Source organism: Phoenix dactylifera, chromosome 8 (genome assembly GCF_051530095.1).
Source record: "Phoenix dactylifera cultivar Ajwa chromosome 8, Ajwa_hap1_PhDact_Kaust_v1.1, whole genome shotgun sequence".
NCBI lineage: Eukaryota > Viridiplantae > Streptophyta > Magnoliopsida > Arecales > Arecaceae > Phoenix > Phoenix dactylifera.
The window spans coordinates 15034770-15106858 of NC_143197.1; the positions used below are offsets into that span (position 1 = coordinate 15034770).

Genomic DNA, 72089 nt, shown 5'->3' on the forward strand with positions numbered 1-72089 from the left:
TTATTATATGAGCTGTAATTCATTCGAAGTGTCTATATTGTATTTTTTTTACAAATATGGTTGTCGATAGATCAGCTTTGAAGAATGCTATCAAGAGAAAGATGGCGAGAGAGAGTAGCAGGTCGGCTCCCCCTGCAAAGAGGAGCCACCTAGCTTCGACCCTATGTGAGGTCCGAGTTGAAACTAAAATTTTTTAGGCTGTGTTGTAGCCTAAGGTAGAGATTTTGTCCCCATCACCTCAGCCCAGTGCTCGAAGGATTGAGATATATGATCCCGAATTTAGTCAAGGCCACTGACATGGGGATGAAGGGGGCCTAGGTTACTCGGGAGCTTGCCTACAATATCTTGCTTCCGAGTAACCAAGCTAACCTGTCCTAGTACCCGACCGACACCTTATTTTGCTCGACTTTCAAGATGGCCATAAAGGTAAGAATCCATGCTCTAATACTTAGTTATAGGACTTTTTTCTTACCTTATTTTAATCTATTTTTATGTTGCTTGCAGAATCTCGATCTATGGGCAGTCATGGCGGAGCATCATAAAATATTCAACCTTGAGATAGATCAGTTATAGTTGGAGAGGATTGAGCTGCAGAAAGAGAGGAGCAAGGCGAGCAGAAGGTTGTGATGTTTGAGGCCGGACTCCATATTGCTGAGGGTTGGCTACATGCAGCTAATCAATAGGCTGTAGAGGTCAAGCAAAGGGTTGCACAGTCCAAAGGGAGGGATGCTCGAGCTATAGAAGAATATAAGGCCTCGAGAGTTTTCGAGAGGAACTAAAACTTGTATGCTATTGAGTTGTACTTAGAAGGGTTCCATATTTGCAAGGAGCAAGTTGAAATGCTCTTCCCCAAGGCCAGTTTGAGCAGCCTTAACCCATGCACTAAGTTGCCTCCCCCAACCAAGCAATTGGCCTATGGCCTTTTTGTATTTCTATTCATTTTTCCTTTCTTTTTGTGCTGAGATGTAGTCGGCTTATTAATTGTCCTTTTGTACTTAAACTTAAGTAATGAAATAGAAAATTATCTTTCTTCGGTACTTCCCTCTTTCATGCTTTTATTTTGCATGAAGTGTGTTAGGCCATACTGTTAATTTTGAAGTCAGCTCGTTGAGGCCGTAGCACCTATTGGATAGGTTTCTTGAAAGCCTAAATGCCTGAGGTCGGCTCTTCTTTTGCTTTTACCCTCCAGTTGGCCATAGCCGCCTTCATAGCTAGAGGGATTCAAGTTTTTTTTTTACATATGAGAATTTAATCAGTGAAAAAATAAAATTAGATCTTCTTTAACACTTATAGTAAAGAATTTGTCCAAGTCTTGAGGTCGTCTCGTTGAGCTTAAGATCATATTGCTGAGATCACAGTCCTTCCTAAGGTCATCTTGAGAGCTGTTATGGCCTAATATGGCTGCTAGACCCTTGCCCTGCATTCCCAGCCTTAGGAGGCCAAGTTAAGAGTTTAGCTTGAGGTCAGTTCTCTTGCCCTCCATTCCTAGCCTTAGGAGGCCAAGTTAAGAGTTTGGTTTGAGGTCAGCTTTACGGAGCCATTATTGCTTGAAGTCGGTCTCCCTTTGCCTTTGCACTCATGTTGAATTCAGATGAGTAATTGGTCGATGCCCGATTGATCAGGTCAGATATTATCTGGAACTTGTTCTACTATTCGAACCATCTCTCTTCAATCTCAACTCATTCTCAAACACCTGCTTTCTTGGTAAGATTTCAACTTATTGCCAAACAATTTCTATCCTCAAGATGTTGATAAATAGTGATGGGATGCGACCTATTAAGAAAGCAACTTGCATGGATTATATACATCTGAAGAGCACTAGTTCCCAAAAGGATAATTATATTTTCCTAGTTGGCTATTTAAAAAAAAAAAAGATACCAATAATACAACTTACTTGAGAGAGGATGGCTTACTATAGATGCATAATTCTTTGTAATTCAGCACTTGAATATACATTCTTTCTTCTCAACTATCCTTTTCTAACTTATATTTGGCAGTATTTTCTTATCAAATCAATGTTACTATCCCAAAACCTCAGGAAATAGAACTTATTTGGATAGAGTGCAAACGCAAAATAAATTGCTACCAAATCTGTTTGATGGATGGGAACATTGGAGATTGTAATATTATAAAATGAGAAGAGTTGTAAGATATGGAGTAAGAAACAACTCTTCTTGCTCTAGTTTTTTCTTCTCTCACCTTCAACAAAAATTCATTAAAGGGCATACTATGGGAATGAAGATGAGGTAAAAATAGTTGGAAATAGTTTATAGGAGTAAGAACACACAAGTTAAGCGGAGAGTGAAAATATGAAGAGAGAGCGAGGAAGGTAGGAAATGTGAGAGGGAGAGAAAGCAGGGGTGGAGGAGAGATTTGAGAGCCAACATAGAATCATAGCCATTAAGTTTGGATCAATATAGGATGGAGTGAACTAATGTCACATCAAGTTGTAAATTTAAGAAAGAAGATTCATTGTGAGATTATAAGAGAAAGTTGCATATAATGGACTAGTTAGAAAGAGTGAGAGGCAATAATAGGAATAATAATCAAAGGAGAGGTTTGAAAGAAGTTTTTAAATTTTTTTAACATAAGAGGTAGAAGAACATGGTACCACATTTCAAATATACATGATATTATATGAGGAAAGCATAGCAAGGAAGTCATATTTTTCTCCTTTTTTCTATAAAAAGTAAGAAAATTTCTCTCCATGTTGTGAACTTTCTCTCTCCTTGTTGCTTAGTTATATAGTATTATATAGTATAAGTGCCTCTATTGTTGCATAATTTGTTTGTATTGAAAATAAAATATGATTCCAATTATTTTTTGGTAAGATCAATTCAAAGATTTTTTTAGCTCATTTCCTTTTATTATAACTTCCTAATTTATTGAATTTGACTTTTGGTTGTGGGTATTTTTACATTTAAATTAGATTTTCAACTCGTATTAAAGCCATGAAATGAAATCTTATAATCAAAGCTAGTAAAATTTGTTTAACAAAGAAGCTTGTGAATTTGGTCTCAAAGAAATAAGAACCTTACAAAAATAGCATGCACAATGAGCCAACTATTTTGATCTATATAATTCCACCTAATACATATATCTAGTATGTATCTCTATGGTAGCAGGATCATCATACTTGACTCTAGTAATTTGTCAGCCATATAAAATTATAGTACTTATTGAACACCAGCATCACAAATAGGGGTGCAATTGAGACACACTTGATTGAATCCACGTCTGGTCAAGTTTTGTTTGACATTAATTTCAAGCTTGAAAGTTGAGATCAAGCTTGATTTGTTTATTACTATTTGGAGCTCGATTTGAGCTTAATTCAAACCAAGCTAAACACGGTCTAATTGATCAACATGAAAATTCCAAGAAATCAAACTAAAAATAAATTCGAACTTGAAACTAAGCTCAATTCAAGCTTAAATTAAAGCTTTATTCGAGCTTGGTTTAATCTTAGTTCATATCTGAATTAATATTTTAATAAATTCCAAAATTAAATAGACATTCAAGTTTGAAAAGATCCTAATATTGTGGACAATTGGATCTTTGATCCAACAATCATTATCTATAAATTTTTGTATACAATATATATTTTTGAGCCTAATGGAGCTAGGGCTATCGAGAAAGGATCCATTTGACTCAAGGAACTTAATTTCGAACCTATATCTTCAAAAAAAAATAATAATGTCAAGCCTAGATTGTTGATTCAAGCTTGGTTTGTTTAATTTTGAATCCAGCCAAAATTGAGCTTTTTTCTAACCCTGGCTGAGTCTACCTCGAGTTGTTCAAAACATTTATCATCTTTGGTTGATCTCAAAATATAGCATATTCCCTTGCAGATGAAAAAGAAAAATAGAGCACATTGCCCTAATGAACTCCGTGGAGCATGCATGCCTATGGGGAAAGGGACCCACACAAGAGGACTAACGTGGCCCATGGTTTACCACATAAAGCCCCTGATTGTCAGCCATCCAGCAACCATCAGATGGATTCCACACCTTGAGTGACTCTCCTCCTATCAAAAACCTTATCACATACAAATTGACAAGCGGAGCAAGAGCCACACGTACCTCAGGGGATGCCCCCAACGCTTGAACCTTTTGCCACCAGAAATATTTTTTTCCACTTTTGAGAAAACCAAAGCAAAGCCAACATAGCTCTTCCTCCCCTCGCTCCTCTCTCTTCCTCCCTCTCCTCCCCTCTGGAGAGCTAAAAAAACAAAAAAGAACATCGGCACTTCTAAGGTAAGCACTTTCTCTCCCAGAGCTCTTATTAGTCGCCAATTCTCAGTTAAACTTGAAGCAGTTTAGGCTTTCATTTCTCCTCTGGGCATTAAATTAGGGTTCCAAGGGGTACTAAACCCCTCCCTGTCGATCCCAATTCGTCGAAAAGGTGTTCTTTTAGACAAAATTCAAATTTGGATATGTTTTTTCTGCCATCCAGGATCGAGCTGTGGTAAAAATATTCGATTTTGATACGGATTGCGGGGGGTTCGGTGTTGTTGACTGGTCCAGAGCCCTGAGCTCTTTGTTCTTTGTATGCGGCTTCAAGGGTGAAGCAATGACTTCTCCTGCTTCCCTTGCTACTCTGGGAAGCGTGAGGCCAAACCCGTCGGCCGTCTTCGAGATCTCTGCTCTGCCTGTAGCCGTTAGGAGAATTCGCATCATTTCTAGGATTAGTTTTGGTAGTGTTGGTGGTGTTCAGCGATGGTCCCGTGCCCCTGGTCGAGTCTGTAGGTGTCTCGTCACCACCGACTTGATTGAGGAGAAGGGAATTCCGTTTTCTTCAGAATCCACTTTTAGGGGTAGTAGTGGTAGCAAAGAAGATGATACTGATCTTGCCCTTAAGCCTCCTCCCAAGCCTGTCTTGAAGGCAAGGTTGAATGGACCTGCTCCTGTGAACTCAGCATTGTGGTCTCCAGACAAAGTTGTTCATGATAAGAGGCCAGAGACCAGAGATGAAGATAGAGAGAAAGTGATAGAGTCACTTGGGGAGGTCTTGGATAAGGCGGAAAAGCTTGAGATAGCAAAGACGGTCAAATTGGATGGGAAAGAGATTAGGGGCAGTGGCAAGTCCGATGGTAGCTCAAGACCTAGTAGACCAGTGAACACAACTTCACCAACGAGGAAGTCGAAGACGCTGAAGAGCGTGTGGCGAAAGGGGAACCCTGTGGCAAATGTGCAGAAGGTGGTAAAAGAAATGCCGAGAGTTGAAAAGGAGAAAGGGCAAGGGCAGAAAGGTCGTTCTCCAGTGACAGAAGCAAACAAACCTGAAGCTCTTCCAGCTGCGCCTTTGCAAAACCAAATGCCTTCGCCACCCCAAGTTGTTCCAAAGCTACAAGTGAAGCCTACTGTAGCTCCACCTGCACCTCCAGCTCCCCCTGTAGTAAAGAAACCTGCTAACTTAAAAGACCGGAAGCCAATTCTTATAGATAGGTTTGCTTCCAAGAAGCCAATTGTCGATCCCATTGCAGCGGAGGCATTATTAGCACCTACAAAACCAGTGAAAGCACCTGCTCCATCAAAAGCCAAAGAAGAGCGCCGCAAGAAATCAAGTGCAGCTGGGGGTCTGCGTAGGCGTCTGGTGGATGATGCTAAGATACCTGTCGAGGATGCTTCAGAACTTGATGTGCCTATTCCTGGTGTGACAGGGGCAAGGAAAGGTAGGAAATGGAGTAAGGCAAGCCGTAAGGCTGCTAGACTCGAGGCAGCTAAAGCTGCAGCACCCGTTAAAGTAGAGATTCTGGAGGTGGGTGAGGAGGGCATGTTGACTGAGGATCTGGCTTATAAATTAGCAGTCAGCGAAGCAGATATCTTTGGATATTTATACTCAAAAGGAATAAAGTCTGATACAGTGCATACTCTGGATAAAGACATGGTCAAGATGATATGCAAGGAATATGATGTGGAAGTATTAGAAATAGATCCCATAAGGGTGGAAGAGATGGCAAAGAAGAAAGAAGTGTTTGATGAGGAGGATTTGGACATGTTGGAAGATAGGCCTCCAGTTATTACAATAATGGGTCATGTTGATCATGGAAAGGTATTATCTTCTGAGCAGTATTTGTTTTTTGTTTTTGGTTCGAGTAGGATCAAGCCTCAGTATCTTCCTTTGTGATAACTTTTGCTTCTTGTAATTTGCATTGACAGACAACACTTTTGGACTATATTCGTAAGAGCAAGGTAATTTCTAACTCTTCAGTTGGTATCACGCATCTGCCTTAGTTCATATGTAGTTTTCATGCATATACTGCAAAGCTTAAAATATGCACAGCATTTTCCACATTTCTGTTTCTATGGCTTTTCTGAAATAATAAGGTCTGACCAATTGGTATGTATAGGTGGTAGCAACTGAGGCAGGTGGAATAACCCAAGGTATTGGAGCATATAAAGTTCTCATCCCAGTTGATGGAAAGGCTCAGGCTTGTGTCTTTCTTGATACTCCAGGGCATGAGGTGTGTGATATCAGTTGTTGTGCCAACCCATTTTAGTTTTGGCTGACATCTTCTTTCTGCATATAAACTTTTAAGATCGCTTTGGTTTCAACATGTTGCAAAGTACAATTACGTAACTTAAGATGTTGAGGTTTCATCTTCAATATATCTTCACCAACATATAATTTGTCATTAATAATCTGGATTTTACAGGCATTTGGTGCCATGAGGGCACGTGGAGCAAGGGTGACTGACATTGCCATTATTGTGGTAGCTGCTGATGATGGAGTGCGCCCCCAAACAAATGAGGCAATAGCTCATGCCAAGGCAGCTGGTGTGCCTATTATAATAGCCATAAATAAGGCATGCCAATTAATCTCTATTGTTGTTTCATTTTCAGTACTGTCTTCACAAAAAATTTCTCAACTCTGGTAGTTATTGTACCCAGGTAGATAAAGATGGAGCTAATCCTGAACGTGTTATGCAAGAACTTTCTTCTATTGGCCTTATGCCAGAAGCGTGGGGTGGTGACATCCCAATGGTCCAGGTTGCTTCTCCCACAATAACCTATACTTGTTATCCTCCTCTTTCTCTGACACTTAAAACAACTATTGAGAGTTGATATCTAGTTATTACCTAAATCAGATCAGTTCTCTTAAGGGAGACAATGTTGATGAATTGTTGGAAACAGTCATGCTTGTTGCTGAGGTATGTGAATTTATCTTGATTTCTGTTTATTTGTTTCTGCTAGCAATTTGACTTTCGGGGTGAATATTTGACCTTATTTATTTATTTTATTGTAAAGCTACAAGAATTGAAGGCGAATCCTCATAGAAATGCAAAGGGCACTGTCATTGAGGCAGGTCTTGATAAATCAAAGGGACCCACTGCCACACTGATTGTGCAGAATGGAACCCTTAAAAAGGGTGATGTTGTTGTGTGTGGTGAAACCTTTGGAAAGGTTAGTTTCCTGAATGAACACTGGCATTGCAACTTTTAGGGAAACACAAACGGCAACTTATTTGCAATGCTATGTTCCGCACAATCTCAAAATTCTGCAGTGTGTAGACCTTGTTTTCTATGTTGACTTATAGTCCTGACAGCCCGTGCACAAATTCCTTCCATGAGCAGGTCCGTGTTATGTTTGATGATAGAGGAGGTCGTGTTGACCAAGCTGGACCATCCATGGCTGTGCAGGTTTATTTGTTTTCTTCTCAAGGCTACTATTCATCGTCATCAATTTCTATTTGATATCTCTAAATCTGGAAATTCAATGTCTTCTGGTTTGATGACCCTTATGAATATGAGGGAACTAACCAGTTCCGGATTGATTCTTTCATACTAAAGTCTTCTTCTCTTTGGCACACTTAATATATATAGGATACATGTGCAGCCTTCTTTTCATAAGAGCTGCTTGGCACAACATTATAGTATGGCATGCTGCTTGTGTTATTTTCATGAGAGATTAGTAGGTCATTTGCCCATGCTCTATGTTAATGCAAAACCAGTCCAAGGATGAGTGAATTATTTAAATATAGAATTTAATATGTTCCCCTTTTTTCTGTCGAGGTCACTGTTGTTCTGTTAGCCAAGGCTTGGACTGAGTAGCAGTCCCATGCATTTGGTTTCCAGTCCTTTAAGTCTTCAAGTGAAACTATTATTCAGCATAAAATTGTGATTTTTAATTCCACTGAGGGATCCAGTTATACTTTAGTAAGTTGAGTGGTTAAAATCCTTTGCACTGCCTCACCAGAAGCGAAAAATAAATTGAAAGAAGATGTGTTTATTGCGGAAACTGTCAGCATTAATTGCTAATAGAAAAGTGGCAGAACAGGTTTTTTCATCAGAGTTTGCAATGGTTTGTATACTATGTGACACAGATACAATTGCAAGTGTTCAAATTTGACATGGATGGAAGAACTGCACATGATAAACGTTTAAAGTAACTAAAGAATAGGAGAATTAAACAATAAATTTATGATCTTCATTGTTATGGTTTTCTAAACCTGGTAGATGCTACGTGATGGATTTATAATGTAAATGATAGAAGGTTCGACCTTGCAGATTTCTCATGCCTGCATGGTACCTTGTCATTCACATCATCAATTATTATAGAAGATTAAAAGCAAACCTTTTAGTCTTGTATAGTTTTGATTGTCAAAGACAAATTGTCCAAACTTGTGGATTGTTACAAACAAATCCATCAATGAAATTGCAAATTTTTGCATATTTCTAAAGGAGAAATACTCATTTCAAGATTGGTGACTTGAAAGATTTCACACGGTGTAGGTTGCTCTGATTTGGACACTGGATGACATGTATCAACAATTTTTTTTTCCAGATTCAGTGATTGCACACCCAATGGAGATTAGTTATAAAAATAATGCTCAGTAAAATTATGTATGTGATCAAACAGATGGGACCTTTTTGAAGGATGAGCTTTCAAAGGTTCTTTGGATAATGGAAAGATTGACCTTCAGAAAAGGGGATGTGCTAAAATGATTTGGTTTCTGTGATTTGTGCTATGTTTTTTCTCCAGAGCTTTCTCCTAAATCTTCTTAAATTTTATAATTATCTTAGTTGCTTGTTCTCGATTGCTCTGACATTTTTTTCTATATTTTGTTCCCAATATTTCTTCCGCAGGTAATTGGCTTGAGCGGTGTTCCTATTGCTGGTGATGAATTTGAGGTTGTTGAGTCCCTTGTTGCTGCACGTGAAAGGGCAGATGCACGTGCAGAATCATTAAGGGTTGCACGAATATCTGCAAAGGCTGGGGAGGGAAAGGTCACTCTCTCTTCCATTGCTTCTGCTGTATCAGCTGGAAGACAATCTGGACTAGATATGCATCAGCTAAATATTATCCTGAAAGTCGATGTTCAGGTATGTTTTGTGAACTTGCATCATGTCTTTCAGTGCTTATTCATCACAGTGTATTTGTTCGCTGTCAAATTGGCCTATGGTTCAGCTTTCATGTGATCATCATGTGTAGATATATTATTTTCCAACTGACTTGATAGCACTTTCATCAATAATAGGGTTCAATTGAAGCCATCAGACATGCTCTTCAAGTTCTCCCACAGGATAATGTTACTCTGAAGTTCCTCCTTCAAGCACCAGGTGACGTAAGTACTAGTGACATTGATCTGGCTGTTGCCACTGAAGCCATTATATTTGGCTTCAATGTGAAAGCACCAGGTTCAGTTAAGAGCTATGCAGAGAAAAGGAATGTTGAAATTCGTCTCTATAGGGTCATCTATGATCTTATTGATGATATGCGGAATGCAATGGAAGGACTTTTAGAGCCTGTTGAGGTAGAAATGATGCTATAATTGGTGAATTGGACTTCATCTCTGATGCATTGGTGTTTATATAGATGAGCATTTATACTAAATATTGTTCACTTTTGATATATGTAGGAACAAGTTCCAGTAGGATCAGCAGATGTTCGAGCCACATTTAGCAGTGGTAGTGGACGTGTCGCTGGATGCATGGTCACTGAGGGGAAAGTGGTGAAAGATTGTGGTGTTTGGATTGTTCGAAATGGGAAGAAAATTCACACAGGCAATATTGATTCTTTGAGACGAGTGAAAGAAGAGGTGAAGGAGGTATGTTTTTAAATGATATATGTGGATCACATCTTGAGGTATAATTGGTACATCTTAAAAAGCTCTTAAATGACATCATGCTTTTGATGATTACTGAAGCACCTGTTACATTTCGAGATTACAGAATTATAATCACTCTATCAACAATGAGCTGATATATCAGGTGACAATAATTTGTTTGTTACATGGCTTATGATTTAGGGGAAGAAGAAGCAGAATAAGTCAATATTCTTCTGAGTTAGTGATGATGATTATTGATACTCTTTTGAAGAATTTTAATCCATTAAGGCTCAATTTGGTTGTTGAATAAAAAATTGGAAAACTATAGATATCCTAGAAATTCATAGAGGGAGTTGTTGTTCCAAGGATATCACTGCATACAATGAAATATGCATTTGTTTGCAATGCTGGCATACCATGGTATCAGCCTTTAATGGTGATGGTATGCGGCTATTTTTTTTTTTTGGTGACAAGATATTTGCCATTGCCAACAAGATTACTTTTTTGTTGGTGAGGGGGAGTTTTTGGTCTTTCAAATAAACTGGGTGGAAAAGCCTGGTACGAACCATAAGTACCTCTGTCCAGTGATATCTAGTACCATAAGTACCTCTGTCCAGTAATATCGAGGAAATGGATATCCTGGCTAAGGTGCATAGGGCTATCTTGACAAGAATAGGTAGCTCAAACTATCCGAATGCCAAAAATTGCCTTCTTGACAAGGATAGCCATTATTGAACCCCCTAATCTAAAGGTTTGGCCCATTTGGGTGTGTTTGGTATTGCTTAAAAAAAAAAATTTGTAAATTTTAAAGCAAAAAAAGCATTTCATAAAAAAAAATAACTGTTTGGTAGCATCATCTAAACAGTGCTTCTACAAAAAGATAAAGTCATAAAAGTGCTTTTAAGGGAAGTTCGAAAGCCAAGTTTCTATCTTCTCTTTTTCTCAAGCAGAAGCAACACCAAACATGCTCTTATTCAGTTCTAGATTGACCCCAAGGAAGTTCTTGAGATTCATTGTTCTTTGTGCTTTAGAAAAAGAAAATAGCATTTGACATGAATGCAACAAGATTTCTTGTAATGTTTCTTCATTTGCAGATTAAATCTTGGCCCAGGCATGACTTATTCGAGATATAGACCTTTGATGAATAAAATTGCAAAGCATTAATATAGAAAACAAGATAGTCTCAAAAGGTCCTTGAGAAGCCGAAGATACAATATTCATGCTCTTACAATTATTTTCATTAGTCACCTGTTATGGCTTTGCTAGAGTTGAATTGTTATTCTCTCATCAATAGGTGCTGTGAGCTGGACATGTAGACTAGAGATCTTTCGACATCCTCTCCTAGTCATAGAATTCTGGTTATTTGAGTGAATTAGTAATTCAAGAAACCTTTCCTAAAACTATCACAATTAGATATGTTTAGTTAAAAAGTTTGTTGTTGTGATGTGTTTCCTAGACAAGTAGGAAATCCCTAGCATCAGTGGATTCTAATTTTCCAATGCTGCAAAGCCACCTCATGATATAGAGCTTCCATTGGGAATTTACATTCCTAACCAGAAAATCTGCAGTAATAGCTATATTATCTATGGTTTCTACCAAGGTCTTAAGTCCCGATGGGATTGGGGGTGTGCCGACAGTCTCGTCTCGTTCCTATGAAAAAACGGGACCAGGAAGGGTTTGGGACTCCAAAAACCCATCCATGCGAGGAGAGAAGAAGAAAGATGAAGAAAGAAAGGAAGGAAAGATGAGGAAAAGAAAATGATGTAAGGAAAGAAGAAGAAGAAAAAAGAAAGAAGGAAATGAAGGGAGAAAAAAAGAAAGAAAATGGAAAGTACAAAAGGAAGGTAGAAGAAAAAGAAAGGAAAGAAGGAAAGAAAGAAGAAATAGAAAGAAAGAAAGAAATGAAGGAAAGAAGAAGGGAAGATATCAGAAAGTTACTTTATCAAGTATTACAAAAATCATCCTACTACGAATCACTATTGCTGATTACTAGAGAAAAGGCCACTCTATTTTGATGATAACATTGTGATAGATCATTAAGGTGTGCGGTTTCGTCAAGCCATGCCGGAAATATATTATTTGACTTTCTCCTCCCTGTCATTTAGAGATCATCTAGGGCTTTTGTGATTCCCTTTGCCTTGTTTAATAATCTAGGGTTTGGACCTTGAACCATTAAAGAAAGAGGCAGATGTATGTGATGGACAGCAGAAGGGCAATGCCAAGTAAGCTAGTCCCTTGTAATCTCAAACAAGTCACATTCATTTTGCAAACACAGTTCTTCAGAAACCATAACCTAGTTTGAAAATGCATTTATTGGTAATTATGCTATTCTTGTCTTTGATGCTCTAATTGTGTAGGTTGGATTGTTCCCATCCAAAGATCCATATATGGTCATAAGTCATTAATCCATCATGATCAACAGAATTGCTGTGGGCCTATTAGGCCACTTCAAGCAGGTCTATGCAGGCTCTTTTAGCAAGATTTCCACATCTTGAATTTGATTATGATATAAAACTTCTGGAGGGTATAATTTTCATATGTGGGATTTATTTTATTTTTTTTTGTGGAAATTTGGTAACTTTTCAAGATCTACAATGTGGCAGCCAGTTTATAGGCTTGTTGGACTTAAAACAACCCTAGTTCAAGGCTATTTAGGGCTCTAAAATGCCTTATTGAACTCGACTTCCTATTTACAGCAAGGTTCTAAATACTGGTGGTGAACCTCATAGAATGGTAAGATATCAGTACATTATCAGTATCGACAGTATATACTATATACTATATACTGAAACTGTCAGCATCAAAAAGACTGAAAAGCCATCAACATTGACCAGTTTGGTTGGTACAATGCCATTGATATACATTGGTACGAACTGGAACAGCTAGTACATATAGATACAGATGGCTTCAACATCCCTGTGCTCATATAGGTGCTGGTCTCATGTTGGAATGGTATAATACAGACGATACCATCCTGTTCTAGCAATTATTGATTCCATGATTTATATAGGAAATGTTGACTGGAGCACAACTCATATTCTATGAAAAATTGGCCAATGCAATAAAAGGCAAAGATGATATAGATTTGAGATCCGGCTTCTGACCAATTTTAGCAGTTTTTGTATTTTGTTCTATTTTTAGGAAATTTAATTTCTTAGCTAGGAAGATTTCTACCCAGATTTGGAGTTGTTGACCTCACTAGCATAAATTTCAAGGCCTTGCACCATAGTGTTTTATATTGGTTTTGAGGAAAGTAAACAGGGTAAAACCTTGCCTCTGAGTTTCCTATGGAATTCATTTTCTCTACTGCCTTTTTTCATGTGAGATTCAAGTTGATTAGATTGGAGGAAGAATTTTTTCTCTCCCCAATTGGATCAGTCATAACCACAGTAGGTTCTGTATACACACACACATGCTTCAAAACTTAAGAAGCCTTTTTACATATGATATTAAACCAATTGTTCATATATGGTGATCACATTCCCATTCAATTGGTGAGATTCAAGTGATGGTCTTTGAGCATATTGACAGTTGGGTTTAAACTTTAAACTGTTGACAATCATAATGGAAATAGAATAATCATCTATCTTTAATGTGATTTTCAAAACATTATATGTAAAACCTTTGATTGGGACTAAGATTTAGTGGTCGATGAGACATTGGACAAAATTCAAAACATATGTTTGGGTTTCATGGATGGCAACTTGGATCACTATTTGGAGTTGAGGGTGCAGTAAGAAATGATGGTCAGGTTTCTTAATAATTGCTGTTGCAGCCTATGTTCTATATGATTTTTTTTTCTTCAACATCAGTGCAAAGTGGATGGAGTAGTGATGTGCCTTTCAAATGTTAAGAAATCATTGAGTACCATTGGAGCTTATGCTAAATTTTCATATGCCTGTCAATTTATCAGTTTTTTTGAATGAGTATAAATATAGGGAGGGAATTGGAAGATTTCAATTATGTTAAGAGCAGGGTAGATGAAATGGAGATACATCTTTGGTCTAATGTGCAAGTTCTGAATGTCGTTAGATCTGGTAGAAACTTTTTTAAGGCAGATAGAATATGAGATCTTCTGAATGAGTACAAGTTTTAGGCACTTACAGCCCATATTCAGGCTTGAGAACCCAACCAAACTTCATGGAAATTGTCAGAAGAGAAGAGATTTGAAGTCATATTAGAGTTAAATACAAACAAGTCTTGCATTAGAAATCAGCTGGGACACGCACTGTGACACACACACACACACACACACACACACACAGAGAGAGAGAGAGAGAGTGGTTTGATCTTCATGTTTATATTTATTGCTTTGAGGCAAGAAGTAACTTGCCCCTATTCCTGCTAGTGTTGAATTACTGGAAGATAAGACATTGCAAACCTTGCATATACAAGGGAGGACCTAATCAGACATGTTGCCTCATGATCTTGTTGACGAAAATGGAAACGTTACACTTACTGTCTCTAGCATGTTTTTGGCATGGTTGGTATTCGATGAACGGAAAGAGTGGCTGCCAGGTAGTGGGACATTTATCTCTTTGCTGCAGTCCAGTATCAACGTTTGCTTTCTTGATGAATCGAGCGAATTGATAGATGTGTTGTGTTCCTTAGACAAGGATAGAAAGGGTGGACGGTGAGATAGATTGGCGTAAAGAGATAATGAAACTTCTATAGAGCTATATACGCTACAAAGGTTATGTTTTCTTGTTCAGTATAATGTGCCAACAGTTCAGGTGTAACTATGAAACAGATAGAGGCACTGACCTACTAAAAGTACACACTCTAGAAGAGCTTCAAGGCACTATATTTTTCTTTTTGAGCGATAGCCAGGATTTGAACCTATGGAGCTCCTAAATGGCAAGCCTCTAGGGGTGAGGTGCCAACCGACTGTGCTGTTCATCAATCAGACGTAGTAGCCGTGGTAGCTGCACACAATGATTATTTAATTCGTATTTGCATATAGATACTGTAGTAATTTTGAGCACCACATCTGAGATCAAGAGATAGATCTTTCTTTAGCACATAGAAATCATGAATATTTATCCTTCAGAATAAATAACCACTCCAGGTCTGACTGTTTGGGTTCTCATTAGCAGTCATTATTATCTTCTCTTGTGGCTCCTTCAGTAAATACTCTTGGATACATATGGACGTTGCATTTTCACTGAGCTGGGTCTATTATTTCTGTTTGTCAGTTTGTTTGTCTGTTTTGAGCAATATTTACCCAGCTATCCAATTTTCCCCTTCCTCCAGGTTGGTACTGGACTAGAATGTGGCATTGGTGTGAATGGCTTCGACGATTGGGAGGTTGGAGATGTTATTGAGGCTTTTAATACTGTGAAGAAGCAACGAACACTTGAAGAGGCATCAGCTTCGGTGACAGCTGCATTAGTTGGAGCGGGTGTTGAGTTGTGAAATAGGCTAGATGGTGCAGAACATTTGCGGAGCAAAGTCATTGGTCATGATCGACCTGAGTGCATCTGACTCAAAGTTCACAATCTGTCTTCAGCCGCAAAGTAATTAATATTATCTTTCATGGCTAAGCTTGGATGGCATTCTCCACTCCTTTATTTTTTGGAAGTCTGGCTCTGCTGCAGCCCATGTTGTCCGCTAATGTACATAAAGAATCTCAGCTGCAAATTTTCCTTCTATTTTTGTAGAGAAGGGCATTTATTTAACCTTCTGATGATTTGATCACAACAACCTGTAATAGATCCAATGACAATTGAATCATTGTCATGATTGCATCATACAGTTTATTTGATGCCTCGGTCATATCTATCGTTTGATGTTTTATCAGCTGGGACATCAAATTGTACTAAACAAAATGCAAAGAAAAAAAAATATAAAATTATACTATTCTACTTACCATTCTGAAATTCTTGTTTGACAACATTCATGGAATTTCTTTGATTCTGTTGCAGTTGTGTTTTCTAAATCTTCTGCTGCTACTCTTTGTATGCAACATTTGTAAATTCTTTTATTTTTATACCTACATAATATTTCATATTATTGTCTATTATACTAATTATGGTGTTGCCTTTCATGTCTGCATATCAACTAGAGTTGAAATTGGATCGAATATAGATCAGATACTAGTATATCCATATTCGTATTTGTTTGATTCGATGAATACAGATATAGGTATAAATACAAATCTGAAAAATACGGATATAAGTTGGATAATTAAACTTTATAACTACATAATCAAAAATATTATTAAGTGAATGATAAATCAAGTTAATAGCATGTTCATGGAGTTATTTTTTTTAAAAAAAAATTTATGAGTGCTATATAAAATTAAATAGGGTTAAAAAGAGGATTGGATATTCGAATACGAGTCAGATTGTTATTTATCTATATCCATATTCATTTTTCATTGACGAATATGAATGCGGATACGGATATTAGTCGTATGTTCAAATTTCTGCACATATCTGAATAAATTCGAATACAAAAATAGATTCGGATGGATATTATTCGATGCACTTTCATCTCTATTAAACAATTTCAGCTCGGTGCCAACCATATGATCCCCTAAGGGCTCTACCATGACCCTTCATAACTCCTGAGAAAACCCGGCATGCCCTCTGCCTCAGCTCCTCCGGATAAAATAGGGGCAGGGTGACCTTCGGCATGGCCTTCGCATCATCGATGCAGAGCCCGACAGACGGTACAAAAATCATCATTTGAGGAGCCATATCTCAAGGCCAACGAACTTGGGCAACCATAGGAGAGTGCAGATAAGAATCAGTACTATGAGAACCCCAAAGGAGGTAGAGCACGTCCCAGTCTCGAGCAGCCACCAAGTGCTAACAAAGGCTTGAGACAAGACACCGTTGCATGGCTAACGTAATAGAGAATAACAGGGCAAAATGTTGGGAAACGTGGTTGAGATGACTAAAAGATTAGCAATATTATGTTTGTCTAAAAGGCTTTGTGTTTAACTTTCATCAGATTTTCCTACCCATTTCAGCTTCCACTTTGCATGTCAATGTTTCTAAACGAAACAAACATGGCATGCGTCCTCTGCTATGGTGGCCCGTCTAGCCTCAAATTTTGTACTCCTCAACCATGCATGCAGTGCATTATTTTCAGGATTCGATTGGATAAAAAATTAATTGGAGCATGATCAATAACCGAAGCCCGTGGCAATGTGATCGATACATTTGTTAGACAAGCAATGAGGGACTTGATCATTCACATCATGAAAATTGTGACAGTTTGTCACGACCGTAAAATTCTGTTAGGAAAAGAAATCCTATTTATGGCAGAGCCTTAAATACTCCAACGCAAAAGATAGACCTCAGATCAAGGTGTACATCTGCGTTTGACCGTCTCACTCTCTCAGATGAAATTTAGAGTGGTTATTCCATCAGCATCAATCAATAGCTGAGCCAGGCCAGGTTCTAAAGCCTTCACACCTACCTTGTGAGAGAGCAGCACACCAATTACGACACCTGCCACAGTAAAATTCACAGTTCACTCTCCAAATCAATAGCCGTAGGGATGCAGCTAACCAATTGTGTCGCCCACCACAACTAATGTGGCTCCATTACATGTCTGATTAGTTGACTCCTATCATTTCACATAGTCAGTCTTCAGCAGTGCAACAGGATTAAGTCCTAATCATGATGCTAATTAGTGCATTAACACTACAAGTAGTGTGTACCACAATATTCATGCCCTTATCGCAGGCACCCTATGGGAAACATCCCCCACATCTGCTGATATTTGATGCAAAGATCTTTAAAAAAAATGGTTTGCATGGTTGGAGCATGTCAAATGGATGGCATGTGTGCTTGAGTAGGCATTCTTCCAAAATATAGGCTTCTCTCCAAATAAAAAGACTTAAACCATAAACTCAAAGCAAAATTCGCCATCTCGGCACCAATCCTATACCGGTGCCACATTAGCACTATGTTGTTACGATACAATATAGAATCTTTTTTAGCATATCGAAAATCAATACGCCTCTCGTACTGGTACCGAATCATTATGATACACTCTGTACCATCCGGTTTAGATTGGTACAGTCAATCATTACTTAGACTGTTTGTGGCACAAGTATCTCTTCTTTAAGAAGTAAATCTAGAATGAAGAGGCTACGGGGTATCAATTGGCTGGGGATCAACCTTCATCCAGTTAATTGAAATGCCCAGGACATTATGGATCCAAAGTCCATCCATTTTTATTAATGTTGAGACATGCATGCAGGCACAGCAAGAGTGAATATTGACATCTTGATGGTGGTTGTAGCATGGAAAAAAAATCCAGTGACCATGAAAAGAGAAGATGGCAGATGACGAACAGCAAAGAAGATAGATATTTTGTGGCATGGACTGAAATGAAATGCTGTCACGCATCAATAATCCATTCAAATTCAATTAATGCAAATCCCTAATGGCTGGGTCAGTATTCATCCTTCAGAGAATGTATTAACATTCAAATCAACAAACCTCTGGCAGCTGTAGTTCTCAGCACAATGCACTTACCAGTCGAGGGGCATCCATGGACCACAATGACTTGAAACCAGCCATCCAAACCATGGGGACCTCTGGGAAGGGACCTAATTATGCATTGAAAGGAACCGGTCTAGCTCTTAAGTCATGCCGGTAGCCAAGAATTACGGATATTATTAGACAGTTCAGCAAAAGGTATCAAATGCCAATCTCCTAAATTTTCAATACTTTCTGAGTTTTATACATAAAAAAAGAAAAAGGAAGATCAAACTATAAGAAACTTAAAGGCAAAGAATGTTTCAAATATATTAGAACAACATAATCTTCAAGACAATAGTCAGTGCCTAGGATAAAAATCACACACATTGCACTAAAGATGCCTAACATACATCTACTTGCTTCCCTCTCATGTGTTTTAAAGAGTCTCCTGTCATACCTAAGTTAGCTACCAATAGTGATGCAGAGCATGGCTCGCCGAACCGAACAGTATGGAGTGTACCATACCGTACCGTACAGGTTCGATACTAATATCCGATACGGGTGGCGTACCGACACTCGTACACCGAAAAAATATCGTACCGTACCATACTAACACAGTGCTAATGTGGCATTGGTATGGGGTCTGATACCAAGACAACGAACCTTAATATAGAGATTGCACCTATAGCAATCAAGACAACTTTAGTAATATAAGCAGAAGCTGAAAGATACATGTTCAAGTAGAAAACAAATTCGGCTAACAGATATTTGATGAATACAACAATAATAATGAGACATTTTCCATCAAGCTTCACACACATCACAAATTTGTGTCAAAATTGGTATTAATTATTCCGACACATTCAGCAAAATACAGAATGATGCAGCATAACTAATAATTTGCCTATTGCATAAAGGCAAATACAACCATATTTATCCAACAGTACAGTAGCTGGATAAGAAGCAAAGCATGACTAAGTTGTTAATTTAGTGAACTTTGCAATAAAAAGCCCACTAGTTTTGGATGTTGTAGGATCGAAGCGTATGGTTTTAGGAATTCTCCCACTTTTGCAAGGCCACTTATCTGCAAGATCAACCTCCCGTAATTCTATAAAAAGCAGATAACAAGATAATCAGATAAAGGTAAGCACTACAAACATAAAAGGATGAGCAATTTAACTGAGAAAACATCTACTAAATTTAGATATCTGCAAGCTAAAATAAAGTTTCTAATTTGACCGATTCACACTATTAAATTATGTCAGTGCCCAAAATTCCGATAATCAGCTCTCAAGACTGAAATGACATAATCTAATAAAATATTTAATATAAAAATTAGGTTCTTAATGTTGAGTAATGGAAGCCACTAAAGTTTATGCAGAGTTGGCTATAACTATTAAAAAAGATGCCTTCATATGATACAGCTAGCTGCCCAATTCATACAATGTACTTTGAGAATTGTCTATTCCTCGATGGAGTTTGTTGCTGTTGTTTTTTTTTTATTTGGGGGTGGGGTACGAGAAGGGGGGGGGGGGAGCATATGAGCTATCAATACAAACACCAAAGGAGCATTCCTAGGGTGATATGTATGGCACTTGCACTTGCATAAGGTTACCTCCTTACTTTCGACATGCAAGATTAACTCTACATATATTAAACATAGTATACTTTAGTTATATGTGTTTATTGCTTCAGTCTTTTTACAGTCATTTGATTGATGTAGGAAAGATTAGAAGTGACCAATACAAATTAAAAAATTGTTGGCTCAACGGTTAGATTAGCTACATTGGACACATCGTTCGTTATATATAAGATGAGAAATTTCATTTTCTTTTTTTTCTCTTCCAACTTGGCAGTTATAAGTCTCCATTCCTCTTTGTAAACCCTTTTGACCAATCAGTCAACATATCTCTGCATAGATGGGCTGCGGTTAAACATCTCAATGGATCTTCATCACGTTATTTATGTCTATGCTACATAATCTTTCTATGATATGCCACTTTCCAATTATTTTTAAAGACTAAAATGGACCAACCTCAAAATATTTTCATTTTATCACTAATCAATTGATTTGTGGGATGATGTTAGTGCTAAGGGTGAATACAGAGAAAAGAAATTAACACAAGGCATAAGTTTAGCAAAATCATCAAACTAAATCAGCATATATCAAGTACACGTCATATTATTCATAAGCACATCCCATGTCATATTAGTCTAATTTCCTAATTGTATACATAGAAGCACAATCACGTATAATGTTTATGCAGAGAGATGCATCTTTTCGTCCTGATTTACCTTTTGTGCCCTTCAAGTATTTTTTTTCCATTTTAACCTTCTAGCACACTACAATTTACATACTGAATATCATCAAAGAGGTAAACCTAAATTTTTAATACATGGAGATGCAGGCTTTGCAAATAACATTTTTACAAGTGAATCTTTAAAAGCGAACCAAAATGAAATAGGAACTGCAATCATATACAAATAGCAGCAATAGAAACTACCAGCTGAAGAATTTCTTGCGAGAAAATGCTCCACCACATGTTCATTTTGGGCAACTGTTAAACTGTTCAGAAAAGCATGACAACAACTCCAATAAGTTTACACAGATTAAAAAGAAATAGAAACTATATTCAAAATACACAAAATTTCAACTTTTCGACTTGCATCAATTTATCTACCCACAGTTAACTACTTAAATAGATTCCTGATACAGATCAGACACATATCTATTTATTGCCTAAGCATGATCAGAAGACTTTTTTTGAAGATTGGGAAGTTTCCTAGTGTTTCTTCATTTCCACTCAAACAACTGAAGTAGAAACTACCTTTAAAAGGATACAGAGTGGTAAGGCAATGCGACCAGATGAAATACCATTTCAGATTGGAATATCATGGAACCAATTTGGTTAACTAGTTTATCCATGGTTTGCCATACCAACTTGAACTAAGCGGTACGAGGCATACCGAACCATACCAGTTCGGTACCAGTACCCGGTACGGATAGCGTACCAACACTCGGTATGCTAAAAAGATCTCGTACCGTATCATACCAATATAATGCTAGCTAGGCACCCGTACAGAGTCCGGTACCGAAACGGAGAACCTTGACTTTATTGATAGATCTTGAATATCAAGATAGTGCCAAATGATTAGAGGAAAAGTGAAATGATATCCATCCATAGGTATAGAAGTAGTATAGCAAACTATATCATTGCAAAACAAAAGTAACAGGCTACTTTGTAAACTAATGGAAAAGGATAATGGACAAACATAAAGAGAAAATGGCAACATTTTCAAAGTCTAATTTCGTTTTATGTTATATGAAGGCCTGAATTGTAGCCATCCTCTTGCTTAGGCACAATATAGAAAAATATAGATAAAGGAAAACGAGTCTGCATGTGGTTTTTATCAACTTGGGAAATGCACTTGATAGATACTAAGAGGTGATTTGATGCGAATTAAAGAAGAAGGTTGCGTGTATGATGGTATATCCATGCCTTTGAGGATAATGATTGATGTGGTAAGATAAATATCAAGAGAAGTTGTGGTGATTGGTGAATTTTCAGTTGTTGTGGGCATATATTAGGGTTTAAATTTAAGATATTCTCACTAACATACTTCCTAGTAATATTCAAGAATATAGATTGTGGTGTATGTCATCTCGTCTGAAATTTCCAATTCTCTTTCAGATTTAAACTTAATATATTCGATTGAAATGAGAAATTTCCCCTTGGGGTGGCCAACATATACATCCTAATCCTATCCTATCACTGAAATTTTCCAACTTTTCAATTCCTGTAGTACCCATATTTTTCTTGCTCATAATAGCCAATGGATTTCAAGTTGATTTCACTTACGTATTCCCCATCTAATAAAGACACTACTGTTGTCACTCTAGTACCACAAGCCTTTCCACGAAGGTTGTTGAATCAGGGTACCATATAGATTGGCATCCCAACCTAATCTCATATGAAATGAAGACCTACATGAACCTATATTTATAATAGAGACTCCCCTACAAAACATCCATAGGCTCAAAAATCACGACGCCAGCCTTGATCATCTAACTCCAAGGGATCTCAAGTAGAATGATATCCAGGCTTGATCCAATGGAAACCAGATAAAAAGACTCAGAAATATATGAATATAATAGGGACCCCTCCTATGGTTTTCATATAAGAATTGGTTATATACCCATGCAAGCTCTCAATATCACAAGGCCAAATTGCCTACCAAACTCCTGAAATAGAAATTTTGCATTCACGGAGTCCCAGAGAATAAGCCATGCAATGTATTAAAAAGTGGATAACGGGCATGTAAGTGGCCGAGGGGTATCTTGATGGACAATGGATAGCAAGCAGCATGAACCTAAGGTAAGCTACTAAAACATCTAAGCATTTTTTTCTTATTTTGTATCAGCTCGGTAAAAAAACAATAGAAAAACATCAAGGGCAGAGCTATAATAACATCATCCACCTAACAAAACAACAACAATGTTAACATTCAAAAAATCTAGAGCTCTACACTCTAATGACATAATAGCATCATCGATTAAACATAATAACATCAGCCATAAGATAAAGATGACCACAATCACACAACATCATCGACAAGATAAAGGTGCCATGATCTATTCTTGAGCTCATAGCATAGCAGCCGCTATAGCGGGTTTTGTCTAATATATCAAGCACCTTATAACCAAGCACCATATGGCACCACAATGAAGTTAGAATAGTAGTTTCTAACAAAAACAGCTGTAGCAGCTGCTATAACAATCATAATAGTCATTTTTTAACATGATGATGCTATCAAAAACTAAGCTTCACAAGAACCTTGCCAAGGACAAAACCATGCATAAAGCTCCATTCTTCAAGAAAGTGCCAAAAGGGTCACACATTAGAAAATTACACTTATATATAACTAGTTTTCTATTTTTTCTTACACAAGAATGGCGGAACCATCCCAAACCAACCGGTTCGAGGCATACCAAGCCTTACTGACAGCGGATCAGGAATAGTTTCGGCTTTGAAATTGAGAAACCGGCAAAGGAGGGGGAGAGGGAGAAGGAAAGAGTGGAAGAGAGAGAGAGAGAGGAGGGAGAAGGAGAGGAAAGAAGAGAGGGAGGGGGAGAGAGAGGGAGAGAGTGGTGATGAGCGAGGGCAGCCGGAAAGGGCCGAGGGAGGAGGGAGGAGGGAGGAGAAAGGAGGGAGAAGCCCTCTCTCCTCCCTCGGCCCTTTCTAGTGGCGCTCGCTCAACATCACCCTCTCCCTCTCTCGCTCCTCCCTCCCTCCCTCTCTTTTTCTCTCTTTTCTTTTCCCTCTCCCCCTCCCTCTACCTCTCTCTCTCTCCACCGCCCTCTCTCGCTCTCTCCCTCCCTTCCTCCCACTCCCTCTCCCTCCCTCCCCCTCTCTTTTTCTCTCTTTCCTTCCCCCTCTCCCCCTCCCTTGCTGGTTTTCCCATCAGTTCATGCCAGAACGGCACGGCATGAGGGCGTACCATACCATACCGCTGGCCTATCAGCACAAGTACTAGTTCGGGTACTGTGGACCTTTTACATTTCAATATCTATGATAGCCCTATATAGATTTCTTCCCGTGAACATAAACCCTCTTTCCACCTAACCCACACTCTAATCTTAAAAATTCCAATTCTATTGTTCCAAAATCTATGATCCTTAGATGTTCTAATTCCACTTTTTGCTTCATTGCCTTCTTTGCATGCCCTAATTTTCTTTGTGCCTTTGCTCCACCTTATTATCCTTGTGGTGCATCCTCTTGAAAGGACCTCCCCTCCACCCTCCCTCCTTCCATCTTTTCTTGTTTCCTCTCTTGGACCTCCCCTCCACCCTCCCTCCTTCCTTAACGGGTCATTTGTTTGCCTGCAATTCCAATTATTCCAGATGTTGTAAGAGAGCAATTGCAATTGGAATAAGATGCAAAAACTTTTAGTTTGGGGGCCTATGACTGAAAACTGCATATCTATTTGCAGCTGTTTGGTTGTATAATGTTGCAAGAGGTGTGCTAACCCAGCAAAATACTGGGTAAGGTGATATCTTTAGAAGTAAGGAACTATATATTTTTCTATGACATAGGACCAACAGATGGCCAACTATTGACCTCTTTTATAGTTATATAATGTATAATAAAATTATGCATTATTGTAACTTACTGATATTTAAAATAAATATAACATTATAGCAATTATTGTAATTTTATAACAGTTATTATAATATTTACCATATTACATAATATTATTACCAGAATAAATATGTATAATAATATAATTATGTTATTTTATTATATCATAATTATATATAACAAATGATGTTATTAAATAACATTATATGCTATATAATTATGATAATATTATAATGACATCTAATATAATTATAAGCAAAATTCTAATGGCCATAACAAACATTAGACAGTACAGGGATTTGAGAAGCTTTAAAAGGAATATATGATAATAATGAACTGCATGACTGAAACATCAACTCAGTCTATTTTTGAAAAGAATAGAAAAGCTTTAACAAGCCTCCGACATAAAACAAAATAGAAAAATTAATTACTTTTGGGATAAAAGGAAGAACTAAAAGAAAAACTTACAATCTTCTTTTCATTTTCTTCTACTTCATTTTTTTCTCACTCTTTAAGGCATTTATCTATTATGCTCTGCTCTCTTTGTATGTAGGTTATCAAGTAAGGTTAGTCAAATATCTTATATGGAAGCAGTGTCATGGAGATATCCGGTTATTCTTAAATTTTAATCTAGGCTTTAGTAAATTTAAAGCAATTTATTTTGTATAAAAAACTTATGCAGTAATTGGATCCTTAAAGTAGGAAATATATTTAATGGCTTTAAATTTAGGGATCAATTTAAAGTGTTACATTAGAAACTTCAATCAGAAAAACAAACATGCACACCCCTTTACATTTCTCTAAGCCCTTAATCGGGTCCATTAGGTGTAGGAACTACATGGGAAAAATTAAAGGATAAGGACCTAATTTTAGTACCATAAAAATAGAGTACCTGAAATACAATTTTAATAAAATAAAATAAAATTAGGAGACTTACACAAAATTGATGGCCAAGACATAGAAGAATTTAATTAGTTCCACCATCTTGGTTTTATTGCATAAAATAATGGAGGTATATATCAAAAACATTTGACTTGAATAAGTGAAGTGCAGATGGGTACTTCTAAATATTTAAGAAAAAGAAATTATAGAATCCTAATGAGGTCTACAATGTTGTACAGTTCAAGCACTCGGGCAATAGAAGGATATAGACAGACAAGACAAACAAAGTAAAAGTTTAGGATGTAAAACTAGAAGAATGGCAAGACTACAATGAATAGAGATAGGTGCGCTATACTAGTCCAAGTGCATAATTTGCATCTATTGAGAACAAAAGGATTAAAAAACATAGTAAGATGGTCCAAACATGTGAAATGAATAACTAGGTCTTGGCAAAGAAAGGTACAAGAAACTGCATCAAAAGTCATGTTATTTCCAACCTAAACTATGTCCCATTAGAACTATTGCTAGCCAAGGAATATCAGTCAGGCTCAGCTATCTTTATGGATCTTCATACTGATATTTTTGTCAACTTTGAAAATCCATCTTCTTTTCTTTCAAGCCCTCCTTTTAGTGTTGTTAAAAGCGGCCACCTAGGCACCTAAATGTTTCAAGCCACCTAGGGGAAGCCTGCTTGAACCCTACTTCAAGGGTTTCGTTTGCTTTTTCATTTCTTTCCTTACTTGAGCCTCAAATGGGACATCTAGGAGACAAGCAAGGACTACCACTAACCCGGCAGCAGCTGGTGGGCTGATCAATGGCTACAAGTGGGTCCACCAACAGCAATAGGTGGCAGCAATGATAGTAGTGGCTAGCACTAGTGCCAACACTATATATTTTCCTCTATCTCTCCCTCTTTCATTCATCTTCTTCTTCAGACTAGCTTTTATCTTCTTCTCCTCCTTCCTCTATTTTTCTCTTCCTTCTTTCCTTCCACTACAGTTTCTTCTTCTTTTGTTATCCATGCTTCCCCTGTTTTTTGTTTCCCTTTATTCTGCTAGCAAGCATATACTCTACTTGCCTCCTAATCCTCTCATTTTTCCTGATAGGTTTTATCTATGGCCCTGCAGTCAATTGGTTGCTGTCTTTTTACACTTCTCCTCTTTTCCTACTTGTATGGCTAGCTACCTAGCCACACCCATACAGCCTGATGGATGTTGCAGTGACAACAGTCTCGTTGCTGCTCTTCTAGTCTTCTTCTTATTGTGAATTTTGATCTTTGGACCTTTAAGACTGAAAAGTAGGTTTAACGATGACATGTATGGTGAAAGAAAAGGGTATCTTTCCTTCCACTACAGTTTCTTCTTCTTTTGTTATCCATGCTTCCCCTGTTTTTTGTTTCCCTTTATTCTGCTAGCAAGCATATACTCTACTTGCCTCCTAATCCTCTCATTTTTCCTGATAGGTTTTATCTATGGCCCTGCAGTCAATTGGTTGCTGTCTTTTTACACTTCTCCTCTTTTCCTACTTGTATGGCTAGCTACCTAGCCACACCCATACAGCCTGATGGATGTTGCAGTGACAACAGTCTCGTTGCTGCTCTTCTAGTCTTCTTCTTATTGTGAATTTTGATCTTTGGACCTTAAGACTGAAAAGTAGGTTTAACGATGACATGTATGGTGAAAGAAAAGGGTATATATACTAAATATGCATGCTTATTTATGTATACCATTAAAGGTGAACATAATTAAACCTCGGAGGCCTTTCCTCCCTAGATCGCTGCATAAGCACCTAGGTGCCTGCCTAGGCCATACAGGGTTCCACTGCTTGGCCTCACTTAGGCTACTTGACAACCTTGGTCTTTTGATACTTTGGATTCCCGTATGACCAGGTCATCTAGAAGCTAAATTAGATGGGCCGTTACAAAATGGCACAGATGGTGTAGGCATTCTCATTAGAGACCTTGAGGGCTGCTACTCGCAGCTGGTAAAACACCAATAGTGATTTCATCTGTCCAAACGGTGGAACTGGCTGCTGCATGGGCAGTTATTAGTTGATGAACACATTTTCATGGTTTGCTCATCTGTATCTCACCGGAATAACTCATACAAGAAAAATGTTAAAGGCTTCCTAGAAGCTATCAATCAACCAGTTGACATTCTTGCTGGACTGGCTTACTGCTAGGATCAGCTGAACATATGACTCGTTGGCTTCTCGATGGGATCAGGTCCTTTGATTCAAGCTGTTACCTGTGGTGTTCTATTAGTCAGGAACCAATTGGAGCTTTGCCCTCATTGCTATCAATAATTAAAAAGAAAAGCCGAAAAGAAATGGAAATATCACAAGTAGAATGATTAGAAGTGACGACAAAGATAGGGCCAGCTTATGCTAAGACCAGAGGTAGCTTGTCCATAATTAGCATGCTTGTTCTCAGCAAAACAGCATCAAGCAATTTAAGACCTGATAATCATAGTTTCCAGCTAAATGCTGCAAATGATTATGTTCCACCAAGAAACAACTTTCTATATCACTCACCTGCAAGTACTGTACACAAGCGATCCACCAACTCTTAGCAATCTGAAACCATTGGTCAGAAGATGTAACTGCATTTAGGAAAAAAAGAAAAACAACAAAAGCATATGATTTTAAGTTAGCACACTCTTGGTAATAAATTAAGCTTGCCAAATGAATTTTTTCACACGAGTTTCAACTTGATTCTTTTGAGAGTTTTCAGTGGATTTATAAGCATACAATATTGGATTGCAAGAAGATAAAGGGAACCTCAAATTCTCAGATGTTTTAAATTGATTCAAACAAATCAAGGTCTTCTAAATGTTGCTTATATCTTAAGATATATCACAAAACAACCAAAATTCACAAAACTTAAAAAGAAAATTGTTATTTCAACATGAATGTATATATTGGGTCTATATATTTCAAATTAAAGTGATGTGCTATATAATTTTCTAGCATGTAACATTTATGATAGTTCTTTTAATTTTAACTTGTTATATTTTTTACTTTCAATAGTTCTTACTATTTTTTAAAGACCTATTGGATTTATAAGACACTCCCAAGAGTTCCAAATTTACAATGTATATTAATGATATTTTTTTCTATGTATTGTATTTTTCTCTATTTACAATGGATATTTACCATTTAATGATGATTGACAATGATGTTGGAGCATCATGGACTAGCAAAAAATGGTCAAAAAAATCATTTTTGAACCCATATTCACTGAAAATGAAGTGTGACCAATCCAAAAATACTTGCAATCAGATGTTTTAGTAATGTCTGTCTAGATATAAAAGAGTCAAACTCGTCGTAGTTTCAATAACCATGGAACTGTGTAGTCCATGGCTACTTCTCACATACAATAATACGAAAAGCCTCTCAGGGCAATGTAGATCATGAATGTTGCAGTCTGCTAAGAGTTACATTTGGTTACACATATTAATGTGCTCAGAAAAGGATGTAACTTGTTTTCAAAATGAAGTGTACTCACACAAAAAAAAAATATTTGCAGTTATCCTTTCCTCTCGTAATCTTCGAATTCCATGGTCTAATCTAAGGAAAACTCTTCTTTCTTCTAATAGTTGGGTGGAATAGCTAGAGAACACACAACCATAAGAAATTTTCAAAAATGAAAAATAAGACAATAGAGATATCATGAAGAGCATGGTATGCCATACCGTACGGAACTGGACAGTACAGAACGTACTATACCATACCGGTTCGGATCTAGTAAACAGTATGGGGGGCATACCAACGAACCGGCCCCGTACCAGGCGTACCGACATACTGATAGGGGGCACCAGTACGAGGCCCGGTATGAGATGGCATACCTTGTTGAAGAGACTTATCTACAATGTAAGGTTGAAGCTTTGGAATCCTACGACTACTTCTATTGGCGAAGATGTTGGAGGAAATGCTTGCTATAATATCCCAATGAGTCAACGATTGCATCTTACAAGCGAAAATTTTGCATTTCAGGCTTTTACTAAGAAGTTTTCTTGTTAAAAAGATAAAGAAAAAAGTGTCGTATAGATATGTATTTTAAATATCTTGACTTAAGATGAATCTCATTTTCTTTTTTCTTTTTCTTAAAAAAAGAACTTTACTAATGAAAAAGGCATGAACTTGAGAACTTCTCTGAATTAAAACAATTACCTGAAGGTGCATTAGTGTGTCTGTTCTTTTCGCATCAAGTACTCGATGCTGTAGAGTATTCCATCCCCAAAACGCAAACTTCTGTATATGTTTCACTGATCCATCATGAGTACACTCTGCATCCACAAGGACCTATAAAAAATTTCAAAGAACCACATATTAGCATCTCAAATATGACAGACCAGGTAACAAAATCATCGAAAGAAAGTCTAAGGAATGCAGAACCATCCCAAACCGCCCAGTTCGAGCATACCGAGCCATACCGACGGTGGACCGGAATGGTTCCGGTATTCAAAACAGTAAACTAGCAGGTAGGAGAGAGGGAGAAGGAAAGAGATGAAAAGAGAGAGGGGAGAGGGAGGGAGGGAGGGACACCGAAGGGATCCCGAAGGGGCTCGGCCCTCCAGACCCCTATTTTAATTTACTGTATGCATATTATCAAGTAGAACTTGGATGAATACAATTGCTATAGGTTAACTATGTGAGACAAATAATAACTATTACAAATTAACAATGTGAATTCTAAAAATGTGTCAACAACATCTAACAAATTTAGGTAGTGGTTACACTACAGCTAACTCAGGCCTAATCTAGAAAAGACTAGAAGTGTCAATTTTCACACCTAGTATACATGGCTTGGTTTCAAATGCCTTTAGTAACTGAAAAATAGCTGCGCCTCCAATCTAGAAATACTCATGATCTCAACAGCTCAAGAATCAATCCACCAGTGAATCGCAAGGACTTATTCAATAGACCCCAATTATAATGCAGTATCTCAACCAACAAATATATACTCAATCTGCAACAAGCTAAAGATGTTCCATCAAAAGCTACATTTATTGCCAAAAAATATTTCACTCTGCTAAAAGTGAAGCTTTAAATATTTAAAGTCTCATGATGCTTAGGTCAACGTATATATTCAGCTCCAAAATAGTTATCACAACACTAGGACAAACAAGATATTACAAATAAAGCCAATACCTGAACAAAGTCAAAGCCTTATTCCTAAGGTTCGCCGTACCGGTACCGGACCCCGTACCAGTGCCACACTAGCATAGTATCGGTACGGTACGGTACAGAATTTTTTTGGCATACCGAGGGTCGGTACGCCACCAATACCGATACTGAACCGGTATGGTATAGTACGCCCAGTACCGTCCAGTACAGCATACCATAAATCCTAAGCAACCTTTCTTGAGAAAAGATTTTCAAATCCGTTTACATGATTTCCATTCAAGTAAATTTAAATCTTTCCCTCTTGTTCTTTAATCTGCCTGCACAAATACAAACCTCTCTAAACACCATGATTTACACAAACTTCCTCTAATGTACCAACTTCCAATTATATACTTAGTGGATTAACACAGTCACCTCAATATTCTTGTTTTAATCATAGATATACTATGTGTACGAGCCTCTTTATAGCCCAATCTGACGTTCTATCCCCGAACCATACCACCCCTGAACCGGAATGGTATGCCTGTTCGGTTCAGAACAAGGCCCGACCATATGGTTCAAGTCGGACCGAGTTGAACAATCCTTATTCAGCTTGGTTCAAGGTGGTTCAGCCCTCTCTCTCCCTCCCTTAAATGTTGGGAGGGAAGCTGAGAAGGCCTCCCATGCCTTCTCTACCTCACCTCTCCTAATTTTTTTCAACCAAAAAAAAAATCAAGAAAAGGAGGAATTTTCATGGATTTCATCCTAGATCTAACTGTAAACAGGTAAAGGACCTTCTCCCCTTCCCTCTCCTCTCTTTTTTTTTTTCTTTTCACACTGAAAATCATCAAAAATGGAGAAAATAAGGAGAGTTCGTGCCAAAATTCTGGATTTCGGCATGATTTCATGATATGTTGTGGATCCACAAATGATCTATGCAAATGCAGCCAAAATTTTAATTTACTTAAAATATATATATATTCAGATTAAAAATAATAACAAATAAAATAAAAATCAAAAATTTCAATAAATTGGTAGTATGTTTGGAGGTATGCGTGATACTTTTATCTAAATTTGGTAATAATTTGTTTAAATCTAGGTACAATCATGCACATAGAGACCTATGCCCAAATTGAAATAAATTCCCAAATAAGTAATTGTTTGTGTATACCTATGGGCTAAGAAAAATTTATATAGCACCCCTAGTAGGGTGCTACACTGATCTGAAGTAAAAATAATTTTCTTTATATTTTATATTATTTTTAATACAAATTAAAAATATAAAAAATATAAAAGATTAGTATTATGCATAGATAATTCAAAATTATTTTCTGCAGTAAAAATCTAATTTTTGCATTACAATGAAAATTCACTATTTTTAAATAAAAATAAAATAGTGAATAATTGAGATAAAAATATATACAACATCCCTGGTATGAATACATGTAACATCCCTGGTAGGTTCTACATTAATCTAAATTAGAATTAATTTTCAATATTTTATAATTAAAAATTAATTTATTATCTAAAAATTAATTAAAAATATTTAACTTACTATAAAATGATTAAAACTTTGTATTATTCATAGATAACGTAGAAGTAATTTCTGAAAGAATTTGGTGATTTTTATTACCATTGTAATTTCACTAATTTTTAAATAATTAAGTAATTGTCAATTGATGTAGAAAATGTATGTGTTTGTTAAGCTTGCAGGAATGGATCCAGGGAAGAGAAAAAGGAGCTAGAGCATGACATTAGTTAGGATCCCGAAGTTATGCTTTCAGGCCGGCACTACTGGAGGTGGTTAACCCGACATGTTTGCCTACCGAAAATATCCGTAGATCATCCAACTAAAAAAGAAACAATTAAACAATTTCAAGATGGCCATAAGTGCCAAGAAAAAGGCGGAGGTTGGATGCAGAGCAGTAGTATAAAGCCATCGGAGAGATTGTGATGAACAGGTGGCACTTATATTAAACAACCACAATCATCAAAATTACAAATTAAACAACCACAATCATCAAAATAGTTAGTGGAAAGAAAAGATTGAAAAAACAAAAAATGAGAAAATAAAAATTAAAGAAAATAGCATACCAATCAGGAGACCAATGGATATTGTATTGTACCGATGGCCAACCAGTACAACACGTGGTACTGGTTCGGTGATCCTTGCTCTATACTATAAAAATTGAACATCCAATTGCTAGACCTCTTAAGAATAAGTCTCTAGATAATATTATACCCCAAACGCCCTAATCTACTTCATCAATCCTTCTCTATTTCTCGTGCATACGATATCAGCTGGATCTTTGACAGACCTTTTAGAAGTTTTGGATACAAGATTCATATGTTTCAGGGTAAAGAGAAAAGATCCAGCATTTTGGTATGATGACTTAATGACCTTGATAGGACCAATATCTTGCCCCCGTCGGATGGCCTCAAACATTGATGCTCATAGTCAATGGAATCAGAAGATCAAACTGTCAAACAGCAAGAAATTCTAAATCTGTCATTACAATCAACTCAGAGAGCTGATCAGTTGCAAAGTAAACAAGAGAACAGGAAGAACATATTATAAATTGGAGTATAGTATTGCCTTGAATCGTTAAATTATAGAAATACAGGCCTTGTATTTGATAGCATGACAAGAATCTACAAAAATTGATCCCTTAACCTTGTATTTGATAACATGACAACAATCTACAAAAATTGATCCCTTAACCCATAGCCAAGTTCACAGACTAGATGAAACTATCATATGTTAACTATGTAGGTAAACTACAGATAAGCCTACACTTTTTTCCAGAAAAAAGAAAATGAAATCATTCAATATTTCTATATTGAGAGAAAATTGTTGTCCATATCAGTCTACTAATATTGTTACTTTAAGGATTCAACGGCACGATATGACTACAAACTTCCAAGTACCAAAGTTGCAATTCTATCTTGCATTGTTATTCTAGCAGAATTTACTAGTATATAGAAACCAGCTATTTGAAATTTCTATGCCATTTTTCATTACTGGAATTCAGATTAAAAATTTGGTCATGGAGGCCACTCCAAATGTAAAATAAAGCATAAATCTCATACAAGGACCAAAGAAAAATCGAGTTACTATTGAAGACCAATTGCAACTGCACTGATCCAATGACACCATATATGTCAGTTGGTTTAGTGTGTTGCAGTGTTGTACAAGTTTTAATTCATATTAATAGCACAATATGCTAAAAAAATGGGGTAAATAGTATGCAGAGAAAACCAAAGTGCGAACGCATGTAAAACTATTTTTCATGTCTTGAGTAGGATACTACATTATTAAGAGCATGGTTCATCGACCATGCCAAATCGGCCGGTTCAGAGCATACCGAACCGGACTAATCAACTGTCAGCATGGTTCAATATATATATATTCGGCTCACCCTAGTCCAGCACGTTCAATCGCAGCTTCGCCCTTCCCTCTCCCTTGAAACCCTAATTCTCCATCCATGGTGCTCAACGACAACACCACTACCAATGACAAACTCTCCAAGGAAGTCTCTCACTCCCTCTCTCCCTTTCTCTCTCTCCCCCTCAACAACAACAACCTCTTCCTCTCTCCCCCCTCTCTCTCTCTCCCTTCCTCTCTCCTTCCCTCCCTCTCTCTCACCCAAGACGACAACAGCCTCTCGGCCCCTCTCCCTCCCCTTCTCCCTCCCTCTCTTTTCCTCTCTCTCCTTCTCCCTCTCCCCCTTCCTCTCCGGCCCTTCCTATTTCAGTATTACTAAAACAGCACGATACGAACTGTACCATGCCAAACCATTCACCAACCAATATGCTCTCCAATACCGGTTTAGCAGACCTGGAACTTAAGATTTCATTAAGATACCTAAATTAATCAAAAGTATTGATTAGCTCATCTCGAGAGATTTGGATCATCAGAATATGCTAGGAAGAAATTTGCATAATAAGCTACATGTAATGGAAACCAAATTATTTGATTTTTTAGGTTCACTTCATTCAGGATCTGATCTCATACCAATAATTTATAGTTTTCAAGTAAAATCATAGTATGCCATACCGTACCATACCGATTTAGTACCGGTAAACGGACGGTATGCTGAACCGGCCTCCATACTGAGCATACAAGGCCCAGCACCGAGATGGCATACCTGAGTGAAAATAGTTCCATCATTAGCTTTGACATAATAACAAATTATGGCATGTTTCTATTCATGAATATTTATATGAATGTCTAGAAAAAAATTATAAGATTTGGGCAAGAAGAAAGGAAGCCCATAAAGATAGATAAAAAGAGAGACTAATGGAAAGTTATAGAAGTTTGATTCTAATGATAGGGAACAAAACTCTATAGCAAAATAGGTTACTTTATCAATTTTCTACTCAAAAATCTGATCGGCAAATCAGGTAAATATAGGTGCTTATCTTCGTTACAGTAGAGTACATCCTGTGCGATTGCTAACTTATTTTGTATATGTTAACATCCAGTATTTGAATATTAATGAGAATTAATGAGAGTGCAACATAAGTTGGTCAGACAGATTTGCATAAGATGTTCTTATGACAGCTTAAAAGTAGCATACCCTATCATAACCTGAAACTGAAGGCTCGTTGTCATTCCGTGGACGAAACAACTCGCTTTTACATAACCCAACCACTCCAGAAAGTCTGCCATAATATATCAATTCTGGTTCTAAAGTCGATTGACTTTGATGTGAACTATTAGCATTTCTTGCTTTAAATGCTTTCTTTCGATCTTTCCATGATCTCTTTGAAGTCCACTCTGTGAATATATCTTTATTATCTGCGCCATAAGCTGCACCTGTGGAGATCAGGACAAAACTGCTGTCAAATAGATGCAAAAAAGCAAAGTGCATGAAAACATGAAAGACAAGAATTTAACTAGTCTATTTTTATACTTAACAAACAAACAGATATGATTACGAATTTCGTTACCTGATTTTATGTCCATACAAGACCTCAAAGGTAGAAGAGAAAATGTTGTTCCATCAGCAACAAAAAGCCGACAACAATCTCCAAGAGCATATTTCTGAAGCATTGTACAGCAAGCTGCTAAGCGATGTCTTGCAATATCAACACCAGTCAGAGATCCAGAGTTACCAAGTAGATCAGAGAGCATGCAGAGCTTAGCGCCTAATATCAAAAGAAGGTATGCAATTATCAGATTAAGCTAAATATTATTCAAAAAATAATTTTCTGAAAATTGTTAATGTCTTGTGAACAGCAAAAAGAAATTACATTTCAATCGCATTTCATCTTTTTAAAGGACATCAAACCAGAAGAATGTCAAAGGAGATGCTGCATTGGAGCATAGGTGGGATTCATACATGTTTTGCATAATGTACTAGGTCATTTGGCTTGGATAGTTCAACAAGCTGAAGTTTGCAGTAACTCTATTTTCTCAAAAAATCTTTAGCAGTTCACTTCATCTCATCCTTGAAAACCATTCCCAAGATTAAAACCTTCCAAACCAGGTCAATTTGGGGAGAAACAACAAATTTGAATGATAGACATGTAGTTTGAACTGTTTTTGAATGTTTCAACTTTCAAATTAGTTTGGGTTATTTCATTATATTCAGCTAAAGATTTATACTTTATAAAAGTCGTGGAAACATCAACAATTTCCTTAGATCCAAGATAAAGCAATTATTAGAAAGTATACATATCCATCTCTTAGAAGATGTTATATAGATAATCTACCATACCGCATGCTAATCTTCAAAAAAAATGTGTTTGTGTGGCTGCATATGCATTGAGTATACGTAATTACATATAAACATATTCATGGATGTACACATACTACAATTTGGTTTAGAAAAAGAATAAAAGAGGGCTTCCAGTGAGGCTGCCACAACTACAGAGTCTGAGGAGGGTTAAATGTATACAGCCTTATCCCTTCGTGCGACGAGGTTGTTTCTGTGTTTCCTAACAATTGGTTTAGAAAAAGCATAAAGCCCGTTCATAGGATTGGCTAGAAGAGCACTTTCAACTTTTTAGGGTGATGCATATCTTGGCAGCACCATACTCTGAACTTGAGACAAAATCCTGCAATACTTGACTAGAAGGATACAAAGGACACCACAATAGGGTCAACTCTGACAAACTTTGCAACAAATAACCACAATTATAGGATGGCAAAACATAACATTCCCAGAAATTGCACTAATACAGGCACAAATGAGCAGATGACACGGAGAGTTCAAATGCGCTCTCTCTCTATCATAACTAGGAGTTGGTGCAAAAAAACTAATCAAAGCATGTAGAACTGAGCATGCGCATCATGGTCATTGGTCATGACAATAAGACATAGGGAGGCTTAGAAGTCCATGAAGGAGCTCATGACAATGAGACATTAGAGAGGCTTGTGAGTCCATGAAGGAGCAAGAATGCTTCAGCTTGAGTACAAAACATATTACACTAATAGGCCATATGATTCTTTAATTAAGATGAGAAATACACAATAAAATGGAAACTTATGTGCATAGCTTTGGGGATGACCACAATGATATTATTGATGGACTAATGGAGGCAAGGCAAGGGCAGGGATGGGATCGTGTAATCACATCTAGTATAGCACAATTATGGTGGAGTAAAACTTTGACCAACACCAAGCATGGTGCTAGGAAACCTGAGTATCAAATTCTATGAACATGCAAAATAAAGGGGATTTAGGCCTCTATGAGATGTATTTAGTTGTACCCTTGAGATGACTGTGGTTCAGTCAAGCAAGCTGTAAGTAATCAGATCCATAATACTTGATTCAGAAGTTACATGGCAGCTCATAAGGCTTGTCACCATAGGATATGCAGTAACACCAAGGATTTGTGTGAGGTAGTAACCTAAGGTGGTAAGACCACTGCATAACATTGCCAAGACCTAAACTAGTTAAAATGATCCAAAAAGAACTGGACTACTTCCAAATTCTGAAATTGAGAAAAGTCTTGCAAGTAAATATGCAAATTTTCAAATTATACATGTCAGATCAAAATCTGCCATTGAGATTCAATTCTACACAAATCATCCCAATCTTGACAATGGAAGATGGAGAGGAGAGGTATCACGAGTCTACATTGGGGTAGGCACTCACACCCTCATGGAATCCACCACGAATGGAAGGAACAAGAAGAAGAATAACTCCTCAAAAGATATTTGCAAGTGAATTCAAACATAGGCTATTCACTTTATTGCATAGCTTAGTTACTGAGTCACATATACTACTGACATGCTCCCATGGGGCATTAGTGACAACTCCCAATACAATCATCAAAGAAACAACTGCCAAAATAGTCATCTTGAGTTTCCAAGAGACTTAACCATAGACCCAAGTAGCAACTAGATATTAATGACAACTGGTATGACTTCAAAATTCAAACTTGAGAATGGGGATGATGGAATGCTAGCCCAATGACATGGTCTCATGACTCATACTTCTCTTGAGGGCTTCTTCTCAGGCCTGGTCTGTAGACAGTTCAATGTCTCCCTCAATTGAAAAGAACCACTCATCAAGTTCATTACTTCATCTCCATGCTATGGTGAGATGCTACTACATTAAGGTGGGCAAAACATTATAATCTCCCAGCATTTTGACCTTGTAGGCATTCGCCCTAGCCCTTTTTAAGAACTTCAAATGGCCCATCAGCCCTTTGCTTGAGCTTGCCATAGTGCCCAATGTGAAGCATTCTTTCCAAAGCTGGATTGAGACCAAATCCACTTCCTTGAAGCTGCAGGATTTCCATGCTCGTTGGCGGCGTCTCGACAGTTTCGATTTTTGCTTGTTAATTTGGGCTTGCACTGGATGTCCTTGGCTTGTTCTTCGACATCTTCAATAAAGCAATGAGTAGTAGGAAGAGGAGACATTCATTGGTCTGACACCATAGACCACTTGAAAAAGACTAGAACCAATAGTCTGGTTTGATGACTTTGGCTTGAGCCAAGGCTACATAAATAGCAGGTGTTTTTTACCTGCCGTGCCTCTGGTTGATGCCAGAAAATGAGAGGAGAGGACATAGCGCAAGTGAAAACCAGGTAGACACTATTCATCCTAAAGATTCCAGCTCCGAATGAGAGAAAGAAGATAAAAACAAAACTCCTTGAAAAACCCAAAGGTTAAATTGTCATTCAAATAATCAAGTCAAAGTTACAATCTCATAAATGGCTAGTCCTTATGTAAGCACAAGATGGAACAACTCTCGCTCTATACATGTAAGATTAATAACAGGACATTTTTCAAAATATCTTTTTTATCTTTCCTTGGGAGACCACAATACCAATTAACCATAACATTACTTGTCACAAACAACATGACTCTTAATTAAACTATTACCTAATATAATAAACAGTAAATGGTTGAGAATACAGAGGGATTCACAATATGAGCTTTGTGGAATGGGCCTTTGCAGGGGCTTCATGTAAAGGTGTTTTACTTGTCAACCTTATGAGCTTGAATAGAGTATGCCTCCAGTTTTAGGGCTGAATTCAACAATCAAGTCAGGTTGGTTTAGCTCAAAACTTTGATGCTACATTTGGTGTGAATTTTTAGGACAACTTCATTTTCAATCTTCAAACTGCTGACTTGGCTTGATGGTGTAATGCTATGTACCACATAAATTTTGATGGAAGAATACCACAAATTTATTCTCCTCAAAATATAAAACAAATAATCTTACAGCTACAAGTTTCCAGCTTTGATGCTGCTAATTTATTGGATCCTTGCAGACACACAAGCACGTACTTGTTGGTGTTTCTGTCTCACTCCTTAATCAAGCATCTTTTTGCCTACCAAGGGAGGAATCATACAAGAATAAACCAGCAACAAAATACCAAAAACCTTTCCTACAACCGTATCAAGGCTTGTTATAGATCAACTTCTGTTATTGTATTTACTCTTTCATTGTTGCTATGACTCCAACAAAGACTCACTCCAAGGTGTCCTTAATAAGTGACAAAAACAACATTTTTAGATCATAATCACTCCAATATATACAATGTACTTCCCACCAAGACACTACTGGGAACTCCAGAGTCGAAACTCTACTGTATTTGGACCTACTTTTCAGATCCCATGCTAGCATGCTTAAGCTCAATGTCCCTCTACGTCAAAAATTAGAGGTATAATATACGCATAGGCATATGCATTTATGATACTCACAATACATCTAGTTTTACTCTATGATGAAGGATATAAGAAAAGAATGGAAGGCTGAAAGTAACATGGACGTAGTAAGAAATGATAAGAAAAAGATCAAAATAACTCAAGAGGTAGCCTTGAATAAGAAAGCTTGGCAAATTAGCATATAAAAAGCAGACCCCAAATAGTCAGGACAATTTTTGATGAGCATAGTTATAGTTACGATTATGGATGTTTTATCAATACATCTGCCATTTGATTTTATCTAGTTATTATCTTACATATGGTGCAACATGTTTTTATATATAGTACCTGTGCCGGTATGCATTTTTATAATGAAAATTAGAGTGCAGCTTCAAATTTGTAGTCCAAAAGCCCCACTGGACAAAAATTATAACTCCACAATAAAAAGTTTAGACTGCAAATGAAACTGCTTGTATGTGTTGCCCTTCACCATATTAGGCTCCTCCACTCATTCATTTCACACTGATACATTGACACAACATTTAGTAATACACTATCTAGCAGAATAATTTATACAGGAATACAGGGAAATAATTGATATATGCATCTTCATTTAAACCAAAAGAAAACAGTGTGTTGTTCCAGAAAAATGAGATGTTATTTTTTAAAAACAAGGAAAATACATAATTACCTGGAGCAGCACATAAATCAAGAACATGGTCTCCTGGTGAGACATCTAAAGCTGAAACAGCGGCCCCTGAAGCTGCATCCATTCCATATATCTGCATGGTAGCATTAAGCATATGCATTGCTGAATGTACCAAGAACACTTGTTCAAAAGACAAAAAGCAGAAACAAAGTCCACTATCAACAACCAAATAAACTAGATTTTTAGAACTCTCCACTTTTATGCGTGCATGTGAACCATGTAATTCACTTTATCTAATATTCTTTATGTCTGGTTGCAGATTCCCCTAAAATTCTCCACAAGTCCTCTTACTAACTCCTACAGTCAAAGGAATTTTCTACCTGAGGTCCCTTACCAGCTTCACAAACTCATCCTCTATCCTTACCTAGAGAATTTCAAGGATTCTAAGCTCTACACTGACTATTAGATATAGCTATAGCTGATGTATCTAAACCACATCTAACATAACCTCATACATATAGAAAAATTACTTCTCAATCTGTATAAGATAACAGGAAATTTGTTAGAAGATGCAATAAATCAGCTTTATATGACAATATCTCCAGTACGATATATGCATATCGAAAAGTGTTGGTGCCTGCATTCCCTAATGAATACTCTACATTCGTATTGTGATGAGAAAATTTGGGGTTCATGCTTATTAAATTATACACTTATATTGGGACGTAAAACTTCTATTAAGAAGGTAAAGTCATGGGCTGGGCTTGCAGGAAATTTATAAACTAAAGATGACACCATGCTACAAAAACTACATGCAAAACCAAGTATTTCTCACCACTCCTTGCTGATATGCCTTTGAACCGGCAATTTGAATATGAGGTGGGATGGAAAAGAAACCTGGTAGCCAAACAACCTCCTCGAGTTTACACCTGAGTTCAGCTTCAATATCCGCAAGTAGAGATTCACAGCCCGGTTTTAGCCTTCCAGTAAGAAAAAGACATTCAGCATAAGGATCTATTAAGGAGAAAGAAGAAAGGATGAAGCATAGAATGATCATATCATGCAAGTTTCCATCTGGCCATCACTCTAAAGCAAAGTATGTTGCATCAGTGCTGAGCACTGTTCTGGTAGCTCACCAGTATGGTACAGGTCGGTACAGTACAACCCCCATAATGACACATTGTGCATTGCTGGCAGTGAGATACAACTGTAACATGTACAAGTACAGTATCATATCAAGACCTGGTACCCTACCAGTACTATACAATACACCCAGTACCAAGCAGTATGGATCTGTACAACAAACCTTGCTCTAAAGGCATACATTCACTTTTGGATTCAAATGTGCCTTACAGTCACATTGCAGAGACTGCTAATGCCAAGTTTATCATTTCAACACAACAAATACACCAACAAGCCAAAAGAATGTAGCTTCATAATGCGGCCTTCCAGCAAGATGGCATGAACATGCACAAGACGAATTACTGTGTGCCAATTTCTACTACCTTACATAGCGTGGAATAGTATCTGCTACAGCATATATTGATGGATCCAACCCATTGTTGTTTAGGAAGTCAAGAAAAGCACCCGGCAATGGCAAGCTGACACTCTGCTCCTGATCAGAAACAGGAAAGCCATCCTCTACAGAACACATCTGTCGAAACACCTGAAGCCATAAGAACAATCACTTAAAAATGATAAAGGTTGCATCTTTTTTGCAAAATGTTGTGTGACTTCATATTTAATATAGAAGTGCATGTATGGCAAATGGCTCTAATCAAATTCATTATTTTGCATATAGATAATATGAATCGTGAAAAGTTTCAAATATTGTAGTAAAATAATATATACAAATTATATATATATCAGCTATAATCATGCAACTTGAGTGGTGGGATTAGTTGTGCTGATGTGCCAGTTGTCTTCAATGAATTAGTCAGGATTATTCTTTGAATTGAAGGAGGAGAGGTGAAAGAATAGCAGCAGATTCCAGCACAAGGGAAGGAGGTGAACAATTCTAGTTTTAGGAAGGTTTAAAATGATAGATCCATCAAGTTTCTGTACAAGGATTTCAACCTAGGTTATAATATTGGGAAGGGTTTTTGAGGTCTCAAGAGTTACCTTAGGAGGGAAATTGAAAGTGAGAGCAAGATCCTAGATCCTCGTCTTGCCTTCAGAGCAACTATGCTGATCTGGAAACTAACCTGCCTCCAAATTCAACTCTTCAGCAGGCTGAAGTTCATTTTAATTATTAGGTGTGAAGGTAGGGGTGAAATGATTTAGGACTTTAATCGGGTATATATATCCTGATCTGAATTCAAATTTGACTTTTTATAGGGGATTTTTCAAAAAAAAAAAAAGGCTTGTCTGTCTGCAATTTTGATAATTTTTTCTCCTTTTCAGGAACTGGTATATCCACACATGATGCACATGGAAGATCATGAAATTTAGTTTATATGAGAAGGAAAACAATTGAAAGCTTTCTTGCCTTTTGCACTAGTTGGTTGAATTATCTTTCAAAGAAATGGGATATATTTACCACGAACCAGGGAAAAAACAAAAACATTTAGGGCCCATTTGGTTGGGGGTAATCTAGCATGGGAAAATAAATTCTATATTAGATTATCATGTTTAGTACGAAAAGTAAATAAAAGACAGTAAAATAAATAATGGGTCTCATGTCTATTTTCTGATAGAGAAGATAAAACAAATACCACCAGAAGAGTGGTATTTATTTTTCCACGTTGGATTACCAAGTGGAGATAATCTGAAAATATCATTTTTTGACAAAAATGCCTCACTTATATTATATTAATATTTAATTATATTACATAATTAGTATTAAATATATTAATATTTTATTAATAAACTATAAATATATTGAATAATAATATTTTATAAATAATAATATATTTAATTTATTTATTAATAAATATTAATTATTAATAAATAATTAACATGTAGTTATTAATTATCAATAAACCTAACATAAGATTTATTAATAAGTAATATATTTATTTATATACCAAATCATACTAAATTTTATTTATAATAAGAAATATATATTTTAATATATTTATAATTAATTTAAAAATATTTCTATTAAATAGTGTTTATATAACTATATGTATAACTCATATAAATATATTTCAATATTCAAAGTAGCCAATATTGACAATATTTATATAAGTGGGCCATAAATGGCCAACAAATGGACCGAGAAAAAATGTTATTACTTGAATTGTTGATTCAAGGGCATTATTGAAAATTTGGCAATTTTCCCATATAAGATTACCTTCAAACAAACATAGTAATCTTTTTATAGTGGCATTTTTCATAATAATTTTTCCACCAACCAAATGTGGTAAAAATTTTATTTTCGCCTACAAACATTTTTCTAGATAAATGATTCCCAGAAATTGTCAGATTATCTCATAATCTAATATACCCCAACCAAACAAACCCTTAGATCATAGTAGACTGCTAAACTCTGCAAAAACCTGATAAACTAAAAGACCAAAATAAGCAATGACAACCTTAATAACATCATAACAGAACTTTATCTAACCTTTTGCAATGATTTTGTACTTTCATTACCAAGAAATTTGATTTATTCCCATCTAAGCATGATGATACAAAATTGGTGCAAATTGAGCAACTAGATAAAAATCATAAAATTTACTTTCATATTAAAACACTCATAATTTACATCCATATTGACATCATAGTTTCATCATTAACTTTAAATTAAAAAAAAAGTATTTTAACCTGAGACCTTAAAGAGAATAAGATATTTATTTTTGTGAAGAAGGTCTTAACATGTTCTCTTTTTTTATTAGAATTATATGTGATCTCCTGATCACATTGTCACCAAAGTTGTTTTAACTAACCAAACTTCTAATTAAAAGTTTAGCATTTCACATAGGAGAAATTTATAAATGCTGATGAAAATTAACTAATAATTATTAAACAAAATTATAAGCTTAGAAATTGTCTTAAAAATACAAATAGACAGTTATTTTTAGAATATGTGGTCTGTTTAGTCTATAGGCGGATAAGTAAATTTGGCTATCAAACATAACAAATGTGGAGAACCCTATGAACTATGTCTATAGGTGGATAAGTAAATGTGGCATTCTCAGACAATATTTGCAATGACAGCATATAAATTAGACAGCTAAATGTATTTTTTCTTCATTCTTAAAAGTCAAATATTTAGATGAGACTAACAATTCGATTTTTAGGAAGTTTATCAAGGAAGAATTGGTCACTTTAAAAGTCAAAAAAAAAAAATCTTTAAAGATGGATATGTTAATAGCTTTAATTTGCAAAAGCACGACCTTGATTTGGTTTTGGATCACAAGATCCCTACTGATCCCAATCTAGGAACCCAATCTAGCATTAAAGTCAACTTGATCTGGATCATACAATCCTAATCACAATTGTAAAATCTCGACAACAATGGCCATGACATCCATGACTCACATGGGACTTGCATTTCTATAACTGCATCACCATAAACCATTTTATCCATGGGCATCAAATCTATGCATGTTGACCACTAGTAGGAACTCTCATAATACAACAAAGTTTTTTCACCCAAAAAAATGGTGCATGAAGCCTATGATCTGTTGTTTGACTCTCCTCTTTTCCAAGGTATGTCGTCTCGTTATCGAGCCTCATACACCCTGTTATTATATCGATATGTCCAGAATGAGGGTTGGTTCGGCATGCCGAGTATTGATACGCCACTTTCTCTAAGTGAGGAAGTATATATGAACAAAAATCTAACAAGGATTCTTAAATGTCATAGGGTATTGGACATAACTATCATTACCCAAGCAGTCATCAATCTAGAACTATAATATTTTAATAAAAGAAAAAAGAAAAAATATATATAGAGGATGAAACAGATTTTTAAATCTAAATGAGAACATATCTCTATGCCCGAAAATCAGTAGGCATTGAGAAAAGCAACTAGCATGCCATAGAAATTTCTTCATGCAGAGAGACTTTTTGGAGAACACACCGACTTGGAGAAACAGCATTATAACTCAGAGGATGAAGAGACACATCCAATAAAGATGTGATTTACAGTCTTCTGTTTGGATTTTCTTAGGTGTTGACTAGAGAAAGGCTTCATGAAGGACTACAACTTGGGCTGGGCAACCCAAACCATATCTTGTAGTTTGGTTGAGTTGGCTATAATATAACTAACTCAGATTGATCTTGGATTAAAAAATGCTACGTCAGATTTATAGTTGGGTTGAGGTTCAGGTTGAAAATTTAACCAACCCACCCCAAACCCAACCCATGCCAAATAACCAAACCCACCACTATCCTAACCAAGGTATGCCGTACCGGTACCAATATGCGTACCGGTCGCCTACCGGATCGGTATAGTTCTGGTTCGGACCAGTTTGAACCAGTACCGAACCGGCCAACAGAGGGCACGGCATGGGGAAAAAAGTCCGCAGTAGCGTGCGCCACGTTAAATTCCATTCTGTGGCATTAAATTCCCAGCTCGCGCCCATGCGGGTGCGTTGCCCAGGGTGCACATACCGGTGCCAATAGAGGGTAGCAACGCACGAAAAAAGTCCACAGAAGTGCAACAGCATTTTAATGCCACTATGTGGCATTAAATGCCCTGCGCGGGTGCGGTTCCCAGTTGCACCCATGCGGATGCGCTACCCAGGGCGCGCGTACTGGTGCGAACCGGTCATCGAGCTTGTACTGCTCGGTTCCGGCCCTTTCCACGTTTGAACCGGATGGTCAAAAATCGGACCGGTCCGGTACTGGCTGAACCGGCCCGTACCAGCTGGTTCAGCATACCATGATCCTAACCCATATTATTTATAGTTTTCTCAGCTCAAAGAAACCTAAGGGTCTATTTGGTTGCAAGGAAAATTATATAGAAAGCTTGCTTTCCTTAGAAAAACTAACAAAAATCAGAAATTTTGATACTATATTTGGGGACAATTTTTTAATAGAAAATTTCTATTTTTTGCTTTTCCTTCTCCACATATTTCCTTGCAACGAAACAAACCCTGAATGTAACCCATATTTCTGCAATTAAGCTTTAGACCCAACATACCTTAAACCTTGTTTTATCCAACCAAACCTAGATGATGCAATTTATGTTAGGTTGAAAATTAAGTTAAGGCTAGAAAAAAAGCGAGTTGTACCAGCTCATTTTTGGCTCGAGTTCAGCTTGCTCTGTTAGCAAACAAGTCGAGGTAGAGCCAATCTTAGCTTATTCAAGCTCAAGCTCAATGTAGCTCGAAATATGAACAAATTATATTATATAATATATTTTAATAATTACTATTAATATAAGAAATTAATTTTTAAATTTATTGATATTATAAATTAATGCAGTGTATGAAGAGTACAATATATTTCAACTATAAGATTGAAACATGATCAGAAAAAAAGAGACAAAACTACATAAATGAAAGCCATGAAAGATCTCAAGCTGTCACTAGATCTCCTAGAACTAGATCTCCTAGAAGAGTTGTTCGTAAACAGCCCATGTTTGGCTTGGAATTAAATGAGTTTGCTAAAGCTCAACTCAATTGTAAAACAAGCCAAGCTTGAGCTACACCTAGATCACTTGTGTTCGGCCCACTGACATCTCTAGTTGGTCTAGGAGCAAAGCATCCTTGGCTTGCTAGAGATTTTTTCCTCTTAGCAGAGTTGTTAGGTCAAAGTGTGTGCATTTTCTAAATGCAGCATTAAAACAAGCATTAAGTTTTAAGGGGAACTAGATGTGGAAAATTCATAGCTAAATCTTAGGCTTCACCACCTCTTAGGGAAAAGCTTCAAAAGAAGTTGCAAGAGAGTGGAAGAGAGAGCAGGCAAAGATTCGAAAAGGGCTTCAATTACGAATAGGAAGAGTACAAGATACTTGGGGAGTTTCCTCTCTCAAGGATGCTCTCTACTCTGATGAGTTGGGTTGCAAATTAGGACCCCTCCCCTTTATACAGACCTAAACTACCCAAAATCATATCATTCTCCATATAACACTCCAATCAAGTTCACTATTACCCAAACTCTAAAACCTAAATCAAAAATATACTCAAACCATTCAAATTCAAAAGTTAAATTACAAAATCTCATCACATATAAGCTCCGAATCAAGCACACTCCAACCTTAGAGCCTTAATTCCGGTTTACTATTCCAATAACCAACATGCATTATTCTAATGAAAGAAAACCAAAAAAAACACATTTGATTCCCCCAAGCATATAACAAGCATAACTCTGTATCTTCCTGCAAAAATGCTAAAAAAACCTTATTGGTGTTTCATCGAGCATATGGCAAACATACCTCTGTACCTTCATTCAAGAATATTAAAAAACCATGTTGGCATTCCATCAGGCATATTACAAACAGAACTCTGTATCTTCCATTCAAGAATATTAAAAAAACCATGTTCGCATTCCATCAAGCATATAACAAGCATCAGTCTATCTTCATTCAAACTCTTCAAAAAATCATTTATTTTTGGGGGAAAAAAAGCAAAATACTGAGGGAACGCCTCTCCTCTGCGGCTTTCTTCCCCATCCCACCGCTGCCACCATGCCGCAGCCTCCCATCGTTGCTCCGCCAATATTAATAATGGAGACCTTCGGGGGCGCGGCGGCACACACACATAAACGCACACACAGGGAGAGAAAGTACCGGTGGTAATTTAAAAGAAGAAAGAAGGGCAGCGGACTTGTCGAGGGTGGCGAGCACGGGCGAGTTTGGGCGACGGTTCAACGAGGGCGTGATGTGTCCCAGAGACAGAGCAGAGATACGATGAAGATGCGGGGATGACGCAAGCCCGATGATCGCCGTCAAGATCTGCGCTTCCCAAACCTTCAAAGGGTGCCGGCTCAAAGAAGTCGCCTCCGGATCCTCCGTGCCCTTCAAACGAGGGAGGAACAAAAAAACCTCCAAGAGGAGATCGGCCTTCGTTTCTTTACCATCTTATTCAGCCCTGGCACTGAACATAGGATCAGACACGGGATTCGAAGGATACTAAAGATGTAACCTGGAGCTATATAGGAGTACCCATTACACGCAAAAGGTTGTAGATGGCCGAGTGCTCTAGTCTGGTGCAAAGGATTTAGAGCAAACTAGAGGGCTGGAGGGCATCTTCACTCTCTATGATGAATAGATTGATGCTGATTAGATCAGTGCTAGCTTTCATGCCAGTCCACTTCATGGCAAACACAGTGGTTTCGAAAATAGTGCGGATGAAGATCGAGCGGCTACTTCAGAGCTTCCTATAGGATCGTATAGAGGGGGTCACGGGATGCACTTAGTGGCATAGGAGAGCGTCTGCCTATCGGTGAGGGAGGGTGGCATCGGTGTGTTGTCTCTTCTAGAGAGGCGCGAGGCGCTGATTGCCCGACATGCAGCTCGATTCACACTGGAGCCGCAGAGTTTCTGGAGTCAAACCATGTGTCACGCCCCGAACCCAACACCCGGGTCCGGTACGCGACCGGCCGCATGAGCCCTAGAGCAGTGCCCTAAAGATCATGCAAGGCCTATGTTTAACAAAATTCCAATAAATCCACGATTAATTTAATAATTCAAATAGACAAGTCCGACATATCCAAATAAACAAATTAGTTCAATTACAAGATCTTCAAATATTCATCGACATCAAAGAAGGACAAACAAACTAACTAGCTAATGACTCTGATACTTGCACTCTGCGCCCATCCCATCCAAATCTAAGCATCCTGCAACTCTGATAAAAAGAAAGAAGAAAAGGGGGTGAGCTTTACAGCCCAGTAAGAATCCCTACACATCCACACCAACACAATAATAATAAAAATCTGAAAACCACGACAAGTCAAAGCACATATCATGAAGTCATAAACCGGCTATCAAAGCTCAAATAATCGATACCAGTATGTACATCAATCATCAATAAAAGTCCAGCCACACAAGAAATATATAGCATATGATAGCTCATAAACATGTATTATAGTTTCAATGTCTTTTCTTCAACTTGATCCGGTTTAATTATCTTTCCGACTTTGGGTCAAATCTCGGTCACATTTCTCAGCCTGTGGTGGGGCAACCAAATTATCACATTTTCAGCCTGTGGCGGGGCCTGCACATTATAGTTCCACATTTCTAGCCTGTGATGGGGCCTGCCAAAGTATCACATTTTCAGCCTGTGGCGGGGCCTGCACATTATAGTTCCACATTTCTAGCCTGTGAGGGGGCCTACCAAAATATCACATTTTCAGCCTGTGGCGGGGCCTGCACATTATAGTTCCACATTTCTAGCCTGTGAGGGGGCCTACCAAAATATCACATTTTCAGCCTGTGGCGGGGCCTGCACATTATAGTTCCACATTTCTAGCCTGTGAGGGGGCCTACCAAAATATCACATTTTCAGCCTGTGGCGGGGCCTGCACATTATAGTTCCACATTTCTAGCCTGTGAGGGGGCCTACCAAAATACCACATTTTCAGCCTGTGACGGAGCCTGCCATAATAACAAGATAAACCCAAAGTTCCTTTTCATATAATCCAGTTTACATCTACACATCCATTTTCTTTATATTTATTTCCGGCTTTAAACTAACCACGGTCACGTTTCCAGCCCGTGACGGGGCAACCAATATCACATAGTTAGTTTAGAGCACCACATCCATCAGTCCAATTATGTAGGTGTAAGTTATGCGCATGCATGCATCTATCATTATACCAATCACAAGCAAAGACGATCAAAATACAATTTAAATATAAAAACCATTTTGTTTTGCCTGGATCATAGCATATCAAACATATATATATATAGTGCAAAATATTTATATCATGTAGGATTGGCGTACAAGCATTCTTACCTTTGTTGAAAATTTAGACAGCCAATCACCTGCCCTCACGGCGATAAAGAACCGGAATGCACAGAATCCTGCTCAATGTCTTCTCGTCCAACAGATTGTTCCCCTACAGAACCAAATCATCATTAAAATTTACTCAAGATATATGATAATCCAGGACCCCTGTTTAATCCTCTAAAGGGTCCTCTAAAATCTAGTATTCCAAGACTATCCAACAATCCATGATCTTCCTAAATTAAACTAGAGAGAAAACAGACTAATAAGAGACAGCATCTAGAGGGAGAAGATAAAATAACAGAGAAGAGAGAGAGTCGGCTCTCTCTCTCTCTCTCTCTCCCTCTCTTCCTTCTTCTTCCCATAAATAAAACAACAAAGAAGAGAGAGAGCCAAAGGGTTGTCTCTCTCTCTCTCTATCTTCCTCTTCCTTCCTCCTTCCCGATGGAAAGGAGGAGAGTGCTTGGTAGCCGGCGGCCCATGGCCGGCGACGCCCCATGGTGGTGCCACGCCCGGCGACGGCCGGCCGGAACGGAAGGGGAGAAGGCCGAACAGAGGCTCGGCTTCCCCATCAGCCCGGCGGCTTCCCGACCACATCCCCAAGGAAATAATAGCCAAAGACGAAGGAGAAGAAGGAGAAGGTGCTCACCTTGCCTCCGGCGAGCTCCTCCCGGCCGGATCGACGGCGACCGCTCCGGTTCCTCCCGCGGCAAGGTAAAACCCAATCCCTTTTTTTTTTTTTTGTGTGTGTGTGGGTGGACGGCTCTCGACGGAAGCCCTAGAAAGAGGAGGAGGTCTCGGCCCGAGATTGCTAGGGTTTTTATCACCCTAGGATCCTCCTCTCCGGTGGATTCGGGAGGAGAGGGAGGATTTTCCGGAACAGGGGAGGGAGAAACTCCCTCCCTCTTTTCATGTGTTGGGCCGTCCTTTCTCAAAGGCCGGCCCAACCCTACGTAGGCTTTCACATTCCCCCCCCTAAAAGAAAAATTTCGTCCTCGAAATTGACATACCTGAGGTTTGAAAAAACTGTGGATACTTGACTTTCATCTCTTCTTCGAGCTCCCAAGTAGCCTCTCTTTCTGTATGATTATTCCATTGTACCTTCACAAAAGGAATGGTTCGATGTCGTAGTACCTGATCTTTTCTGTCCACAATTCGTACCGGAAACTCCTCATAGGTCAAATCCTCCTGAAGATGTAATGGCTCATATGCTACCACATGACTCGGATCTGGGACATATTTCTTCAACATTGACACATGAAAAACATTGTGCACACTGGATAAAGTCGGTGGTAAAGCCAGTCGATACGCCACCTCCCCAACCTTGTCCAAAATCTCAAACGGACCAACATACCTAGGGCTCAATTTGCCACGAACCCCAAATCTCATCACACCTTTTGTAGGTGACACTCTCAAGAAAACATGATCTCCAATTTGAAATTCCAGTTCCCTCCTTCTATTATCAGCATAACTCTTTTGGCGACTCTGAGCTGTACGGAGTCGTTCTCTGATCACTTGCACCTTATCAACAGTCTGTTGTACTATTTCTGGGCCCAACAATTTTCTCTCGCCCACGTCATCCCAACAAATAGGAGATCGACATTTCCGGCCATACAACGCCTCAAAAGGGGCCATTTGAATACTTGCTTGAAAGCTATTATTGTAAGCAAACTCTACTAGTGATAAGTGGCCATCCCACGCTCCTCCTAGATCCATGACACAGGCTCTCAACATGTCTTCCAAGATCTGGATGGTTCTTTCTGACTGTCCATCGGTTTGGGGGTGGAAAGCTGTGCTAAAGCTCAATTTGGTTCCAAGAGCCTTATGAAGACTCTTCCAAAACTGTGATACAAATCTACTGTCTCTGTCTGACACAATGGTAACTGGGACCCCATGCAACTTCATAATATGCTCTATATATAAGCCTGCCAATCTCTCTAAGGAGAAACCAACTCTGAAAGGTAAAAAGTGTGCTGATTTGGTTAGCCGGTCAACAATTACCCACACGGCATCATTACTGTTGGGAACCCGCCCATGCCGCTGATATTTCAAAAATTAAATCAGATGGCAGCGGAAGAGGCATGTGCGGGATCGACGTTCATCGCATGAACGTTGTTTCGAGACCTTTCGTAATTAGGTAAGAATTAAAACTTTTAAAACTATTAGGAAGATCAAATCTTCACCTTGCGCGGGTAGATGATCACCGCAAATCTGAATTCGTGGTTTTGGAAGAGGGTTCGCTTGAAGCCGTTCAAACGTCCGGCCTCTACGGGTATCCACACGAAGCAGGATCCAATCCAAGCTCTCTATCTCACCGGGGTGCTAGCTCCCTTGCAGAGATAGCTTTTGATGGCTGATCTCCTCTTTTTCAATCAACCCTTGATTGTGCTTGAGAGGAGGAAGAAGAAGGATGAAGAAGAGGAAGAAGATCAAAGCCCTTCGCAGCCTTCTTCTTTTCTTATGCGTTGAAGCCAAGAGGAAGGAGAAGGGACGCCGCCAAGCTTCAACTTGCTTGCGGCCCAACCAAGGGAGGAGAGGGGCTGGTGGCGGCAGCAAGAAGAGGAAGAGAGAACTACCTAGGGCGCCGGCCCTAGGTCCCTTTTATAAGCATCAAGGGCTCCTCCAAAGTAGGAGCCCTAGATGATTTTCCAAAGAGGGGGGCGCCGGCCCCTCTCTTCATGCCGCACACAAGGAGAGGAGGAGGGGCGTGATCCCTCCTTCTTGTGATGCCCTAATCCTCTTCCAAAGAGGATTAGGTGCCTCTCTTATGGTTTAATCCCAATCCAATTAGGATTAGCCAATTGGGTTCAATCTATGCTAGTCCTAATCCAATTAGGACTTGAATGAACCATGACTCAATTGAACTCTTCAATCCTAATCCAATTAGGAGTCATGTTGATTTATTAGATTATTAATTAATTTAGACTTAAGGAATCCTAATCCAATTAGGATTTGTTTAATTTTAGTCCTAATCCAATTAGGACTCTATTTGAATCCGAAGTCCTAATCCAATTAGGATTTCTAGGAATCCTACTCCAAGTAGGAATCCAATTTTAATTCAAAGTTCCTAATCTCATTAGGATTGTAGGAATCCTATTCCAAGTAGGAATCCCAGTCCTACTCCAACTAGGATTCCCAGTCCTAATCCAATTAGGACTCTAGAAATCCTACCCGAAGTAGAACTCTTGTTTCAAGTCCAATCAATTAATTCCCTTTCCTTCTTCAACTTCTTATCAATCAAATTGATTTCTTGTGATTCCTAATCACGATTTCAACCATCGGATCGGTCAATACTTCTAGTGTGTGTGACCCCATAGGTTCTATTCTGACTGGTAGTGAGATATATTGTGATCTCTATCTCAATATCATTGAAAACTCCTTTCAATGGGTTGGAACGATTCCAACTCAACTCATTAGGGTTTATCGATCATCAAGATAATCCCTATGAGTCCCACCATCCACCAGTGACACCTAGCAGCATGTAGTGGCTACCCAGCAGAATGGAATGATGAACCTCTAGGTGCAGTTAACATGTGATACAGTCCTACTATCGTGGATCCCTACAGGACGGAGGTCATGGACAACTCGTCAAACCCCATCGTCTGTCATATGTCAAGATTTATTCGACTTGAGTTCGATAGTGGAAAACTCTTTCTCCACTTTATATTACTGCCCTGGCCAAGGTCTTAGAACTCAGTCTAACAAATCACATAGGATCACTCCTTTTCTATCAAGGTCGATAGATTCCTTATAGGTGCATACCCTACTCCTACAGTGAACCTACTGCAGCCAATCTACACTGCATGGACCCATATGGCTAGAGACCATGTATGTGTGCAGTCAAACTACAATAACCTCACTGTGAGTAGCCGAAGCACCGCAGGTCAAAGGACCAGTCACACTACTGCAACATCAAGCAAGTCACTGACGAGTGGATAGACATCCAAGTGACTTCTTGTCTTGGTCACGCTCAGTACCCTTGTTCTCTAACAAGCACCTGCACTATCACTTCAGTGTCCCTACACTGTGGACTCAAGTCTCGTCCATCCAGAAGGAAAGTGATCTGTGCACTGATCGGATCGATCACCGTCCTCGTGATGATCCATTGATCAGGAGGATTTAGAAATTAATCACCAATGATACATGGCTCAAATTCTCAACTCTTGAGAATATGTATCATCATCTTATTAATTTCTTGGACGATTCATAGACACATAAACAATATGAATGAAAAGATGCCTTTTATTTATTCAATAATAAATAGTCAAGTACAAAATTATGTCCCTAGAATCAACAATGTGTCAGCCAAATTGGCTTCTAGGGCATACATCTAACAATCTCCCACTTGCACTAAAGCCAATTGGTCATATATCTTAGACCCATCTTCTCAAGGTGGGCTTCAGTCTTTTACTGACTCAGCTGCTTAGTGAACGGGTCTGCCACGTTATCCGCGGAGTCTACTCTCTGCACCTCTACATATTTCTTCTCCACATAGTTGCGTATGAGGTGAAAACGCCGCTCTATATGCTTAGACTTCTGATGAGACCTTGGCTCCTTAGCAAGGGCTATGGCGCCATTATTATCGCAGTAGAGTGTTATGGCATCTGATGTCATCACATCCAACTCTGCAATGAATTTCTTGAACCAGAAGCCTTCCTTAGCAGCTTCAGAGGCGGCGATGTATTCAGCTTCCATAGTAGAATCAGCAATGATCGGTTGTTTAGAACTCTTCCAATTCACCGCACCACCATTGCACAAGAACACGTATCCAGATGTTGACTTTCTGTCATCGACATCAGTCATGAAGTCTGAATCTGTGTACCCTTCTACCTTTAACTCTGATGATCCTCCAAAAACCAAGAATAAATCTTTAGTTCTTCTCAAGTACTTAAGAATATTCTTCACAGCTGTCCAGTGTTCTTCACCTGGATTCGACTGATATCTGCTTGTGACACTCACAGCAAGAGCTATATCAGGTCGTGTACATAGCATGGCATACATGAGGCTTCCGATTGCCGATGCATAAGGAATCTTGCTCATGCGTTGAATCTCTTCAGATGTGTTGGGGCACATCTTCTTGGAGAGATGAATTCCATGCCTTAGGGGTAAGAGACCCCTCTTGGAGTTTTCCATGCTGAACCTCTTCAGCACCTCCTCTATGTACATTTTCTGTGACAGGCCAAGCATCCTTTTAGATCTATCTCTATAGACCTTTATTCCCAAAATATAGGATGCTTCCTCAAGGTCTTTCATGGAGAATTCTTTTGACAACCAGACCTTAACCGAGGTTAGCATGGGAATATCATTCCCTATTAGGAGAATGTCATCTACGTACAGTACGAGAAAAACGACAGCACTCCCACTAACCTTTTTGTAAACACACGGTTCCTCTTCGTTTTTGATGAAATCAAACGTTTTGATTGCGTCATCGAAACGAGTGTTCCAACTCCGAGATGCTTGCTTTAGTTCATAGATGGACCTTTGCAGCTTGCAGACCTTGTGATCTCCATCACTGGAAGTGAAACCCAAAGGCTGTTCCATATAGATATCTTCATCAAGATATCCATTCAGGAAAGCAGTTTTCACATCCATCTGCCAGATTTCATAATCATGAAATGCTGCAATGGCAAGCAATGTTCGGATGGATTTTAGCATGGCTACAGGTGAAAAGGTCTCCTGATAGTCAATGCCTTCGCGCTGACTATACCCTTTCGCCACAAGCCTTGCCTTATAGGTCTCTACCTCTCCATCCGAACCTATCTTCCTTTTGTAGATCCATTTGCATCCAATAGGTACAATACCTTCTGGTGGATCTACTAAGGTCCAGACTTGGTTGGAATGCATGGAGTCTAACTCTGACTTCATAGCTTCCAGCCATTTCTCGGAATCGATATCAGATATCGCCTCGTTGTAGGTTTTGGGATCCTGTATGTGATCCCTATCTCCCACTAGGAACATTTTCTCGGTATCCTCTTCTAGTATACCTAAGTATCTATCGGGAGGATGGGAGACCCTACTAGATCTACGAGGTGGTCGAGGGACATCGTGTACTGGCTCTTTATGAATGGGTTCTATAGGATCCATGACTCGTTGCTTTTCAGAGACTTTCTCTTCAAGCTCAATTTTCCTCCCACTGCCTCTATCAAGGATAAACTGATTTTCCAAGAAGATGGCATGACGGCTCACAAACACATTGTGATCCTCTGAGATGTAGAAATTGTATCCTAATGACTCTTTAGGATATCCTATAAAACGAGCACTTATGGTCCTAGCCTCTAACTTGTCCGCCTGTAGTCGCTTGACGTGGGCCGGACATCCCCAAATCTTGAGATGACCCAGACTTGGTTTCTTACCATGCCATATCTCATATGGTCTGGTAGGAACGGATTTAGAGGAAACTCTATTCAATAAATAAATCGCTGTGAGTAAGGTATCTCCCCAAAGGAACATAGGTAAATCAGTGAAGCTCATCATGGACCTGACCATATCCAATAGGGTCCGATTCCTCCTCTCTGACACCCCGTTGAGTTGAGGTGTACCCGGAGGTGTCCATTGTGAGACTATGCCGTTTTCTTTGAGATAGTCCCGGAATTCTCTACTAAGGTATTCTCCTCCTCGATCTGATCGAAGAGCCTTAAGAGGTTTTCCAGTTTGTTTTTCTACTTCATTCTTGAATTCTTTGAACTTTTCAAAAGACTCAGACTTGTGTCTCATAAGATACACATACCCATACCGCGAATAATCATCGGTAAAGGTAATGAAGTAAGAATAACGTCCCCTGGCTAGCACATCGAATGGGCCACATACATCTGTATGTACTAGGGTAAGTATTTCAGTGGTCCTCTCCCCATGTCCTACAAAGGGCAGTCTAGCCATTTTTCCTTGAAGACAGGACTCGCAAACTGGATATGACTCGGAAGTCAATAAGCCGAGAAGCCCATCTTTATCCATTTTGTTCATCCTATCCTCTCCAATATGGCCAAGTCTGAGGTGCCACAAATATCTTTGGTTTATCTCATCTCTGGATCTTTTGGATCCTTTGGCACTCACATCTTGCTCGGTAACATTCACAGATACATCCATATGTAAATGATAGAGACTGTCAATCATGAAACCACGTGCGACTATTTTATTTCTCAAATAAATAGAACAGCAGTCTTTGTCAAATGTAAAAACATGACCTTCCTGTGCTAGACATGAAACAGAAATCAAATTTCTGCTAGCAACAGGTACATAATAGCAGTCTCTAAGTATTAAACTAAATCCAGACGGTAGTCGCAGATGGTAGGTGCCCACAGCCACAGCAGCAACTTTTGCCCCGTTGCCAACCCGAAGGGTTACCGCACCTTCCGCCAGCCTTCTACTTTCCTTTAGACCCTGCATGGTAGTGCACAGATGAGCACTAGAACCAGAATCTATAACCCAACTGGAAGTAGAAGAAACCGTTAGATTAGTTTCAATTATGAGCAAGTCTATACCTTCTGAAGGTGTGTCACCTTTCTTGTTCTTCAGGCTCTCGAGGTATGAAGGACAGTTTTTCTTCCAGTGGCCTTCGACATTGCAGTGGAAACATTTTCCTTTGTCGTTAGCCTTTTTCTTTTGAACTTCCTTCTTTGGCTTCTTGTCTTTCTTCTGCTTCTTTGCAGGCTTCTTTTTCTTCCAAGTAGACTTTCTCTTGGAACCAGAAGTCAACTCAGCAGCAAGGACACTGCCCCTTGAACCTTTCAAGGCTCCCTCAGCAGTTACCAACATGTTGATTAGTTCAGTCTTAGTGCATTCAATCTTATTCATGTGGTAGTTTACTATAAACTGACCAAATGAATCAGAAAGTGACTGTAGGATCAAATCCACTTGTAATTCCTTGTGCATGTCCATACCGAGCTTCTCAAGCTCCTCTAGGTCCTTGATCATGGTCAGACCGTGATCATGGACAGACTGCCCCTCGCGCATCTTCGCTTTGAAAAGCCTCTTGGACACTTCAAAACGAGCTGTGCGACTCTGCTCACCATACAACTCTTGCAGGTGTGCCAGTATCTCCCTAGCAGTCTTTATATTTTCATGCTGGCATTGGAGTTCATTAGACATGGATGCCATCATATAGCATTTTACTCTAATGTCATCATCCAACCACTTTTTATGCATTTCACGCTGAACATCAGTAGGACGTGCTGGTAGTGTGGGGATATCTGAATCGAGTATGTAGCCTATCTTCTCACAGTCCAAAACTATTTTGAGATTTCTAAGCCAGTCTTTGTAATTGGTTCCGGTCAGTCGGTTGGTCTCAAGAATACGGGTCAAAGGGTTTGAAGCCGACATTGTATCTGCAGAGAGTAAAGATTCTAGTTAGACTTTTGTACCTGATCCTAATCTGTTCTAAGGTCTTTTAGAACAAATGTAACTCCCACTATTTTCTCGAATTCCTCACACTCTCCTGGTAGAAAAACGGAAATCCTACGCAACTAGGGTTTCTAGTAGGTACTGCGGTCTCACCAATCTACATGCCACCTCACCTAACAGTTATTGGTGACACATAGATGGATGAGTGTACAACTCTTGTACAATACTTCTCAAGCATGTTGCAGTGCAACTTGGTCTCTAAGCCATGAAGACCTCACCTAACAGTTATTGGTCCCATTTCTTAGTTAAGTCAGACCCACCGTATAACCGTAGGAATAAAGTCGTCATTGGGTCCTCACCTAACAGTTATTGGTGCCCAACCCCACCTTTACCCTACAACATCTCATGTCTATAGAGAGGTCCAGCCCCCCGATGCAACTTGACCACTGTGTCCAGCCGAGACAAATCAACATCAGAAAGGCCTTAGCAGCTCTACTACAGTGGAAGACCTATTGACTTAATATTGGTTAATCAGGTCTTAGTGTTTGCAACTTGAGCCCTTCATAAGAGGTAATCGAACAATTGGCCAGGTAAGCAGGTGGGAGGCTCCCCTTACTCAGAGAGTAAGGTCCTAATTAAGTAACCACCTTTCATGCTTTCCTAGACACCAATTAGATCAATTAATCTAATATGACTTGCTCATGTCGGTTCACTCTCGACTTGATTGAGGAGGTTTTGATTTAGGTCTCAATTGGGTTTGCTACATCACATGTAAACCTATCTATCCGACTCGCATTTACATCACATGCAAACGGCACATCACAGGCAGTTATAATCGCAGCATCAAATTAAAGCTAAACTTTAACTAGGTGATGATCATGGATTCTAATTAGGTCGTATTACAAGCACATGCACATCAATCGATCAAGTGGTCTTCAACTCTTGAATTGGTTCTAAGCCTCCTTGATTCGATCCTTGATCAACCCTTGATCCCATCGCCATCAACCGCTTGGATCACTTTTCATCTCATGCCTTTGCTTCAACTTGATCGTTGATGTACATCACATCACAGAAATACAACCAGATGTAAAATAAAAATAAAAATAAATTACATCTCCTTTTAGGAGGCACGCAGGCCTCTCAAAACATCAAATAAGATGCATGCAAGCATCTGAAAAATTACATGACATTGCAGATCACATCGCAGGTCATTACATTTGATACCAAAAGGGTTTGAATCCTATGATCATCACCGTATGCAACAATTATAATTTTCAGATCTGAAAACTAACTGATTGTATCATGACATAGGTCGCTGATCATGCTAATCATGATTCTAAACTTTGTAATCCCATTAACAATGTATTTAGAATCATCTTTTTATCACATAAAAATCAGCATGCAAAAAATCAGCACCCCTGAAAAATCTGCATGCAGAATTTTTCAGCATGCATGATCATTCAATTTTCAGATCTAATAAGCCTTTAGATATTTAATTCTTACCTTAATCTACGAAGCCTAGGCTCTGATACCACTGTTGGGAACCCGCCCATGCCGCTGATATTTCAAAAATTAAATCAGATGGCAGCGGAAGAGGCATGTGCGGGATCGACGTTCATCGCATGAACGTTGTTTCGAGACCTTTCGTAATTAGGTAAGAATTAAAACTTTTAAAACTATTAGGAAGATCAAATCTTCACCTTGCGCGGGTAGATGATCACCGCAAATCTGAATTCGTAGTTTTGGAAGAGGGTTCGCTTGAAGCCGTTCAAACGTCCGGCCTCTACGGGTATCCACACGAAGCAGGATCCGATCCAAGCTCTCTATCTCACCGGGGTGCTAGCTCCCTTGCAGAGATAGCTTTTGATGGCTGATCTCCTCTCTTTCAATCAACCCTTGATTGTGCTTGAGAGGAGGAAGAAGAAGGATGAAGAAGAGGAAGAAGATCAAAGCCCTTCGCAGCCTTCTTCTTTTCTTATGCGTTGAAGCCAAGAGGAAGGAGAAGGGACGCCGCCAAGCTTCAACTTGCTTGCACCTTGCTTGCGGCCCAACCAAGGGAGGAGAGGGGCTGGTGGCGGCAGCAAGAAGAGGAAGAGAGAACTACCTAGGGCGCCGGCCCTAGGTCCCTTTTATAAGCATCAAGGGCTCCTCCAAAGTAGGAGCCCTAGATGATTTTCCAAAGAGGGGGGCGCCGGCCCCTCTCTTCATGCCGCACACAAGGAGAGGAGGAGGGGCGTGATCCCTCCTTCTTGTGATGCCCTAATCCTCTTCCAAAGAGGATTAGGTGCCTCTCTTATGGTTTAATCCCAATCCAATTAGGATTAGCCAATTGGGTTCAATCTATGCTAGTCCTAATCCAATTAGGACTTGAATGAACCATGACTCAATTGAACTCTTCAATCCTAATCCAATTAGGAGTCATGTTGATTTATTAGATTATTAATTAATTTAGACTTAAGGAATCCTAATCCAATTAGGATTTGTTTAATTTTAGTCCTAATCCAATTAGGACTCTATTTGAATCCGAAGTCCTAATCCAATTAGGATTTCTAGGAATCCTACTCCAAGTAGGAATCCAATTTTAATTCAAAGTTCCTAATCTCATTAGGATTGTAGGAATCCTATTCCAAGTAGGAATCCCAGTCCTACTCCAACTAGGATTCCCAGTCCTAATCCAATTAGGACTCTAGGAATCCTACCCGAAGTAGGACTCTTGTTTCAAGTCCAATCAATTAATTCCCTTTCCTTCTTCAACTTCTTATCAATCAAATTGATTTCTTGTGATTCCTAATCACGATTTCAACCATCGGATCGGTCAATACTTCTAGTGTGTGTGACCCCATAGGTTCTATTCTGACTGGTAGTGAGATATATTGTGATCTCTATCTCAATATCATTGAAAACTCCTTTCAATGGGTTGGAACGATTCCAACTCAACTCATTAGGGTTTATCGATCATCAAGATAATCCCTATGAGTCCCACCATCCACCAGTGACACCTAGCAGCATGTAGTGGCTACCCAGCAGAATGGAATGATGAACCTCTAGGTGCAGTTAACATGTGATACAGTCCTACTATCGTGGATCCCTACAGGACGGAGGTCATGGACAACTCGTCAAACCCCATCGTCTGTCATATGTCAAGATTTATTCGACTTGAGTTCGATAGTGGAAAACTCTTTCTCCACTTTATATTACAGCCCTGGCCAAGGTCTTAGAACTCAGTCTAACAAATCACATAGGATCACTCCTTTTCTATCAAGGTCGATAGATTCCTTATAGGTGCATACCCTACTCCTACAGTGAACCTACTGTAGCCAATCTACACTGCATGGACCCATATGGCTAGAGACCATGTATGTGTGCAGTCAAACTACAATAACCTCACTGTGAGTAGCCGAAGCACCGCAGGTCAAAGGACCAGTCACACTACTGCAACATCAAGCAAGTCACTGACGAGTGGATAGACATCCAAGTGACTTCTTGTCTTGGTCACGCTCAGTACCCTTATTCTCTAACAAGCACCTGCACTATCACTTCAGTGTCCCTACACTGTGGACTCAAGTCTCGTCCATCCAGAAGGAAAGTGATCTGTGCACTGATCGGATCGATCACCGTCCTCGTGATGATCCATTGATCAGGAGGATTTAGAAATTAATCACCAATGATACATGGCTCAAATTCTCAACTCTTGAGAATATGTATCATCATCTTATTAATTTCTTGGACGATTCATAGACACATAAACAATATGAATGAAAAAGATGCCTCTTATTTATTCAATAATAAATAGTCAAGTACAAAATTATGTCCCTAGAATCAACAATGTGTCAGCCAAATTGGCTTCTAGGGCATACATCTAACAATTACCTCGTAGGGTTTTAGGCAAGCTAGTCACGAAGTCCATGGTGATATGCTCCCACTTCCATTGAGGAATAAGTAGAGACTGTAATGGTCCCGCAGGTCTCTGATGTTCTGCTTTTACCTGCTGACATACTAGACACTGAGCCACAAATTGAGCAATATCCTTTTTCATACCACTCCACCAAAAATGTCTCTTTAAATTCTGATACATCTTTGTGCCTCCTGGATGCATTGTATAAGCCGAGCTATGAGCCTCCTCTAAAATTTCATTTCTTAGTTCTGGAATTTTTGGGACACACAATCTGCTACCAAATCTTAAGGAACCATCCTCATGCACATGAAATTCGCTTTGGACACCAGATTCTACTGTTCCCCTTACCCTCTGTAATTCTGAATCCTCTTTTTGAGATGACTTAATTCTCTCAATCAAGGTAGGTTGTACCATAAGATTAGCAAGTCGTACCTGAGGATCATGCAGCCGCACTTCAATCTCATATCTCTCTAGGTCCAACAAAATGTTTCTTTGTGTAGTGATCAAAGCCGCTAATTTACTTGAAGATTTCCTGCTTAGAGCATCGGCCACAACATTTGCTTTTCCCGGATGGTAATTAATAGTTAAGTCATAATCCTTTAATAGCTCTAGCCATCTCCTTTGCCTCAAATTCAGCTCCTTTTGTGTATAAATATACTTCAGGCTCTTGTGGTCCGTAAAAATTTCACAATGTTCACCATATAAATAGTGCCTCCATATTTTTAAAGCAAAGATCACAGCTGCTAACTCCAAATCATGTGTAGGATAATTCAGCTCATATGGTTTCAACTGTCTAGAAGCATAGGCTATCACCTTCTCATTCTGCATAAGAACACAGCCGAGGCCCTTGCGTGATGCATCACTATAGATGCTGAAGCCTCCTGATCCAGATGGAAGGGCCAATATCGGAGCTGTCACCAATCGTCTTTTCAACTCCTGAAAACTCTGCTCACAATCCTCCTTCCATTCAAATTTTACTTGCTTTTGGGTTAGGCGAGATAGAGGCGTGGCAATACGAGAAAATCCCTCAACGAATCTCCGATAGTATCCCGCCATTCCCAAAAAGCTGCGCACCTCGGACACATTAGTAGGTCTACTCCAATCAACTACTGCCTCTACTTTCTTTGGGTCGACAGAGATGCCATCCTTAGAGATCACGTGCCCGAGAAAGGTGATACTGTTTAACCAGAACTCACATTTCTGCAACTTGCCATAAAGCTTGTTTTCTCTAAGAGTTTGTAACACTATCCTCAAATGCTCCTCATGCTCTTGTGGACTTTTTGAATAGACTAGAATGTCATCAATAAATACTACCACAAATTGATCCAGGTAGGGTTTGAACACCCGATTCATAAGATCCATAAAGGCTGCTGGTGCATTTGTTAACCCGAAGGGCATAACCAAAAACTCATAGTGTCCATATCTAGTTCGGAATGCTGTCTTTGGTATGTCTTCAGCCTTTATTCTCAACTGGTGATATCCGGAGCGTAGATCAAGTTTTGAGAAGATTTGTGCCCCTTGCAGCTGATCGAACAAATCATCAATTCTCGATAAAGGGTATTTGTTCCGCACTGTTACTCCATTTATTTCTCGATAATCTATGCAAAGCCGAAAACTGCCATCTTTCTTTTTCACAAATAGTACAGGAGCACCCCAAGAAGAAACACTAGGCCTGACGAAACCTTTGTCCAACAGCTCCTGTAGTTGTTCCTTTAGCACTTTTAATTCAGCTGGAGCCATTCGGTATGGGGCCTTAGAAATTGGTCCAGTGCCAGGAATCAAATCAATGGAGAATTCAACCTCTCTATCAGGAGGTAATCCTGGCAAATCCTCTGGAAAGACATCTGGAAATTCCCTCACAATAGGAATGTCTTCTAGTTTGAGTTCTTCCAGCTGGGTGCCCACTACCATGGCTAAGAATCCTTCATCACCTTTCCGAAGGAGTCGCTTGGCCTGTATGGCTGAGATTACTTTTGGCGGAGGTAACACTCTGTTGCCACTAAAAGTAAACTCTGGCTGACCAGAAATTTGAAATTTTACTGTTTTCTCGAAGCAGTCAACAGTGGCATGATATGCTGCCAACCAGTCCATCCCAAGGATCATGTCGAAATCCTTCATCACTAGGACTAGTAAATCTACTTTCATTTCCCTGCCTTCAATATTCAAGATACAATCTTTGCAGACAGAGTTAACTAAGATTACATCTCCATTAGGGATGGAGACACACAGTTCAGTCTCTAGTGGCAAAGAAATCAATGTACTATTTCTTCCAACAAAATCAGCAGATACAAAAGAATGAGTAGCTCCAGGATCAATCAAAATATAGGCATTCGTGGATGAGATTTTAATTGTACCTGTCACCACGGTGTTAGAGGCGTCAGCATCGTGTTGTGTAAGAGCATAGACTCGCCCCTGAGTTCTAGGCCTCTGCTGTCCTCCTCGTTGTTGTTCATTTTGAGTTGCTTGGTTGGTTGGAGCTCCCTGAATAGGCTGAGATGCCTGTCGAGTTTGTTGCTCTCTGCGATTAGGACAAATGTCTGCCCTATGGCCCTGTTGGCCACATGAAAAACAATTCCCATTAAACCAGTTGCACTCGCTCTGATAGTGGGGTCCGCCACATCTATAGCATTTCACAGTATCCTTGCGCTGAGTCTTATCATTCCCAGTAGTTTGTTTCTTGGGCCTGAATTCAGTATTTTTGCCATGCTTATTTTGTAACTCAGCTTGTCTGTTTCTCTTTTTCAAAATTCTTTCCCTCTCTTCTTGAGTGTCATTCAAACCCCTTTCAACTACCAAAGCCTTGTTAACCACATCCTTGTAGGAAGAAAGCTCGAAGGTAGACACCTGTTGTCTGATTCGGGCTCGAGTCCACTTTCAAACTTCTCAGCTCGTTCTCTTTCATTCTCCACCTGTCCTGGGGCATACCTGGCCAGTTCCTCAAACTTTGCAGCATACTCTGCGACCGTCATATTCCCTTGCTCTAACCGGGTAAACTCTCGAAATTTCTGCCGTCTCACGCTTTAGGGAATATACTTGTCACGGAAAAGCTCCTTAAATCCTTCCCAAGTCAAAGATGTAGCGTTCTGTCCCATCTTTCCTCTTTCCACATTCCACCAAATATCCGCTTCTCCCAGCAGCATAAATGTAGCAAAAGTAACCTTATCCTCATCAGGGCATCTCAGAGCATTGAAAACCTTTTCCATTTCATTCAGCCAAGTCTCAGCCTCTAAAGGGTCAGAAGTGCCTTTAAAAGCTGAAGGTGCAAACTTTTTGAATTCTGCCAAACTAACATGATGCTCTTGCCGACTTGTAGCCCCCTGTAAATACTGAGGAGTCATCTGCTGCCGCTGATGTTGCAACTGTTGCTGCATAAATTGTTGCTGTTGTTCCATGAAGCGTTGTTGCATCTCCATCATTCTCATCATATCTGAACGGGAAGTAGCTTGTTGTTGCATCATTGCTTCCATCATCTGAGAAGCACTTAGTGGTTCGTACGGCTGAATCCAAGGCTCACCCGAGGTTCCTGTCCTTGGAGTTTCCGGGGTTCCCGTTTCCAGAGCACTACCAACAGGGTTGACGGGGTGTTCCTGCGGGTGCACACTCCTGGCCGGTGAGGGTGGAACATCTTCTTGTTGTTCGGAGGGCGTCCAAGCAGCGGAGCCATCGGCAAAACGAGTCGGCCTCCTATTACGCCCACGTCCACTCCCTCGTGCCATATCAACCTACACAAGTTACCTTTAACATTTAAGATTACAAAGAAAAATGTATCTAGAGGGTACTTTAATAAGTCATTAGATATTCTTCCCCCACTCACTCTCACCTGAACCTAAACCCTAGGATACCTTAACCTTAAGCTCTGATACCACTCTGTCACGCCCCGAACCCAACACCCGGGTCCGGTACGCGACCGGCCGCATGAGCCCTAGAGCAGTGCCCTAAAGATCATGCAAGGCCTATGTTTAACAAAATTCCAATAAATCCACGATTAATTTAATAATTCAAATAGACAAGTCCGACATATCCAAATAAACAAATTAGTTCAATTACAAGATCTTCAAATATTCATCGACATCAAAGAAGGACAAACAAACTAACTAGCTAATGACTCTGATACTTGCACTCTGCGCCCATCCCATCCAAATCTAAGCATCCTGCAACTCTGATAAAAAGAAAGAAGAAAAGGGGGTGAGCTTTACAGCCCAGTAAGAATCCCTACATATCCACACCAACACAATAATAATAAAAATCTGAAAACCACGACAAGTCAAAGCACATATCATGAAGTCATAAACCGGCTATCAAAGCTCAAATAATCGATACCAGTATGTACATCAATCATCAATAAAAGTCCAGCCACACAAGAAATATATAGCATATGATAGCTCATAAACATGTATTATAGTTTCAATGTCTTTTCTTCAACTTGATCCGGTTTAATTATCTTTCCGACTTTGGGTCAAATCTCGGTCACATTTCTCAGCCTGTGGTGGGGCAACCAAATTATCACATTTTCAGCCTGTGGCGGGGCCTGCACATTATAGTTCCACATTTCTAGCCTGTGATGGGGCCTGCCAAAGTATCACATTTTCAGCCTGTGGCGGGGCCTGCACATTATAGCTCCACATTTCTAGCCTGTGAGGGGGCCTACCAAAATATCACATTTTCAGCCTGTGGCGGGACCTGCACATTATAGTTCCACATTTCTAGCCTGTGAGGGGGCCTACCAAAATATTACATTTTCAGCCTGTGGCGGGGCCTGCACATTATAGTTCCACATTTCTAGCCTGTGAGGGGGCCTACCAAAATATCACATTTTCAGCCTGTGGCGGGGCCTGCACATTATAGTTCCACATTTCTAGCCTGTGAGGGGGCCTACCAAAATACCACATTTTCAGCCTGTGACGGGGCCTGCCATAATAACAAGATAAACCCAAAGTTCCTTTTCATATAATCCAGTTTACATCTACACATCCATTTTCTTTATATTTATTTCCGGCTTTAAACTAACCACGGTCACGTTTCCAGCCCGTGACGGGGCAACCAATATCACATAGTTAGTTTAGAGCACCACATCCATCAGTCCAATTATGTAGGTGTAAGTTATGCGCATGCATGCATCTATCATTATACCAATCACAAGCAAAGACGATCAAAATACAATTTAAATATAAAAACCATTTTGTTTTGCCTGGATCATAGCATATCAAACATATATATATATAGTGCAAAATATTTATATCATGTAGGATTGGCGTACAAGCATTCTTACCTTTGTTGAAAATTTAGACAGCCAATCACCTGCCCTCACGGCGATAAAGAACCGGAATGCACAGAATCCTGCTCAATGTCTTCTCGTCCAACAGATTGTTCCCCTACAGAACCAAATCATCATTAAAATTTACTCAAGATATATGATAATCCAGGACCCCTGTTTAATCCTCTAAAGGGTCCTCTAAAATCTAGTATTCCAAGACTATCCAACAATCCATGATCTTCCTAAATTAAACTAGAGAGAAAACAGACTAATAAGATATAGCATCTAGAGGGAGAAGATAAAATAACAGAGAAGAGAGAGAGTCGGCTCTCTCTCTCTCTCTCTCTCCCTCTCTTCCTTCTTCTTCCCGTAAATAAAACAACAAAGAAGAGAGAGAGCCAAAGGGTTGTCTCTCTCTCTCTCTATCTTCCTCTTCCTTCCTCCTTCCCGATGGAAAGGAGGAGAGTGCTTGGTAGCCGGCGGCCCATGGCCGGCGACGCCCCATGGTGGTGCCACGCCCGGCGACGGCTGGCCGGAACGGAAGGGGAGAAGGCCGAACAGAGGCTCGGCTTCCCCATCAGCCCGGCGGCTTTCCGACCACATCCCCAAGGAAATAATAGCCAAAGACGAAGGAGAAGAAGGAGAAGGTGCTCACCTTGCCTCCGGCGAGCTCCTCCCGGCCGGATCGACGGCGACCGCTCCGGTTCCTCCCGCGGCAAGGTAAAACCCAATCCCTTTTTTTTTTTTTTTTGTGTGTGTGTGGGTGGACGGCTCTCGACGGAAGCCCTAGAAAGAGGAGGAGGTCTCGGCCCGAGATTGCTAGGGTTTTTATCACCCTAGGATCCTCCTCTCCGGTGGATTCGGGAGGAGAGGGAGGATTTTCCGGAATAGGGGAGGGAGAAACTCCCTCCCTCTTTTCATGTGTTGGGCCGTCCTTTCTCAAAGGCCGGCCCAACCCTACGTAGGCTTTCACACCATGGCTGTTAGATATGACTGAATGGGCACTGTAGGGGCGATTCACAGTGGGCGTCGCTGCTTATTTATGTGGCGAAAGATCGCAAGATATCTACCAACAGTTGTGGAGAATACTAGATGGTTGATAGGCGATGGGCGAAGTATCGATGTCGTTAGCGACCTATGGGTGGATGCCCTAACTTTAAGACTCTGGTCGACTATGATTGACATTGAGGCAGTGGAGGACTGCGGGTTTGCGACCTCTTTGTCCCTGGTAGAGCCGCTTGCACTACAACAAATGTGAGTTTTGCCGACTGTGTTTTTCCGACGCTAGGAGAAAGCGTCGAAAAAGTTTGGCTCAGCGCCAACCTTTGTCGACGCTTTCACCTAGCGTCGGTAAATCTCCAGAAACGACGACGCTTAACAGCGTCATTAGAAAACATAAAACCCCCCAACCGCTCGTCCGGCCCCTCTCCTCATCCTCTCTCGGTCGATGCCCTAGCTGCGCGCACGCTGACTTCTCACCTCTATCCCGAGCCCTAGCTTCCCCGCCACCGTCAACCTCTCCCTTGTCTGAGGTAAGCCTCCTCCTCCTCCTCCTCCTCCTCGTTTTGTTCTTGTTTTTAATGCTCGCTTGGCCCCCTCTCCTCATACTCTCTCAGTCGATGCTCTAACTGTGCGCCGACATCAAACTGATCTCACCTCCATCCCTAGCCCCGATCGGCGATCGAAGATTCCGCTTCTCCGCCGCCATCGACCTCGCCGTTGTCTGAGGTAAGCCTCCTCCTCCTCGTCCTCCTCCTTCTCCTCCTCTTTGTTTTCTTCTTGTTTTTAACGCTCGCCTGGCCTCCTCTCCTCATCCTCTCTTGGTCGATGCCCTAGCTGCGCGCCGACATTGCACCTCCATCCCGAGCCCTAGCTTCTCCGCCACCGTCGACCTCGCCATCGTCTGAGGTAAGCCTCCTCCTCCTCCTTCATTACCGGTTTCCTACAGTGGCATAGAGTTTGATCTCATAGTTTATCCACATTTCCCAAGTCCTTCGTAATGTTCTTCCTTATTTTAGCATTTATTAATTGCATGATCCTCATACTCTCTGTTAACATGAAGATTAGTGTCTAACATTTCTTCTGTATACAACCATCCCTTTTGTATATAATTTTACAAGAATATACATGTTTAAATATATTCATGTCATTCATATATTTCCTATTTGTTGTTTCTAAGGTCAACTCTGGACCATCATTAATCCATTGTGTTTCTCATAATATCTGGTTTTTGCTGCACTCTGTATAATTAATTGCATTGGTAGATGCTAAAGTGGTGTGAATGAATGGGATGGGGGAGATAAGTAAAGATATTGATATATAATTTTTTTTAATAATTTTTATATGTTACCCTCGATCGAGCATCAGCACATCCATCTGTATTTTAACTTTAAAGTGAGATAAAATGAAAGGCATGGTGTGACCTACATAGCAGTCATTAGTCCATAAAATGTTCTCATTCAGATTTTTAGATAGGATGACTTATTCTTTCTTATTACAAATAAAATACACCCTCTAGAATTCATGAGGATCACTGTTAGAGTAAGATCACTGTTTTAATAGTGATATTATAAACAACAAACTCTTTTGACCACACCTCCATATTCCATCATGAGTTAATCACCTTAGCTTGTCTTGAGGTCAGCTCTGATGATGATCTCCTCCTCCTCTAGAATTTTTTTTAATAATTGTTTGAAAAGATTATTTAAAATGGCCTATGAGATCATTGATGCCTCTATGTTTTCATGCCGGCATTTTTTTAGAATGACATGTCCTCAGTGTTTGTAAAGGTTGATGATTCATAAGGCCTCAGGCTAAGAATTGGATTTAGTATAGCACCCTTTCACTTTAATATGACTACTTTTAGCAGCACATGCAACAATAATGCAATGGATCAATATCCCTTTTTTGTACCATGAGTTCATATTGGTGATTCATACCCTAATTTTGTTTATTATTTTTTTATATTAGTTGCAGTTCAATCAGTATTTTAATAGAATGGACAAAAATTGGATAAATAAGTCGAGATCCAGTGCCGAATATTTGAATGGAGTTCAGAATTTTGTTAAATTTGCTTTTGAAAAATCTGAAATGAATGGAAATATTTTTTATCCATGTCAAAAATATGTAAATTATTTTGCTATCGCTCCACAAATTGTTGAAGAACATTTGGTATGGAATGGTTTTCTGAAGGGTTATACAGAATGGATATTTTATGGAGAGTCTAAATTGTCGTCTTCATTTAACCAACCCTTAATTATAGAATACACTGCTAGTATTGGATCTAGTAACACAGAGAGAAATCCTGTTGTAGAAGATGATATGAGGGGCTTACTCAGAGATGCTCTTAAACATAATATTAAAAATTTAACAGATTTTAGTGGAGAACAAAAAGGAGCTCCAATAGGTGATGAGCATACCGTTACTGAATCTATACATGTTGAGGAACCTATAGACTCTGAAGATAACACAACTCGGTATCATAACTTGCTGAAAGATTGTGATAAAGAACTATATCCGGGTTGTAAGAATTTTACGAAGATTTCTTTTATGGTGCATTTATTCCATTTGAAATATTTGAATGGATGGTCTGGGAAGTCTTTTACTATGCTTCTTCAATTTATTAAAAGATGCATTTTCAGAAGGTGTTATTTTGCCGTCAACTTCTTATGAAGCCAAAAAACTAGTAAAAGACTTGAATCTTGGATATGAGAAGATACATAGTTGTCTAAATAACTGTATTTTATACCATGGTGAAAATATTAATGAAGATTCGTGCCGAACATATGGATCTTCACGATGAAAAAAATAAAATGAAGACAAGCATGATTTGTCGAATGAAGTGGATGCTGCACAGTCTACAAAAATTTTGGCTAAAGTTTTGAGGTATTGTCCTCTCATACCTGATGAAAAAGATGTATGCATCATCAAAGACGGCTTTCTTAATGAGATGGCATGATGAAGGACGTACAAGAGATGGAATGTTAAGACATTCAGCGGATAGTTTAGCATGAAAAGTATTTGATGATAGGCATTACGAAGTTGCTTCTGATGTTCGCAGTGTTAGGCTGGGTTTGACAACTGATGGATTTAATCCATTTCGAACGATGAGTTCTACATACAGCACTTGGCCAGTTGTTTTGGTTCCATATAATTTGCCACCATGGATGTGTATGAAACAATCTTCACTCATTCTGTCAATGGTTATTTCCTGTGATAAGAGCCCAGGTAATGATATAGATATTTTTCTGCAGCCTTTATGTGAGGACCCGTGCGGGCGTGTGTTTAGTCCCACATCGGTTATTCGCTGGGTAGATCTTGGGTACTTATACAGGATCAAGGAACCCAAATAATAACTTCCGGCTAGCCATTTTGGGTGAGATTC

The 72089-nt window shown here is 39.1% G+C and overlaps 2 protein-coding genes and 1 long non-coding RNA gene across 17 annotated transcripts; 1 reads left to right on the forward strand and 2 right to left on the reverse strand.

Moving 5' to 3' along the window:
• Positions 1-4041: 4041 nt before the first annotated feature.
• On the forward strand, positions 4042-15926 carry LOC103705619 (translation initiation factor IF-2, chloroplastic-like). Of its 2 annotated transcripts, XM_008789418.5 has the most exons (13): positions 4042-4253; positions 4453-6051; positions 6159-6191; positions 6350-6463; positions 6656-6805; positions 6891-6989; positions 7088-7150; positions 7248-7403; positions 7574-7639; positions 9086-9322; positions 9478-9753; positions 9859-10047; positions 15301-15926. In XM_008789418.5, exons 2-13 carry the CDS (start codon positions 4570-4572, stop codon positions 15460-15462), a joined length of 3027 nt encoding a protein of 1008 aa, XP_008787640.3. In that variant the 5' UTR covers positions 4042-4253; positions 4453-4569; the 3' UTR covers positions 15463-15926. The 2 variants fall into 2 exon arrangements, with proteins under 2 accessions (XP_008787640.3, XP_038972616.2); XM_039116688.3 differs by lacking the exons at positions 9478-9753; positions 9859-10047 and having other exon boundaries at positions 4060-4253.
• A 3389-nt stretch (positions 15927-19315) lies between these two features.
• Positions 19316-48552, reverse strand: LOC103705618 (S-adenosyl-L-methionine-dependent methyltransferases superfamily protein). 14 transcript variants are annotated; one of them, XM_008789411.5, is made up of 11 exons: positions 48059-48552; positions 41880-42040; positions 41210-41354; positions 40417-40507; positions 35570-35767; positions 35197-35435; positions 34684-34764; positions 29681-29812; positions 28043-28110; positions 20993-21054; positions 19316-19596 (listed from the first exon to the last, which is right to left on the reverse strand). In XM_008789411.5, the coding sequence occupies exons 2-11, from the start codon at positions 42026-42028 to the stop codon at positions 19463-19465; spliced, it is 1299 nt and encodes a 432-aa protein (XP_008787633.3). In that variant the 5' UTR covers positions 42029-42040; positions 48059-48552; the 3' UTR covers positions 19316-19462. The 14 variants fall into 14 exon arrangements, with proteins under 14 accessions (XP_008787633.3, XP_008787634.3, XP_088559014.2 ...); XM_008789412.5 differs by having other exon boundaries at positions 48096-48229; XM_088702888.2 differs by lacking the exon at positions 48059-48552 and adding an exon at positions 47905-48036 and having other exon boundaries at positions 40417-40536; positions 41272-41354.
• A 17867-nt stretch (positions 48553-66419) lies between these two features.
• LOC149752988 (uncharacterized) lies at positions 66420-68674 on the reverse strand. The gene is made up of 2 exons (XR_016396176.1): positions 67721-68674; positions 66420-66610 (listed from the first exon to the last, which is right to left on the reverse strand). It is a non-coding gene; the product is annotated as an uncharacterized LOC149752988 (long non-coding RNA).
• Positions 68675-72089: the final 3415 nt, after the last annotated feature.

Bases quoted from the DNA above. Each gene is read 5' to 3' on its own strand.
- LOC103705619 (XM_008789418.5), top strand. From the start codon at position 4,570: ATGACTTCTCCTGCTTCCCTTGCTACTCTGGGAAGCGTGAGGCCAAAC. The intron at 7,151-7,247 runs GTATGTGAATTT...TTTATTGTAAAG, and splicing joins CAGTCATGCTTGTTGCTGAG to CTACAAGAATTGAAGGCGAA. The intron at 7,404-7,573 runs GTTAGTTTCCTG...TTCCATGAGCAG, and splicing joins GTGGTGAAACCTTTGGAAAG to GTCCGTGTTATGTTTGATGA.
- LOC103705618 (XM_026804082.4), bottom strand. From the start codon at position 47,973: ATGGGAGGCTGCGGCATGGTGGCAGCGGTGGGATGGGGAAGAAAGCCG. The intron at 41,355-41,879 runs GTAGTAGAAATT...TCTTACTGGAAG, and splicing joins ACTATTCCACGCTATGTAAG to GCTAAAACCGGGCTGTGAAT. The intron at 21,055-28,042 runs GTGAGTGATATA...TTTTCTGAACAG, and splicing joins CTTGTGTACAGTACTTGCAG to TTTAACAGTTGCCCAAAATG.